Source organism: Phascolarctos cinereus, unplaced genomic scaffold, assembly GCF_003287225.1.
Source record: "Phascolarctos cinereus isolate Bilbo 61053 unplaced genomic scaffold, phaCin_HiC Scaffold_726;HRSCAF=1367, whole genome shotgun sequence".
Lineage (NCBI taxonomy): Eukaryota > Metazoa > Chordata > Mammalia > Diprotodontia > Phascolarctidae > Phascolarctos > Phascolarctos cinereus.
This window is the reverse complement of record NW_027556098.1, coordinates 121865555-121937643: the sequence shown is the minus strand read 5'-3', so window position 1 is coordinate 121937643 and position 72089 is coordinate 121865555. Positions and strand designations below refer to the sequence as shown.

The following is a 72089-nucleotide window of genomic DNA, read 5'->3' as shown; positions in this document are numbered from 1 at the left end:
GTGATTTCTCCCTTTTCTGTTCTGGATTCTTATAGCTTCTGTCATGCACTTACCAATCTCTGTAGTATACTTATTTGAGTATATTCTATCTCTACAAAATTCTCATCTCCTTCTCAGTGCCTTTCTTTCATTTAGTGTTGTTGCTGTTCAGTCATTTTCAATCATGTCAGACTCTTCGTGAGTCCATTTGGAGTTTTTTTGGCAAAGATGCAGAGTGGTTTGTCATTTCCTTTTCCAGCTCATTTTACAGATGAGGAAACTGAGGCAAACAGGGTCAAGTGACTTGCCCAGAGTCACAGAGCTAGCAAGTATCTGAGGCTAGATTTGAACTCAGGAAGATAAGTATTCCTGACTCTAGGCCTAGCATTCTATACACCTCCTACCTGCCTTTTTTATTTCGTAGATGATCAATAAATATTTGTTGATGAAGAAATGAATGAATGAATGAATGAATGAATGAAAGTATATGATTGTATGTGGTATGTTTAAAAGTAGTCTTATACAGTGGTTAATATCTTGGGCTTAAAGTCAGGAGAATCTGGGTTCAAAGGCTGGTCTGATACCCGCTACACTGTGGGTTGAACTTCCCTGTACCTCTGCTTGGTAAATGTTTAACAACGAGCTCTCTGAGGCTGGGAGGGGGAATGTACCCAAAATATGCTTTTAAGTTTAATCTGCATTGTTAACATTTTCTATCACTTTCTTAAGTCTAGAAAATTAACAAAACAATAAATGAAGTCCTGATTTGTAGCATTTGCCTACTTTTGAGCTGTAAATGCTCACACTGAAAATTTAAAACCAGCCAGTCAGAGCTGGCTCCAGTGCATTTTTGCCTATAGAACTTCCTTGCAAGGCTCAGATAAGATCATATCTGTAAAGTGTGTTACAAACATACAAGGACCATTGAAATGTCAGTTATCATTATTTAGAATATCAAATTTTTATCTGATTGTGTCTGGTATGAATTTGTGAGAGGCAGCATGGTCTAGTGAATAGAGATCTGCACTAGGAATCAGGGCAGAAAGTCACAGATTCAAGTCCATCTCTGCCAAATACTGGCTGTGTGGCCCTGGGTGGCCTTAATTTCTTTAGGCCTCAGTTTCCTCATCTGAAAAATTAGGGGTTTGGACCTGATGGCCTCTAAGTTCTCTTCTCTCTCTAAATCTATGCTATAGGAGAGGCTACATGCTACAGTAGCAAATAGGCTGATCCTGGATTCAGAGGATCTGGGTTCAAATCCCAGCTCTGCCTCAATTATGTGACCTTGGGTTTAACTTCTTAACTGCTTGACTTCTCCGTTTCCTTATCTGTAAACTGAGAGGGGTTGGGTTCCATAGCCTCCAAAATTCCTGCCCTCTCTAAATCTATGAACCTATATAGATCAGGAGGTAGTATGACCTATCTAAGGTCTCAAAGCCAGGCTGCCAAGGAGCTTGGATTTGGGGAATACATGTCCTTTTTTTTTCCCCTGGTAAATAGTATTCTGTTTTTTTCCAATTACATATAAAGATAGTTTTCAACATTAATTTTTATAAGATATTGAGTTTCAAACTTTTTCTCCATCTATCTCCTCTCCCAAAGATGGCAAGCAATATGATATAGGTTATACATGTGCAATCATGTAAACATATTTCCACACTACTCATGTTGTAAAAGAAGAAACAGAGCAAAAAGGAAAAACCACGAAAAGCAAAAAACAGAAAAAGTGAAAATAGTATGCTTCTATCTGCATTCAGATTCCATAGTTCTTTCTCTGGATATGGATAGCATTTTCCATCATGAGTCTTTTGCAATTGTCTTGGATCATTGCATTGCTGAGAAGAGTCAAGTCTATCATAGTCGATCATTGTACAATGTTACTGTTACTGTGTACAATGGGGAACACATATCTTTAACCCAGCTGCCTCTCTGTAAGTAAATGATGATATTTTAAAGGTATCAAAGTTGAAAGAGGGGAAGGAGAGAACTCTACCCTGAAAGGGAAAAGGGGATGGGATGAGAACTAAGATTTGATCATCTGGTGAACCACATAGAAAGAATGTTCTTTCTTCTCTGACTATTTGGCCTCAGGGATTGGGGCTTTGTGCCATCAAAGAGTGCCTTGCAGCAGGTGCTCCAGGAACAACGGCCCTGCTACCAGTACTGAGGGCTTTTCGGCCTCCCAGAGTTCCCCCAGCCTCCCTCTTCCTGAGACTGGTAATTGGACCTTTTCCCTCTTTAGAATGCTTCATTGTTCCTTATGGAAATGAGACAGCTAAACAGATGTAATCTTGTCAGTCTCTAAGCCACCAGGCCAGAATGGAAGGTGTCTGGAATGGGCTGATGCCATTATCTATCCACTGTGCTCTGACCAGCTAGGATTTTATCAGCAGTGTCTCCTTTCCTTTACCGAGAAATCTCAACCACCCCCATACCTCCCTACCTTCCATTCCCCAGCCAGGGCAAGAATGAAAACATAAATCCTTAGGATACTCGGTGACCCAAAAAACTCCCTAGCACCATTCTCGGGTTTTAGACATTATCTCAGGACCCCTCACTATTCTTCTAAGAGAGAAGAGACTGTCAAGTTTTACCATTCCAGTTTTAAAGCCACTGAAATTGAGACCCAAGGAACATTGCCAGAAAGGTCATGAAAGAATCTGTTTGGGGGTTTGTAAGAAAACATTTTGGGAAAGAATTTGATAGAGAGCCAGCCTCAGAGTCAAAAAGATCTAGGTTAAAGTCTTGCCCCTAATAGTCATAGGCTGTTTGACCCTGGGCAAGTCACTTACCCCAGGAAGCATTTTGAAACCATAAATTTCAGAGCAATTGCCCATTTGTGTTGTTGAAAGGCATTTCCTTACCAAGAGTTCCCTACACTAATGAAATCATATGACCTCCTCCAAAAAAGAAAGAACACAAGCAAGCCTCCTTTCCATTGATGTCATTCAACTGACATTACCATGGACTCTTTACTCTCTGCCTATTTGACATTTCAACCTTTACAATATCCCTTAGTTCCCACTCCTTTTCTCCATTCATATGCAGAAGCAACTGCCTTAGTTCAGGCCCTCATCACCTCTTACTTAGATTATTGCAATTGCCTCCTAATTGGACTCCCTCCCTCAAGTATCTCCTCACTCCAGTCCATCCTACACATTGTAGCCAGGCGCAGATCTGACCACATGACTCCTCTTCTCAATCAACTCCAGTGGCCTCCTATTGCTCATAGAATAACATATAAACTTCTCTGTTTAGCTTTTAAAGCCCTGCACAACCTGGCCCCACTTAATCATTCTTACCTTATTGGACATTACTCCCTCCTCCACTCCCCAAAATTGACCTTTTCTCTATTGTTTACCCATGACCCTCTATCTCCTGCCTCTCACTGCCCTTGTGCTGGACATCCTACATGCCTAGGATGCTCTCCTCCTTACATCAGCTTCACAATGTCTCTCTCTTCCTTTAATACATAGCTCAAGCACTGTCTTGTGTATGAACCCTTTCCTAATCCCCTCAACTGCTGATGCAAACTATTACATTATTGCCAAACTATTACATATATACATATATATGTATATATATATATTTCTACTTGTATATATAGTACAAGTATTTATTTATTTATATAAATATAAATAGATAGATATATATCTATTTATATAAATATAAATAGATATATATATATATATGTATATATATTTAAGTACTTCTTGTATCTGGCTTTAGAATGTAAGCTCTTTGGTGGTTGGGATCATTATGTTCTTTTTACTTGAATTTCCAGAACTTAGTGTACAGGGCTTGGCACCAAGTAGGTATTTTATAGATATCCCTTTGTGTCTAATGGTAGCCATCTGGGAGGGAGGGGCAGGGAAGGAAAAAAAAAAAGAAATTTACCTGACAACCTTATTATATATTTGAAAGGAATAGCAAGTTGTATATAATAGATTTGAAGTTTTGTGTGCAATCATCTATTTTTATTATATTATATTATGGAAATGCTTGTTTTATTCCATAAATTTAAAAAGATAAAAAAGTATTTAAAAAAAAAAGAAAGACAAAAGAACCCCCAAAAAACAAAGTAGGTGCTTGATAATACTTGAAGATTGAAAAAAAAATACTACATTGGATGTAGAATTGTGGGGCTTTGGAGATAACTTCATTCAATCACCTTATTTTACACAGGATAAAAATGAGGTCCACAGAGATTAAGGGAGTTTTCCCAGACCTCACAGATAGCCAATGAACATAGCCTGTATTCAAGTCCTAGGCATGTGGCTCCAAACCCAGTGCCCTTTCCACCATTTGTTGTTAAAATGAAAAGTCCAAGTCCTAAGGATGGAAGGGGGTGGTATATTCGAGAATGAATATTTATAGAAGGAATATTAATATAATTTATTAAACTATTACATAAGTAAACAGAAAAAGCCAATATCATTTAAGCCATTTGATAAGCCAATTGTAAATTAAAGACTTTCACTCACACTACACCTTCTTGTAGATTGCTAGCATGACCACTCCCAAGAGTACCTGAGGATCTATATTGAGTAGGAAGGCTATTCTTGTCTGCGAAGTCCTTTATTTTCCCTTTGTCTATATTCTGTTTTCTCCAAATAACCTTGAACTTTATTTTGTTTTTCTTTATGTCTGATGCCCTACTAAGTTCCCATGGAAGCAACAAAAGTGATAGCTAAACTTCCTTTTTTCTCTTTCACCTTTGTCACACCCTCCTTCCTATACTGCATTTCAATCTGTTTCTTCCCCTACAACCTTAGTGGGGATGTTATAAACCCATCTCAGCTCTGCCAGCATGACTTGTGTGACCTTGGGTAAGTCATGTAATCTATGTGGACCTCGGTTTTCTCATCTGTAAGATGAGGGAATGGAACTATTTGGCCAATAAGGTCTCTGCTCTAAATCTATGTATGACACTATTACATCACAAGTGCTTCCCATTGCTAGCTGTCACTTGCCCTGTATACAAATTCCATCTTTTCACATTATGTTTTTGACTCTTAGGTTTTTGCTGCTTTTCTCCTGTCTTCTAACAGTTTCTACTGTGATCTTGACTTTGTGGTCATTCCCTCCAGTTTTTCACATCTCTGAGCTGGCTAAGCAAACCCAAGTCAACTTTAAACTCTCCTAATGATTTGAACTAATGACTCCTCAACTATACTGGACACTCTCCCCTTTATCCATCTTCTTCCTAAACTGGGGTACCCAAAACTGAGCTTCCTTCCTTTGCAAATGATCTCTTTGCAAGATTTCCTCTTTGTCACTTCTTTTGAGTTCTTCCAAGAAGCAAGCTACTTAACTTAATAAGGAGGGCTTCGCCCTTAGGGGTAAGAGGTTAGAAACTCTGAAAGACTTTACTATGGAAAACAAAACATCCAAGATAATAGCCAGAAGCACTAAGCCTGGTTCTAGGATGCCTAGTGGCAGAGTTTTCTCCTATATCAAGAGGAAAACATAAAATTCCTTGGGTAGGAAGAGCCTTCCAAAAATCTATTCATCATTTTGCTGCCAACCATGACAGAATCTAAACCATCCCAGACAGATAAGTACTGTCTTAATAACTTAAAAGATGCTACTGTTATTATTTCTCATTCTGATTCACCTCTGACCTAGGAAAGAAGATGCTTTATATTTGACAATATACATATGTACTAAATGAAATAATAGTAATAAAAAGAATAAAGAGAGTAATCATTCATCAGTAATCTTGCAATTTCCAGTCAGCAAGCATCACTAATGGGCCCTACTAATAGGAGAATCAGTCAATTAGTCAACAAGTGTTTACAAATCTCTTGCTATATTCCAGGTACTGTGTTAAACATTGAGGATACAAAGAAGGGCAAACACACTGACCCTGACCTCAAGGTGCTCACTTTCTAATGGGGGAGACAACATGGAAATAATTATGTACATATAAAATATATTTAAAAAGTGGACAAAACTCTTCTATTGTCCTCTTTGATCTGGTTAGTTGGTTTTCCCATTGGGTGTTCCTAGATGAGCTGACCTCCCATTTGGTGCAAGCAAGTTGAAAGATCCTGCCTGCTTCCCTCTCTTTGAAGAGGACCTGTGTGGCCTGGCCTGGAAAGGGCCTCGGGTTAAATACTATTGTGACAACAGCATCTGCTCTGCAAAACCTAAATTCAAAGTTATTAGCTTCAAGACACCTGCTGAACTTCATGAGGTCAAGGAGAAATTTAGCAGAATCAGAGACTATAAAGGAACTTTCAGTATTTTGTTCAGCATTCAGATTTATTATTTGTAGTACCTTGTCTAGAAATCATCCAAATAGGGGGCAGCTAGGTGGTGCAGTGTATAGAGTGCCGGCCCTGAAGTCAGGAGGGCCTGAGTTCAAATTTGGCCTCAGACCAAATACTTGACACTTACTAGTTGTGTGACCCTGGGCAAGTCACTTAACCCCAATTGCCTAAAACCTAAATAAATAGAAATCATCCAAATAGATTTTTATTCACTGATATTTGTGTGTATATAAATAATGCTACATACATGCAACCCACAATTCTCTTGTTCAATGTATAACATTCCTAATATCTTCACGGGACTAATCTGGGGAATAATGAAAAGGGTGTTGAAGTCACCAGACTGCTAAGGTGTAGGCACTTCTGGAAGTATATCCAGCTCTGTTCTGAGGAGAATTGGAAGAATTCAAGGTCTGGGTTGAAGCACAGGATCAATTTATTGATGAACATTTATTAAGTGACTATTATGTGCCAGGTACCATGCTAAGTATTGGGAATAAAAAGGAAAAGTGGAAACAATCTCTACTTTAAAGGAGATTATGTTTTCTCTTTTAAAAAAACCAATAAATTTTGTTTCATTAAATATTTCCCAATTATATTTTTTAAATTAACATTCTTTTTTTTTAAATTTGAATTCCAAATTCTCTCCCTTCCTCCTGCCCCTCTCCCAACCCTTGAAAAGGCAAGGCATAAGATATCAATTATATATGTGAAGTCAGGCAAAATACATTTCTGTACTAGCCATGTTTCAAAAGAAAACACATACACACATACAAGAAGAACAAAAATTAAGCAAGTAGGAAAGCTACAATTCAATTTACACTCAGAATCTATCACTTCTCTCTCTGGAGGTAGAGAATAGTTTTCATCAGTGGTCCTTTGGAATTATCCTGGATCATTGCCTTGAGCAGAGAAGCTAAGTCTTTCACAGTTGATCATTGTTACAATATTGCTGCTACTTTGTACAATGTAGGAGATTACATTCTAATCAGAGAGACAGCATATATAAAAATAGGTACATATTAAATAAATACAAAGTAGATGCAAAGTAGTCATACAATAATTGTTGGAGTGGGGCAGAGGAAGAGACTAGGAAATGGTGTTTGACTGGTATTCAGCACATGATGGAAGCTTCATTCAATTGAATCAACTTGAGGTGTCCTCAATGCCTATCCTTATTGGATATCTTTTTTTTTTTTGCAGGGGGGCTATGCACTGGGGTTTAGTGACTTGCCCAGGGTCCCACAGCTAGGCAGTGTCAAGTGTCTGAGGCTGAATTTAAATTCAGGTCCTCCTGACTCCAGCGCTCTATCCACTGCACCACCTAGCTGCCCCATTGAATACCTTTTTTTTTTCCTGCTATGGCCAAGTAAATTCCCTTTTGCTATTCTTGAATGATCTACGAGTCTTCCATTTAGTTCTAATATCAAACCTAAATTACCGGGGATCTGGCCTATGTCAGGCCCAGCCCAGAACAATTGGCATAGTCTTGCAGGTTGGAATATAATCAGATTGTCCAATTGAGAGATGGGCAGGGCAAAGGGAGGTGAGCCAGGGAACACACACACACACATACACACACACACACACACACACACACACACACACACACACATCAGCTCCTGAGAAATTAAAAAACAAATTGCCTGTGGCCATTCAGTAAGGAGAGAACAACGTGACTCAGGCCAGACTTCTGTATATTTAAGAACTGTATCTTGAAGATAAGTATGCTCAAACGTATTTTATTCCTTCCAGCTTGTTGGGCCTTCCAGACTAGTGCTTTAAGTCCTCTCCAACTTCTACAAGGAGATTCCTTCAGAATTCAGTTTACTGTCAAAGAAACCTAGAGGGACTGAATTTTGGTGAATGGAAAAATAAACATTCCCCTTATTAAAAAAAAAAAAGGTCAAATTCAGAGGAACTAATTTCACTCAGTCCTTTCTGGGAATGGATGCCTTTTTATTGCTAATGATCATCATTACCCAGTTGCCTCAGGGGAGGCCAACTGAAAAAAAGGCACATCCCATCTTTAAGGGAATCATATCTGTGTAAGCTGTTTGGTTTTTTTGAATGGCTCTTTTGGAAATGACAAGTGGAGATAAGCCAGAAGTTTTCAGCCCTATAATTATATATGGACATAGCTAACCATTGATGAGTGGTGTGAAGGATCACTAAAGCAAGAGAATATGAACCAAAGCATTTCCCTGGAATTGTATGATGGTCTAAGAACACTTCTGAAGAAACTTTTTGAGTTTTCTTTGTATATTTGTTTTTTAATTTGGAATTTGAGAGAACAACCACAATTCTGCCACATGGATTTCATAGGGATTCTTTGGCACAAACCAGAGACATTTCTAGAATTAGGGACATGGACAATGTTTCATTTGTACCCCATCTAAATATTGGAGGACAGGCAACTGTGCTATATCACTTTTAAAAGTTTCCACTGTCACCTGTGAACTATGAACTCTAATTCTCTGTCTCTGTCTCCCTGTCTCTGTCTCTATCTCTCCCTGTCTCTCTCTTTGTGTCTGTCTGTCTGTCTGTCTGTCTCTCTCTCTCTCTCTCTCTCTCTTTCTGTCTCTCTCTGTCTCTCTATTTCTGTCTCTGTCTCTTTCTCTGTCTCTGTCTCTGTCTCTGTCTCTCTCTAGCTTCCAAGGAGGGGTCCTTGAAGACTGCAGAACTCAGACCCCAGGAGCATTTCCTCAACCCCAAAAGAAATGTTCCTGCTTGTACAAGAGAATGAGAGCTCACTTAGCAGCCTAGAAGAATGACTAGCTTTGTGGCTTTTTGTGGCTTTTGTTCAGCATAAGAAGGCAAAGTCAGGTTCCAGCAATATCAGTACTCTTGGAATGTTTGTGGAACACAGGAAGGCAGTGGCAGCACTGACCCTCACCACCTTGAGGCACAAGCAGTGGCAACACAATACTACTCGGACTTTACCCTAGCAAAGGGGATAGCAACCAACTGTGGCAGAGTGACCAGTGGGCAGAAGAAAGAGACCTAGTGACAGCACGAAGCAGACAATAAGAGGGCAGAGATGTGGGCTCCAGCAACTGCAGACAGTGGATCAGTTCCCAGCAGCATTAACAGCACAGTCACAAAAGAGTAGGCATTGGCTTTGGCAGCAGCAAAAGCCCACTTGTAGCCCACTGCTGCCAGCATAATACCCAGTGATCATCATATAACTCCTCCCTAGAGAGGGCTTGGGACACCAAGGGGTGGCATCATTGGGAGGGAGCTTTATAGCAACAAAGGGAAAGGAAAGCTGTCTAATCAGCCCCTACAGAAAGAGAGACATTCTTCAGAGGCCTCTTATGAGGTAAAGATTTTTGTATTCTACGTTCTCTCAAGGGGGGAATACTGGCTGGCAAGCCAAGGAACACTAAATAGGTGACAGTACAGGGCAACTCTCTCTGACTATAGCCGGGGGTATATGTGTAGTGATGATGACTATATAGAAAGTGACATCATCTTTGCTACAGTCCTGATTTTCCTGGTTCTGCTCCTGCTTATGGTCACCTTTTTACACTGGGGGGAACCACTATGAACTGCAAAGATTTGGCATCCCTTGAAAAATTAAATGAGTTATAAGAGGAAATAGACAGTAAAACTATGCTAGTGGGAGACTTCAGCTTTCCCCTCTCAGAACAAGATAAATCCAACCAAAAATAAATAAGAAAGAATTTAAGGAGATGAATAGAATTTTATAAAAGTTAAATATGATAGGTCACTGGAGAAAGTTAAGTGGGAATAGAAAGGAATATATCTTTTCCTCAATGGTACATGACACTTACACAAAAATTAATCATCTATTGGGGCATAAAAACCTCAAAACCAAATGTAGAAAAGGAGAAATATTATATGCATCCTTTTCAATTCTAATGCAATATGCACAATGCAGGTCTTGATGGCTAAGAAATAGAGTAGTAGATCAGTGAAATAGATTAGGTAAACAACAAACAGTAATTAATGACCACAGTAATCTAGTGTTTGATAAACCCAAAGATCTAAGCTTTTGGGACAAGAACTCACTGATTAATAAAAACTGCTGGGAAAACTGGTAAGGACTTTAACAGAAACTAAGTAAGGACCAACATCTCACACAATATACCAAGATAAGGTCAAAATGACTACATAATTTAGATGTAAAGCGGGATACCATCAGCAAATTAGGCAGTTTACCTGTCAGATTTATGGAAAAGGGAAGAATTTATGACCAAACAAGAGACAGAGAGCATTACAAAATATAAAGTGGATAGTTTTGATTAGATTAAATTAAATTTTTAAAAATTGCAACCAAGATTAGAAGGAAAGCAGAAAACTGGGGAGAAGGGAGGAATTTTTACGGCAAATTTCTCTGATAATGTCCTCATTTCTCAAATATATAAAGAACTGAATCAAATTTATTAGAATACAAGTCATTCCACAACTGATAAATGAACAAAGGATATGAACAGGCAGTTTTCAGAAGAAGAAATTAAAGCTATCTATAATCACATGAAAAAATGCTCTAAATCATTACTGATTAGATAAATGCAAATTAAAACAACTCTGAGCATCACCTCATACCTAGCAGATTGGCTAATATGACAAAAGGAAAATGACCAATGTTGGAAGAAATGTAGGAAGGCATTGTTGGTGGAATTGTGAACTGATCTAACCATTCTGGAGAATAATTTGGAACTAAACTCAAAGTATCAATAAAACTGTGCATACTGTTTGACCCAGCAATAATACTACTGGGTCTATAACTCAAAGAGATAGAAAGAAAGGGGAGGGGAGGGCAGGGGGAGGGGAGGAGGAGGGGAGGGGAGGGGAGGGCAGGGGAGGGAGGGGAGGGAGGGGAGGGAGGGGGAGGGGGGGGAGGGAGGGGGAGGGGAGGGGGAGGGGAGGGAGGGGAGGGGAGGGAAGGGAGGGAGGGAGGGGAGGGGGGGAGGGGAGGGGAGGGGAAGGGGAGGGAAGGGAAGGGAAGGGAAGGGAAGGGGGGAAGGGAAGGGGAGGGAGGGAGGAGGAGGGAAGGAAGGAAGGGAAGGAAGGGAAGGGAAGGGAAGGAAAGGGAAGGAAGGGAAGGGAAGGGAAGGGAAGGGAAGGGAAGGAAGGGAAGGGAAGGGAAGGGAAGGGAAGGGAAGGGAAGGGAAGGGAAGGGAAGGGAAGGGAAGGGATTTATATGCACAAAAACATCTCTAGCAGCTCTTTTTGTGGGGAATTTCAATCCTATTTCAGTGGACAATTAGAGTACAGAGGTTGAGGGCTATGACACTGTCACAAAAACATCCTGGATTTGGGGGGGCCTAGCTTTTCTTTTGGAAGGCTGCCTTTACTATAGACATGCCTTTTCTTCCTGTCTGGCATCTCTACCCTAGTGTTTTCTGAAATTGTCTCCACACTTAGAATTTTCCATGTTGGAAATATATCTATAATAAAGGCCTCTGGCTTTTAGCAACACAGGAGAGCTTGCCTCTTCTAGAAAACTCTGTGTGTCCCAATATAGCTACAAGAGACTGTGATAGATCCCAAAGAAGATAAGCCACCTGTGAGGAATGAGGTTGAATGCCATTACTCATTCATTTATTAAACATTTATTTCCTGGGGGACTACTATGAATCAGCCTAAGTGGTCTCTTGTCTTCCCTCTAACAAGATACTCCATCTCCAGATGCCAGACATTTTCACTAACTTTCTTCCATGCCTGGAATTCTCTCTCTCCTTATCTCTGTTTCCTGCCTTCCTTGGTTTCCTTCAACTCCAGCTAAAATCCCAACTTTTACAAGAGGCCTTTCCCAACCCCCTTTAATGCTGGTGTTTTCCCTTCTATTGATTATCTCCAATTTCTCCTGTTTAGATCTCATTTCTACATAGTCATTTGCATATTGTCTCCTCCATTAGACTGTGAACTCCTTGACAATAGGGACTGTTGTTTGCTTTTCATTGTATCCCCAACTCTTGGAACACAGCCTGGAACATAGTAGGTATTTAATAAATGTTTATTATGTGATTGACGCTCCAGTAAAGACCCTAATCCAGCTGGAGGTCCTGGTTCACCCTTTAAATCCCCAAACTGAAAGGTTCCAGTTGGGTAAAAGATAGTATTTCCCCTCAGGGAAGCCCAAGCTACTCTACCTGACCCAAGCCAGAACATTTCACACACGACCAGGGCCAACTGAATTGCACAAGATAAAAGTTTGCAATCTACAGATCTTCTTCAGTTGAAGCATTTATTTCCTTGATCCTGCCTGGGTTACTGTGAACTATTGCTCTGACCTCTCCCTCACCTCCATAGCAGTCAATTGCCAAGATTCTACCTCTGCAATATCTGATTGACTCAGGACATTAGACCTGCAAATGATTATCTAAGAGATTACCTAGCCCAATCACCTTATTTCACAAATGAGGAAACTGGTCTTTTGGTTCTGGACTCTCCTTCTTCTAGTCTTCTCACCTGAATTAGTGCCCTAATACCTTAATGGGTCTCATTGTTTCCAGTCTCTGCCCTTCCAACCTATTTCCACTACAACCAGATTAATCTGCCTAATGCCATAGAAGCCTGGACTGACACACACCTGATGGTGCCCCACCGACACGCAAAACATCTAATTAATTCCTATTTCCTACTGAAAAAAATCCAATTACCTTCATGGAGTAGTAGTTGTAGAGAACTCCCTAGCCTCTGACACATACTGGTTATGAGACCCAAGGCAAAATCATCACTTTACTTCTCCTTGCTCTAAGGCAAGGGTGTCAAACTTGAATAGAAATGGGGCCACTAATCTATACATGAGGATCCCTGTGCCTGCATGTTGACCTGGTTTGTATTATATTATCTGTTATTATATTATGTTATATTATCTATGTTTTGTTGTATTTTTATTTATTTTTGTTAAATATTTCCCAATTACATCCTTCTGGTTCAGGCAGCATTCAGTATTGTGGGCTGTATAGGACTCAGAGGCCTTGTGTCTGACGCCTCTGCTTTCGTCTGTAAATTGCACAGAAACAACATTGATAAAGGATAGTTTCCTCATCTGAGAGTTTTCTATAGCAATAAAACCCCGGATCCAGTCTCTATCACAATCCCCTCCTTAATGTAAAATTCAAGACCTTTTGTAATCTGCTTCCAACCTATCTTGGCAGCCTTATCTTCTACTACTTCCCTTCCTGTTCGGTCACAGAAGGCTCATTTAAACTAATCCCTCTGTTTGTTCCCTTGATCCCATCCCTTCCTACTCCCTCCAGTAATCATCTTGCTCTAGCAGTCACTCCCTCTCCCATTTATCTTCAATCTCTGCCTCCAAGGGTATGTTTTTGGCTCCCATGTCCTTTCTCCACACGCTTTGTGAAATCTCTTATGTTCAAAATGAGGGAATTCTTTTCTATTTCCATTCCTTATTACCTTCCCTACTATACTTCACTTTCTTTACCACACTGCTAATGCTACTTCCTACATTTGGAATGGCCTCCTTAATTCCATGACTCCAACTCTTATTGAAATGCTACGGATTGGGGGGCCAATCCTAGCAAGAGGGTTGCCAAAAAAAAAAGGAAGAAAAGAAAAGAGAATCATTGAAGTGTTTTTAAATGAAGTAAAGAGAAAACAGAAGGAAAAACAGATAAGCAAGACAGCTTTGAAAGTTTTGTGTTTATTATGTACTTAAAAGGAAAAGCAAGCTGTATATAATAAGGATTCACAGTTTCATGTAAAGTCTTTTTCTATTCTACTTGGTAAATAGAATGCTCATTTTATTTGGCATCTGTTAAGAATTTTGAAAAATTTGGGGGCAGCTAGGTGGTACAGCAGATAGAGCACTGGCCCTGGATTCAGGAGGACCTGAGTTCAAATCCAGCCTCAGATACACAACACTTACTAGCTGTGTGACTGTGGGCAAGTCACTTAACTCTATTGCCTAACCAAAAAAAAAAAGTAGAATTTAAAAAAATTTTAAAATAAAGAAACCCTATTCATTATGCTTGGGGGCAATTAAGGTTAAATGACTTGCTCAGGGTCACATAGCAAGTAGGTATCAAATGTCAGATTTTAATTGAGGTCCTCCTGACTCCAGCGCTCTATCCACTGTGCCACTAGCTTCCCCTAACTTTATTCACTTCTTTTTTTTTTTTTTGCTTTTAGGCAATTGGGGTTAAGTGACTTGCCCAAGGTCACACAGCTAGTAAGTGTCAAGGGTTGGGTCTAAGGCTGGATTTGAACTCAGGTCCTCCTGACTTCAGGGGCCAGTGCTCTATCCACTGCACTACCTAGCTGCCCCTATTCACTTCTAAAGAGCTAGATTGAATGCCACCTCTTCCTTGAAGACTTCCACAGCTGATCTCTCTCTTTTCTGAATCCTCGGAGCCTTTTATTCCTACCTCTTTTGTGAACTTATGTTCTGCTTTATATTCTAGTTGTTTGTATACCTGTTTTGTATTCCTTAGAATACGGTGATCTCCTTGAGGGGAGGAACTGTACTATAGCCATTTTTTAATTCCCTCGCCCAGCATAACTAGGGGAAGAGTATAGTGCTATGACATCATGATTGTCAATACACATTTCATTGTGCTAAGCACTGGGGCTACAAAAATGTCAAAAAGCCAGTTCCTTCCCTCAAAGGAGCTCACAATCTAATAGAGGAGAGAACATATAAAGCTGTATATGGTTAAATTTGAAGTAATCAATAGAGAGAAGCCACTAGAATTAAAGGGAATTGGGAAAGGCATGAGGTGTTTATGGCCTTCACCAAGATGGTGGCAGTGTCAACAGAAATAAGAGGGAATATTTGAGAGATCTTAGGAAGGCAAAATTAATAGACCTCTGTAATAAATTGGGTATGGGGGAGGGGGAGGAGGGAGAAGAGGGAGTTCAAAGTGATACCTATGTTGCCAGCCTGCGTGACTAGGAAGATGATGGTGTTCTCTAGAGTAATAGGGAAATTTGGAAGAGGGGAGCATTGGGATGGATGGGGGAAACATAATGAATTATATTTTGAACATGTTGAGTTTATGATGTCTATAGGACATCTAATCTGAGAAGTCCAATAAGCCTTTGGAGATGAGAGAATGGAGGTAAGCAGAGAAGTCAGGGATGTATAAATAGAAACGAGAATCTTCAGATAGTAATGATCATTGAATTCATGGGAGCTAATGAGATCACTAAGTGAAATAGCATAGAGGGAGAAGAGAAGAGGGTTCAGGACAGAGCCCTTGGGAACACCTACAGTTAATGGGCTTGACTTGGATGAAGCTCTAGCAAAGAAGACGAGGAAGTGCAGTCAGATAGGTAAGAGAAGAATCAGGAAAGAGTAATGTCATGAAAACCTAGAGAGAAAATAATATCAAGGAAAAGAGAATAATTGACGGTGTCAAAGGTTACACAGAGGTAAAGAAAGATGAGGATTAAGAAAAAGCGTTTAGATTTGTCAATTAAGAGATTACTGGAAACTTTGAAGAGAGTAATTTTGGTTGGATGAGGTCAGAAGCCACACTATAGAGAATAAGAGGAAAGGAAGCAGTACTATTGTAGACAGCTTTCGCAAAGAGTTTGGCCACAAAAGGGAGGAGAGATATGGGATGATAGCTAATAGGGATGGCTGGATCAAGTGAGGAATTTTGGAAGATGGGAGACATGGGCATGTTTGTGGGCAGTAGGGAAGTAGACAGGGAGAGATTAAAGATGTGTGAGAGAGTGAGGATGATAAAAGGGGCGATCTGCTGGAGAAGATAGTGTAGAAGGGGATCACTTGTACACGTAAAGGGTTTTGCATTGGCAAGGAGAAAGAACATCTCATTATGTGAGATGGGTGGAGGAGACAATAGCAGAAAGTATCTGGTTGATATGAGATGAGGAGAAGGGGAGAAGAGAGAGCTCTCAGCAAATGGCAATTTTTTTCAGTAAAACATGAGGAAGGTTTGAGGATGAATGAAAAGATTTGAAAGATCTGCTGTGGTGGATTAGAGAGGTGTAAAAGGATTGCCTTGTAGCAATGAGGGCCCAGATGAGGTTATGGGACATAAATTTGTAGTGGACTCACTCAGCGTAGTTCAATGATTTTTCTCCACCTTCATAAAGCAGCACATGTGTAGGAATGAAGGCAATGGATGGTGGGATTGATCCAAGGCTGAGGCTTTGCAGAGCAGGTTGGTCAATAAGAGAGCAAGGGACTCAAGAGAAAAGACAACATTGTAAAGTTGAACTGGTTCACCAAATAGTAAAAATGGTAAAGGGAGAAGAGTGTAGCTAGTCCAAGGATGATGGCCTGGTAAAGAACCAAGAGGTTGAGGGATTAGAGGTCATGGTGGGCAAAGAACAGGGTTTAAGGTTTCAAGGCAGAAGAGGAGTAATGACAATAAATGGTGATCAGAAAAAGAAATTTCAGAGCTCATTAACATGGAAGTGATACTTTTATGGGTGATAGAAAGATCGAGGGTATGCCCATTTTTGTGTGTGGCTGCAGTGGGGCAGAGGAGTAGGTCATGGGAAATGAGTAAGTTGAGGAACTATAACATTAGGATGTATGTGTATGTTAAAGTCTCCTATTATGAGGGTAGAAGTTGAGGAGAAGAGAAAAATTGTGAGCCAGGTACTGAACCCATTGAGGCAAGAGGATAATTATCCTGGAGGCTGGTAGATAACAGCTACAGTATTTTGATTACATGGTATGATATGGATTGTGTGAATCTCAAAGGAGATATTACTGAGTGATGGTGGTCGAGGAAGAAGCTGGAAATAGCAGTGGGGAAGAAGGAGTATTCAAATTCCTCTACTTCAACCAGTGAGTCAGGGTGCTAGAAAGGGAGGCCAGAGAGGCTGTATCAACAGGATGGTGCCAAGTCTCAGCAAGAGCCAGAAGGTGGAAGGAGCAGGAAAAGAAAAGATCTAAGATGAAAGCAAGTTTATTATCACATTGTTGGTGGAAAATTGGTACAACCATTTTAGAAAGCAATTTGGACTTTTGCAAAAAACGTGATTAAAATGTTAATACCTTTTCACCCAAAGATTCCACTGTCAGACATTTCCCACCAAAGAGTTCACTGACAAAAAGAAGCATCCCTTATACACTAAAATATTTCTAGCAGCACTTTTTGTGATAGCAAAGAGCTATAAGCAACTTAACTCTGATTGCCTCCAACAAAGGGGAGAGGGGCAGCTAGGTGGCGCAGTGGATAGGGCACAGGCCCTGTAGTCAGGAGGACCTGAGTTCAAAGCCAGAATCAGACACTAGCTGTGTGATCCTGGGCAAGTCACTTAACCTCAATTGCCTCCAAAAGGGGGGGAAAAAGATGCCTCCTGATTATGTAATAGCTAAAAAAAAAGTTGTGGTACATGAATGTAATGAAATATTGCTGGCTGTAAGAAACAACAAGTATGATAACTACAGAAGAACATGGAAAGATTTCTAGAAGCTGATACAAAGTGAAGTAGGCAAGTCCACAGGTAATTTATTCCTATGAACAAAAGAAATGTGTAACATAAAAGACTCATAGTATATACATTAACAGAACAATGTAAAACCAGATTTAGTAACAACTTATAATAACTGTTACAATTTGCTGGGAAAATCTCATCAGAACATCAAGTAGTTTGCTGCCTTAGGAAATAGAAATGGATACAAGAATCATTGACTAGCTCAGATTTTTTTTTTAAAAAAGATCTACACAGAAGATGGAAGGGCAGGTAATAGAAGATGGAATACAAAAGTTGTGGTCCTATAAGAACAGCCTTAGGAACCATAAAGCCTGGGAAAACATAAGGCTAATAAGAAAAGCAAAGGACAGCAAAAAGGGCTTTTAAAGCTATAATGGGGAAAGATCAAAGCAGGAATAGGACTGCTTCTCAGTGCAAATGGGCTGATGACAACAAATGACTGAGACAAAGCAGAGGATGCACAACTCTTCTCTGGCTTCTATTTTTTATGCTGAAAAGATGATCTTTGAAACAGAAAGAACAGAACAAAATGGGTGAATGTGGAGTTAAAACCTACCCTAATAGGGGGTAGTAGGGGAGCATCTTGTGTCCCTTAATTAGTCCAAGTCATCAGGCCCAGAAAAAGTACATCCCAAGTCAGGATTAAACATAGATAGATTTCCAGACTTTTAAGGGGGAAAGTGTGTGTGTGTGGCAGGGGGGGAACAACTAGGTGACACAGAAGATAGAAGACCAGCTCTGGAATCAGAAGGACCTGAATTCAAATCCAGCCTCAGACACATGATACTCACTAGCTGTGTGACCCTGGGCAAGTCACTTAACTCCATTGCCCCACCAAAAAAAAAAGGGGGGGAGGGAGGGTGAAGAATTGAGTGTATAATGTCTATAGGCTGGTGATTTTGATTTTTGTTGCTGACAAAATTTGAGAATATATTAAAGAGATGATAACTAAACATTTAGAAAGACTGAGCATGGATTCAATAAAGACTGAAGGTGCCGAACCTCATTTCTTTTTTGTACAAGATTACTAGACTGGTAGGTCAGGAAAATGCTGTGGATAAGATGATAACTAACAATAATAATACTTGAGATTTATGTAATATTTGAATATTTGTAAAGTGTTTTGCCAACATTATCTCAGCTGATCCTCACAATTCTTTGAGGTAAAATCTAAGATAAATAAAACAAATAAGATAACATCTTTAATGTATTATTATTATCTCTGTTTTACTCTGACACCACATTTTAGCAAAGCATCTGACAAGCTTTCTCATGCTTCTCTTGTGGACAAGATAAATGGAGGCAGATTAAACATAGAATTGGATGGATTCAGAAATGTAGGAGGTATAGCAGAGATGGTTTTAACCTAATGAAAAGCAGATTTTTTTTCAATGTTCTCAATGTAAACATTTACACCTCAGAAATCTCCTTGATCAACTGTCTAGACTTAAGAAAGTGATAGAGAAAATGTTAATAGTGCTGATTAAAATTATATGTGTCTTGCTTACACTTCCGCCCTGCCCTCCATCCTTGCCCAAGTTAATTGTTAAACATTTACCAGCACACCTAAATGATTGAATGGCTAGGTCCAAAGAGTAGTTTTTAATGATTTTATACCAACTTGGAAAGGTGTCTGTAGTGAAGTGCCCCTGGGATCAGTACTTCACCTTGTGTTATTTAATAATTTTATTGACAACTTAGGTAAAGTTAAATACAACACACTTGTCAATTTTTTGGATAATGCAAAGCCAGAATCAGGATTCAAAGAGACCCTAACAGGCTATAATATTGAGCCAAATCTAATAAGGTAAAATCGAACAGAGGTAAATGTAAAACTTTATTTTTGAGGGTTTTTTTTTAATCTTTACAAGTATGAGATGAGGAAGCCAAAGCTAGAAATTAGTTGACAAAAAAAATAGATTTGGGGATATTAGCGGAGAGCAAGCTCAATATGAGTGAGCAGTGTGATATGGTGGCCAAAGCAAATATGACCTTAGGTAGCACTTAGAGGTATAATATCTAGGTCTTTTTGTTCAGTTGCTTCTGACTCTTTGTGACCCCATTTGGGGTTTTCTTGGCAAAGATACTGGAACGGTTTACCATTCCTTCTCCAGCTCATTTTACAGATATGGAAACTGAGGCAAACAGGGTTGAGTGACTTGCCCAGGGTCACACAGCTAGTGAGTATCTGAGGCCAGATTCAAACTCCTGAAGATGAGTCTTCCCAACTCCAGGCCCTATCCACAGTGCCACCTAGCTGCCCAGTATCTAGGACTAGAAACATGATATTGTGCTCTGTGCTCTGACAGGGCCCAACCACCTCTAAAGTATTGTCTTCACTTCTGGATGCCACGTTTTAGAAAGGATATTGATAAGCTGTTGAATGACCAGAGCAGGCAAGGCAAGCAGAATGGACAATAGCCTGGAGATCATCCCTGTACAGTAGGTGCCTGAAAAAGAAAAGGCTAAAATTGGGGGCGTGGTCACTGTGTCCACTTTTCTGGAGGCCACACACCATATAAAAGGAGTTTGGACATATTCTGCTGTGCCCTTGAGGGCAGAATTAGGAGGAGTGGGTGGGTGTTGCAAAAAGACATATTTAAGCTCGATTTAAGGGAAAACTTTTCAACAACTAGAGCCACCCTAAAATGGTATGGGATGCTTCCTGAGGTAGTGGGCTCCCTCTCAAAGAAGGTCCTCAGCTGAATTACCATTGGACAGGTGGGTAGTAGAGAGGATTCTTGGTTAAGCAGGGGAAGGAGAGGGTAATAATTGGGAAAGAACAAGATGTAAAAACAAAGGAATCAATAAAATGCGGCCCTTATCCCAAAGTCCATTCATATGGAACTCTCCTTATTAGTGGAGATGAATGCCCTGCCCTGCATGAAGGACAGGACAGAGTTGGCAAGAGGCAAGAGAGATCCAGACTTTGCCAGCCCTTTTCAGGATTCTTCAGGGCCAATACCCTTTGGGACTCTTGGAGCTCCAGAATTTTTCAAGACTTTTCAAATTTCAAGTCACTTCAGGCTTTGACAAGGAAGCAGCCCCACTTTAGGTTCCACAAGGAAAAGATTCTGGGAAGACATGAGAGAAACAGCAGCCTCCAATATGTCCTTCTTCCCATCTCTCTACTCTAGAAACTTTGGGGAGTTTTCCTTAGGGTATGATTCAGAAATCTCTCTCTTGGTTGAGCTGTTAACTTCACTCCCAAGGGGAAAACTCCTTCACTCTGAATTACCTGGTATACATTCTCCTAGGCATACCTCCTCTTGTTTCTGTTTTGTTAGTGATTTGGATAAATTTATTTCTTTACTATTATCTATGTGTGTTCATTGTGGAACTGGTATTAGGTAGGGAAGGGGCTAAGCCTTGGATATAGATAGAGCTTGGGGTCCTCCTTCCCTCCCCTAAGGACAAAGCAATCAGAAGTTAGGTGGAATGTGATCATATCCCCTAGATTAGCAATATTTAAGGGAGAAGATAGTCACACTTCTAGCCTGATACTCCCTCCAGCTTGTACCACCACCCTCTGAGGAGAGTTCAACGACCTCTGCCCCAACATCCTGCTTCCTCTCCTGGCAGGAATGAAAGCCTCTTTTAGAGAAGACTAGAGATGTCTAATCCACTTCCCACAAGGGCAAGCCCTCACCATATGTGGGTCACCCACTATACTTGGGCCTTTCTATACATGTAGGGCCCACTCGATTTCCCTACCAAGATAACGTAAAGTCTTTTAAAACATTTAAACACGAACCAAAAAAAACCAAACATCTGAAATAAGGAGCTCCTTTGCACTTTTTACACCAAAACCTCATTTAACAGATAGAGAAACTAATCAAAGAAGTTGACCATATTCAGACAGCTAGGGACATAGCCAGGATTTGAAGCCACTTGTCAAATCTGAATCCAATGTTCTTTCATTCTCCTGTTTTCCCCCTCCGTTGTCTCTGCTTCTGCCCAGTGGCTGTACTTGAAGTCAATGAGTACCTCCTCTGGCTTATAAAAGGCCAACTGCTGAGTCTGGTGCTGAAGAATCAACCAAAAGAAGTCTAAGATTCAACTGGGCTGCCTGTCCTTAGAGGACTTAGAGCACTCTCGTGATTTGTCCCAGTTCAGGCTGGGATGAAGCACGTTAAAATTCATCACCAAGTCTTAGAACTGGCACAGGTTCTCTCCCCCTGCCTCCAATTCTTAAATCTGTCCATGCAAAGAGCTAGCTGTCCTTTATATAGATACAGTCATGGGAGTGTGCTGGAGCCAGCTCAGATTCAAGAAGCACCAAGACGTGTAAAATCCAAGACCATGACTAGACACTAGACCAACACAACCCTCATGGAAGGCTACTGTCAAGTATGTTCTAGAGACAAAACAGTTGTGGGATTGACTATGTTGTTGTTGTTCAGTCATGTCTGACTCTTCTTGACTGCATCTGAGGTTTTCTTGTCAAAGATATTGGAGTGGTTTGCCATTTCCTTCTCAAACTCATTTTACAGAAGAGGAAACTGAGGGAAACAGGGTAAAGTGACTTGCCCAGGGTCATGCAGCTAGTAAGTGTCTGAGGCCAGGTTTGAGTCAGAGAGAGGAGTCTTCCTGACTCTAAGCCTGATTGGGATTGATTATATAGCACGTAGAAAAGCTCTAGATTTAAAGTAAGAAGATCTAGGTTCAAATCATGACATTGCTACTTGCTGTCTGTTTACTCTCAATCAAGTCACTACTATTTGGTTCTCATTTGAATTCAATTGAAGTCAAGAAGTCTCATCCTTGTAAGTTTAAATCCAACCTCAGGTACTTCCTAACTGTGTGACCCTGGGCAAGTCACTTTTCTTCATCTGTAGAAGGAGCTGGAGAAGGAAATGGCTAACCACTCTAATATCTTTGTCAAGAAAACCCCAACTGGAGTCACAAAGACTGAAATGACTGAACAACAACAATAACAACAGAGGAAACTGAACTGGTTTACTGGGTGGTCTCTAATAGCCCTGAGCCTAATTTGTGGGTGAGTCTCTGTTTAGCCCCTTGTTGCATACAGATGAGGATCCACTAGAGGGCGCTCTTCCATCATTTTATCATTGCCCCTACCAGGCAGTAGCAGGGTTGGACTACTAGAACTGAAAGTTAGAGCCAGATCAAAGTGAATTTAGCAAAATATGCCCTGATCTAATCCCTTTATTTTTCAAAGAAAGATAGCTGTAACATAGAAAGGAAGTGATTTTTGCTGGGCTCCTTTTTTGAAAGGATAAAATTGATGTCTTAAGAGCCAGAGAAGGACTTTTATTCAGCAACCTGCCCATTTTTTACAGGCTATATACGAAGGGATTTCACATAATTTTATCCTGACAAAAGCCCTGTGAAGTAAGCATTAATGTCCCTATTTTAGAGATGAGCAGAACTGAGGCTCAGAGATGTTCATTGACATTCAAATTCGCCCAGCTAAGAAGCAACTAGAGCTGGGACTAGAAATGTCACATCTCTGGATTCTGTTTGGCACAGCGGTGAGGGCAATAGTCTGGAATAAGAAGAACTAGATTGAAATCCTACCTCTGACCCTTACCTTCTATGTGACCCAGGCCAAATCGCTTAACCTCCTTGGGTCCCAAGCTCCTTTCCTGTAAAAATAAGGGGGTTGGACAAGATGGCTGCTGAGTTTTCCATCTTTTCCTGGCAATTCAATTTGATATTTATTGCAGACCTACTAGGTGCTAGGCACTTTTGGAGAAGCAAAAATAAAACAAGATCCCTGCCCTTTAGGAGTTCATAGTCTGGCAGGGAAAGTAAGATTTGCGTACAAATAATTATGATACAAAGTAGAATGTGAAAGTATGGGAACTGCTACAATGCCACTGGGAAACCTTACTGGAAAGAGGGATCAATCTTAGCTACAGGCTTTCTAATGTACACTTTCTAAAGGACTTATGGAAGAATACAGACGAACCACCGAAGATGAGAAAGTATGAACAGGTTATAAACCATCCTATTAGTTTGGTGCCACGGGAGAAGTAATGGATTTGTAATCAGAGGACCTAATTTCAAATGTGGGTTCTTCCATTCATTACTTATATGATCTTAGGCAAGTTAGTTAACCTTTTTGAGCTTCAGTTTCCTCATCTGAAAAAGGAGGGGATTAGCTTCAATGATTACATTTTTTTTAGTCACTTTTTTTTAAACATGTCAGCTTTGCAGAACTTTTTTTTTCTTTCTTCCTTAAAAAAAGCCCTTGGGGGGGAAGGGGGAAAAAGGGGGAAGGAAAAAATAAATGTACATGATAATTTTATTACATATTTTAAAAGAATAACAAGTTGTACATAATAGAGTTGTAGTTTCACGTGCAATTGTCTTTTTTATTATAGGGTGTTATGGAAATGCTTGTTTTATTCCATAAATTAAAAACAAAATTATTAATAGTTTTAAAATATATTTTAGAAGAACCTTTCATTATAATGAATGCACTTCTGGGAAAGGGAGGAGGAGAGACAATGGGAAATGTAGGTAACATAAAAGCAAAGAAGTTGATAAAATTTTTATTTAAAAATTAATGCTATGCTTTGGAGTCTCCAAAATTTTTTAAGTTGACTAGCCCAATATTGGTTCTTAGCCTGAGGTGGGTGAGTATATTTTCCAGGCAGATACAGTTCAGAGCTTTGAAATAGATGGGGATTTCCCCTAAGAGGAAAGATGTAAACTCCAAGGTGATATTTGTATTAACCAATGAAGTCTTGAAGAGAGATACAAACCATGGTAACCAGGAAGTCTTGACAGCCAGAACAATCTGCATTAAGAAACATTATTTCCTACTTACCAACCAAAACATTTACAAACATCATCCCACATTTCCAATAAGAGACATTTAGTCTGGGGAGGGCATAGAATAAATGTGTGCTCTTTTTGAACCACAAATGCTAGAATATCATTTTAGCATGGCAGAGCTCTCCTTGAGTTCTAGAATGCTATTGGAGAGCAATAGCTTGGCAGATTAGACCAAGTTGGAAAGATTGTCAAGGAGGGGATGGCCTTCTACAAGTACAGCATGTTTGTTGTTCCAGAAGAAACCTAGACAAGAATGGAAGGACTCATCACCAGAAGGTTGGCAGTTAGACTGTAGTTTTATAGTCACAGTGACCAAGAAAGTGAACAAGAATATCAAATGGCCGTAAGCCGGGGAAACATCCCGATCTTGCATCTTCCAAAGACAATCAATCAGCATGCACTCATTAAACATCTATGTACAGGTACAGTTTTAGGTTCTGATAACATAAAGACCTAAATTAGCGTTCTTCTCCTCAAAGCAGTCTATATTCTACTGAGGAAGCAATATGTATGTAAACTTTACATAGAATCTATGCAGAATAAACACAAGGTCATCTTAGAAAAGGTGAGGACAGGGGCAGCTAGGTGGCACAGTGGATAGAGCTCTGGCCTTGAAGTCAGGAGGACATGAGTTCAAATTCAGTCTCAGACACATGACACTTACTAGATGTGTGACCCTGGGCAAGTCACTTAACCCTGATTGCCTCACCAAAAAGAAAAAAAAAAGGTGAAGACACTCAGAGCTGTGGAGATCAGGAAAGGCTTCATGTAGAAAGTGGAGTATGAACTTTGTCTTCAAAAGCAATGGCTTCTAAGAGGCCAAGGTAAGGAGGAAAACATTACAGGGAAAGGGGGACAGCCAGGAAGAGAGAGTTAGAAAGGCTGTTCTGGGGAAGGGACAGCAAAAAGGTTGGTATGGCTCAATCCTACTGAGCAGGAAGGGGGAGCAATATGCAATATGTAATGTATAATTGATCAATTCAACATGAACATGGGGGCTTTTAGCCAGTATGTCAGTAAACATTTACTAGTACCTATTATGTGCCAGGCACTGTGCTAATCTCTGGGTATACAAAGAAAGATAAAAGATAGTCCCTGCTCTCAAGGAGCTCATAGTCTAACAAGGGAAACAACATGCAAACAACTATAAATATACAAACCAACTACATACAGGACAAATTGGGAATAATCAACAGCGGGAAGGCACTAGAACTAAGTAAGATCAGGAAAGGCTTTCTATGGTAGGTAGGATTTTTAGCTGCAACTTGAAAGATTCTAGGAGGCAGAGATGAGGAGAGAGACAATTCCAGGCATGAGGGACAGCCAGTGAAGATGCCCAGAGTCAGGAGATGGAGTGTCTTGTTCCAGAAACAGCAAGACCAGGATCACTGGAGCATAGAATACATGGTGGGGTGCCAATGTAAGAAAACTGGAAGGGTTGGAGTGGGGGGAGGGGAGCAGCAAGTATGTGATCTTTGCCAATTGACCCAAACCACTAATACGTTGCCCAAAGAAATGAACTTCATCTCTATTGTCACATTCATTATATAAACGAAGACAGAAATAAAAGTCATTCATCAAGGATGTGGTATGGGAAAAAGAAGTAGGTTGACATTGGATTGAGAATGGGAAAGAGCAGGTAGATAGTCCAAGTGATGTACTGGTACCTTTGTGATAGGAAAAGAACCATGAGAATGCCTATAGTAGAAAGCCTTCTTAACCTGTTTTGTGTGATAGACCCTTTAGGCATTCTGGTGAAGCCTATGGATTCCTTCTCAGGACATAGGATTAGAAAGGAAAATAATTATGCTTAGTTATTAAAATACCCCCCCCCAAGAAAAGGCTCATGCACACCAGGTTAAGAACTTCTGATCTAAGTAAAGAGGAATAGGATAAGTAAGAGAAGGGAGCTTTAGAGTATAGCAATTTGAAGGCCTTTTAACTAGGAATTTTTAGCTAGTCCCTATATGGTGGGGATCAGGGAGCCTCACTGATGAGAGACTTTTATTATGAGCTGAGAACCTACCATGCTTGGCTGAAACACAACTAACGGCTCTGCCTATGCAAGCTACTGAGGCAGAAGGTTGCATAGGAAATATAAATATGCTTCATAAAATCTGGGGGCAGGGGAAGGTCTTCACTTCATTTGAGTGGGGCTGTTTATCATCTTCAACCACCCTCTCTCCTTTTCAAAAAGCAGGTGGAATTAAGTTTTCTAATGTCCAGTGTCCTGGGGTCTAGCTCTTCAGGAGCCTGGAGTGGGGTGGAGAGATAGCCTTTAACTCAGGGAAAATCTCACAAAGAGATAAGCAGCACATTGGGAACCTGTTAATCAACGAGACTCCATGCTGGGGTAGGATGACGAGTTATCACTGAAAAAGACCACCTGGTCCAAACCCCTTATTTTACTGTGGCATAAACTGAGAAGCAGAAAGGGGGAAATGACTTCATCAACGTCAGACAGGATCTGAGCCCAGGCATAGGAAAGTGACCCCTTTGGGACCTCTACACTCTCTCCAAAGTGGGACCCAGTTTTCATTCTTATCCTCTCATTTGTTTACACAGTTCTACTTTATTTTCTTGGGCTGGAGAACCCACTAGATGGAATTTTTCCCCAGCCTTTTGATCAGATTCCTAGCCTTTGAATGCTAATTTGTGACCCTCAGGTTCCGGTGTACTAATTGCTAATGAGATGCTAACCTGCAAACAGGAAGTTGTGGGGGAGGGGGAGGAGGAGGAGGTTGGAAATGGGAATTTCACAAGTGTAGGAGGCTTCTTTGATGTAGCCACCTAGCCCTTTGAAGTCTCCTCCTCCACAAAGAAGCACATTCCTGTCTTGATGTTGTTCAAGGAATCAAGCTGGGATTGTAGCTGCTGGGGGTGCTTTCACCAGTTGACTGAAGGGGGTGGCCAGCAGAAAGTAGGAGATGGGACCCAAGTGTCAAAAATATTGCTATTTTCCCCCTCCTCCTCTCCCTTCTCATTTTGCTGGTCCAAGGAAAGGAGAGAGGGAAATTGCTGTGGGTAGGTCTAGTAGTAGGGGCAGCTAAGTGGTGCAGTGGGTAGAGAACACTGGGACTTGAAATCTGGAACATTCACATTCAAGAGTTCAAATACAGCCTTACACACTTACTAGACCCTGTGTTTGCCTCAGTTTCCTCATTTGTGAAATGGGTTAGAGAAAGAAATGGCAAACCACTCCAGTATCTTTGCCGAGAAAACCCCAAATGGGGTCATGAAGAGTCAGACATGACTGAACAACAACAGATCTAGTGTGTCAACTTAATCTCGCAGTTTCTCAATTTCTTCATCTATGACATCAGGCTAATAATACCCATTTTCTCCCAGGAGGAAATTTAGAGATCATCCACCAACCTCATTTTACTGATGAGGAAATGGGTCACACAAGTAGGTATTTCTATATTTTATTCCCCTCCAGTAGAACAGAAGCCCCTTGAGGGCAGGAACTGTTTAATATTTGTTTGTTTTTAATATCTTCACCACCAGAACAGCAAGTACCTGGCAGTCGGTCAACCATTAAGCAGTTATTAAATGTGCAAAAAGTACTATACTGGGTATAAAAAATTAAAATTAAAAATTAAAAAAAGTAAAAACAAGGGTCCCTGCTCTATTGAGGAGACAACATTCAGATCACTGATTATCTACAAGATTTATATGGTGTAAATGATAGATAATCTCAGAGGGTTACTGCACTTGCAGTTATTGAAAGGGGAGGTACTTCCCAGCAGGAAGGGAAAAAGGAGGTGCCCCCTGGATGACAGTAGAGCTGTGTCTTGAAGAAAGCCTGAAAGGTCACGAGGTAGAGATAAGGAGGGAGGGCACATAGTGGGTACTTAACAAAAGTTGGGTAAAATTAAGATGGAACTCAAACCCATATCTTCTGACTCTACCCTTAGTACTCTTTCGGTTACCCGGGGCATCTTCCTCACCTGATAGTAATGGAAAAGGTGTTTCTTAATTTTATGACAATATAAGACACACCACAGTTGTTATTATTATTTCTACTCGTTTATATTCACATCCCATTAGCTAGGTAGGGCTTCTCTTTCTCTTCCCCCCAAGTAGATAAACAGAGACCCAGGGGAAATGTTAGCTATAAAATGGCAAAACTGAGCAGCTGCTAAGCCAGGTCTAGAACCCACAGTTCTTGACCCCCACTTGTTAACGGGAGGCAAAAGGAGTCAGACTTAAAAGTGAGTGGTTTGGAGAATAGCTCATTCTATGAAGTGGATCAGTTAATAAATACATCTTTCCAGGCAGGTGGCCCATAAGGGCCAAGCCATTTTGCTGTTTCTTAATAATCATTACCTGCAAGGAAGAGAAGCTTCACAGAAGGAGGGGCAGGAGCAGGGGCGGGATAGGGAAGAGCAGCAGATGGTCAACGTGGGATGGAACAGACTGGCTTATTTGGTATTAAAAACAGTCCAGAGTCTTTTCCAGCTTTGATTAAAAAAGATTTATATCCTGGACAGCTGGCTAGCACAATCTTCTCAATTCCTCACCCCCTGCTCTTCCTCTCTTTACCCCCAGGGCCTTGGGGCCAAAATTCTGTAGGTTTGCACATATGGAGAGACCAGTGTGGTGTCATCAAAACATTTCTGTCTTCTTGGAGTCAAAATGTTGAGTACAGACACTGGCCCTTACTGTCTGATCCTGGATACCTCATGTGATGTCTCTGCACCTTGGTTTCCCGATTTATAAAAGAAGGATAAGAATACTTGCCTGGGTTGTGATGGAGAAAATATTTTGCAAATCTTAGAATGCTCTTACGTATTAAATCAGTCTAATTTATTTGTTAATTTCACACTGACAATCACATTTATTAGTTGCATACTAATTTACAATTTGGAGTCATCTCCTGAAGGGTCAGCTAGGTGGTGCAATGGATAGATCGCCAGGCCTGGAGTGAGGAAGACTTGAGTTCAAATACTGCCTTAGACACTTACTAGCTGTGTGGCCTTGGGCCAAGCATTTCTCCTCTGTTAGCCTCAGCTTCCTCATCTGTAAAATGGGGGTAATAATAGATTTCCCTTCCCAAGGTTGTTGTAAGGATCATTTTAGGTAATAATTGTAAATCATTTAGTACAGTGCCTGGCATATGGTAAGTACTATATAAATGTTAGCTGTTACTATTATTATAAAAATGAGTTAGATCCAAATATGCTATCTCCTTTAAAATTTCCCAACCCAGATAAAAAAAGGTCCAAGTAATTTATCATCCTTTCTTAAATAGAGAGATTGAACAGTAAAAAGTGAAATAGTAGAAAAACATTGGACTTGGAGGCAAAAGACTTGGGTTTGAATCACAGCTCTGCCACTTAACTGACTGTGTGACCTCAAATAAGTTACTTCACCCCCTCTGGGCCTCAGTTTCCACATCTGTAAAATGAGGAAGTTGTACTAGATGACCCCCTGAGATCCTTCTCTACCTTAAAATTCTGTGTAATACCAGACTATCTTGTGACTGGCAGCATGGGACGTCTGGGCGATATTTCTCTGGAATTTATTCAAAGTTGGAAATATAGAACCTTTATTGGGTTTTGCTGGATCATGGAATTTAGAGATGGAAAGGATCTTTAATGTAATCCCCTTCTTTTATAGATGAGGATACAGAGTTAAGTGACTTTTCCAAGATCACATGAGTTCAATCACCAGGGACTGAACCCAGGTCTTCTGACTCTAAAACAGTACTAATTCCACTAGTTTATCCCTTTAGAAACTAAAAAAAAAAAAGGCTTTGCAGTTTTTCCAATGCCTGTTCTAGTTCAAACCTCCCTGATAAAGTATCTGCTTAACTTTAGTCTAAATGGATACTTTGGACAACAGTCTCATATCTTAAGGACTTTTTGGGGGTATCTTCCCAAACACTTTTGAATGACAAGCATATATGCCATGTCTTCTTTTTCCTCAAAAAAATGAATCACTCTAGCTCATACAGATGTACGGGCTACAACTCACCATTTCCAAGTAAAGCTAGTGTCTAGACAGTTGCCAAAAAAATACACATAGATAACTTGCCTTGCAGCACATGGGCACAGGGCAGACCACATAATCAGCTATAAACCAAACACAGTATCACCTATCTGTCTATCTAGATCTTTATCATCTCTATATCTCTAGTTAATGTTAACTGTGAATCAATAACCAGTTGACTTTAGCGTAATCTCCTTTTGCTGATCAATCATTCAATCTATTGAAGTATTTTATCACTATGTCTCTCCAAGGATTACTACTCTGGTACCTCCCAGTCTTTGGTTTTATTTTAGGATACCACCAAGCTAGGAGAGTAGAGTCTGCACTGTGAATCCCTCCTTTGTGTTTCTTATGCTAGAATGTGGCTTTTCAGCTTGGGAGCTGTGGAAGACCAGCACGAAGACCACCTGAGCTTTGTTTCTCCTATAACCTAGACTCATAGAGACCTTGAAAAAGAGAGCTAAAGATCCCCAAATGGTGGCCTTTGCCCGGCCCACGAATCCTACCCAAGTTAGAAGATGAACTCATTTTGCTGCCATCAGACTGGGATTTAATTATTTATTTTTGCTTGCTAGGTTCATATGCTTTGCATATGAACCTACAGCACGATAGAGAAGAGAAATGCTGAACATGCACGTGTGTACACAGGCACAGATGCAAACAGCAGTATGTTACTGTGGGACAGACTCAATGCCTGGTTTAGCTGGGGAGGATGAGCTGAGAAAACACACCTCCACTCAGGGATTGGTGACAAGGAATCCCAGGACCCTTTTCTCTGGAGTCTGTTGATTTTTAAATTTTGGGGGTCATTAACATTTTTTTAATCCATTAAGAATAATTCAGGAAGCCATAGTGTTCAATATGTTCAAGTGGTAAGCTCTTATACAAGAGAGGAAGAACATTTCTGCCAGGTCTGCCAGGTCCTCTCCAGTCTTAAGTTTCATTCCTCCCTTCCCCTAAAGCTGGGCTGACTAGGTGTTTGTATGCCCTAGGGCAAGGTTGGGAAATTGGGGGCTTCTTTCTGTGTCACCCTCCATCGAGGGCTTTCCTATGAATATCACATTTGACTTTTCACAAATTAAAGGCCTACAGAGGATGGAAATGAGTTTTTTACCATTATAAATAGGTACATCAATGACTGGGGTGGGGAACCTGTGGACTTGAGGCCGCACATGGCCTTCTAGATCCTTGGGTTCAACTTTTTGACCAAGTCCAAGTTTTACAGAACAAATACTTTTATTAAGGGGATTTGTTCTGTGAAGTTTGGATTCAGTCAAAGGGCCACACTTGAGGACCTAGAGGGCCACAGATTCCTCACCCTTGAGATAAGTAATACAAAATAGCAAAAAAAATTTTTTTTAAGTGTCTTAATCTTGTGTGTCCTGCTCCCCTTGTTAAGACCTTGGGGCCTTGGCTAACTTGCCTTCTTCTAGATAAGCTTATGAGTCCTTCCTTCATTTTGAACAAAATTCAGTTTTCTGTAGAATGAGAGATCTGGAGCTGGAAGGGACCTTGACCTCAAGCCTCCTCTTCCCCCCCATTATATAAATGAGGAAACTGAGGCCCAGGGATATAAAGGGCCTTACTCATGGACACACAGGCAGTAACTACCTGTATGTAGGCCTGCATCAAAGGCAGGAAATAAACTTGGGGGCTCTAAATTCAAAGATCATTCTTTCCTTTTCTAAAAAATTAACCTTATTCTGTTTACTTTTCACAGAATATGAGAGATAAAATGATCTTAGGGATTAACTGATTCTTCCCCCTCAATTTTTTTCAAGGCTCACAGAACCAGGGACTCATCCTGCATGAGCCTCACTGCTCTTAAGTGTCAGACCCTGGACTCATCTCCATGTGTCCAGCTTCCAATTCCACCAGGCCGTACTCCCTCCTGGAATCTTAGCATTCACTTTCTTTTTTTCCCTTTTTAAATAGTATTTTATCTTTTCCAATTATATGTAAAGATGATTTTTAACAAAATTTTGAGTTCCAAATTTTCTCCCTCCCCTCCTCCCTCCTTAAGACAGTAAGCAATTTGATATAGGTTATATATGTGCAATCATGTAAAACATATTTCCTTATTAGTCACATTGTATAAGAAGAAACAGAACAGAAGGAAAAATTACCCAAAAAATGAAAATAGAATATTTCTATCTACATTCAGACTCCACCAGTTCTTTCTCTGATGTGGATAGCATTTTCTATCATGAGTCTTTTGGAATTGTCTCAGATCATTGCATCGCTGAGAAGAACTAAGTCCATCAAAGTTGGCCCTCAAAGTGTTGCTCTTACTGTGTACAATGTTCTCTTGGTTCTGCTCGCTTCACTAAGCATCACTTCACGTAAGTCTTTTCAGGTTTTTCTGAATTCTGCCTGTTCATTTTTTATAGCACAATAGCATTCCATCACAGCAATATACAACAACTTATTCAGCCATTCCTTAATTGTTGGGCATCCCTTCCATTTCTAATTCTTTGCCACCACAAAAAAAGTCTGCTAGAAATATTTTTGTACATCTGGGTCCTTTTCCCTTTTTTATGATTTCTTTGGAATACAGACATGGTAGTGGGATTATAGCATTCACTTTCCAAGAAACACACACACACACACACACACACACACACACACACACACACACACACCAGTGGCCCTTGTTAATGGCTTCTTGGCCACTAAATATCCCTTGGGAAGCCTTGTATTGATAATTCTATTATTGCGCTCTGAGAATTGCAGGCAGGGAAATACAGCAATTAGCTGACAAATGGGCATTGTTGGTCTGTTTGATAGAAAAGTGTTTAGATTTGTGTTTGTTTTGCTTTCTCAGTTTAAGATTAAAAAAAAACAACACCTAAATGAAATTATCCAAATAACTGACTGCCCAGTTTTCTATTTGTACCTGCCTCTGTAGCTATCTATACCCAAAACATGGTTGGGTCAAACTCAAATAGAAACTGGGGCCACTAAACTGTACATAAGAAACCATATGTTAACATTTACTATGTTCAATTATATTTTTATTCATTTTATTGAGTATTTCCCAATTGCATTTTAATCTGTGAGAATTTGGAAATGGACTGAATTCTTTTGCTGGGGTCTAACAGATAGAATCATGGATTTGGAATCGCCATGACCTAAGTTTAATTTCTGCCTTAGTCAATTTGTTAATAGCTGTGTATCCCTGGGCAAGTCACTTAAACTCTCTTTGCCTCAGTTAATTTATCTGTAAAGTGAGGATAATAATAGCATCTATTTCAAAGGGTTGTTGTGAGGATCAAACAACATGTGTAAAGAGTTTTAGCAAACTTTACGAGTACATAAGATCTATAGCTTGAACCCAAACTTTCAAAAAAAAAAGTAGACAACTTTCTTTAAAGCTGGAGTTCTTAACTTTTTTTTTTTTGGTCACGGACCCCTATGGCAGTTCTAGTGAAGTCCTATTTACCCTTTGTCAGAATAATGTTTTAAATGCATAAAATACATAGGATTGTATAGGACACAAAAGAAACCGATTATGTTGAAAAATAGCTATCAAATTTAAAAAAAAAGTCCACGGACCCAAGTTAAGAATCCCTTATTTAGAGGGGCTGCACTAATTAGAAATTAAAATTTTAAATACTGTTAGGGTCCAACAAAAAATATCCATTGGAGACTCCTCAAGCACAAATATTCATTTGGGAGTGAATGAGTTAATGGCAGCTAGAAGCCTGAGCCAAGTGGAAAGCAGAAATCAGAAGAAAAGTAGAAAAATTGGAAGAAGAAGCTCTCCTTGGGCTATGGAACCATGTGATGAAGGGGGCGGGGGAGCCCAGTTAGTAGCCCCGGCAGTGCGCAGCCTCTCACGGCTGCCGCTGGATGGGCCGAGCGCAAAGAGGTTATTTGTGGTTAGCTTTGATCCCAAGGGGGAACCTGAAACTCTCACATTCCTGGCATAGCTGCCGCCTCTTGCACAGTCCAACCTCTGTGGCTCGCGGTACAGCTGGAGGAGCGCAGTCTCGCTTCCAGCAGTCACAGAGGCAGGATCTCAGTGCACGGGAGCTCAGAGCTGCGTGCGATCTTTTCCTTGCGCTCCTCTGATTTTTCCAGTTCCTTTTTTTTTAAATTATTATTAAAGTTTTGTTTTGGCACTTCGGCAGTGGGGGTAGGAAGGGGCAGCAGATAAGCCAAGGCACGCACGCATTCTGCATTTTCTCCCTCCAAAAGAACTCTGTACAGCTAGCTCCCCGGCGACTTCTGTGTGACTGGGTCTGAAGTTCTAGGACTGAGGCTCTCAGGCTATGGGTTGGTAAGTTTCACAAGGGAAATTAACGCGTTCTATTTGGAAGCTCGTAGCTCCTAGCGCACAGCCTGGAGAGAAGAAGCGAGCACCCCGGCCAATGCAGAAAGAACCTAGGGGAGGCTAGAGCGGATGACTGGGAGCTGAGAAAGGTCCCCCCATTCGTCTGTTCTCCTAGCGATCCCAGTGCTTTGACTAAACTGGGTTTCCCAGTTGCGCGACTCTTGGAGGCTTTTCTACGGTTTAGATTGGCGAAATCTTCCCGCAGGCTGGGTCATTGCAGCCTGAGGATACTTGGGGGACAGAGGGGGAATAATTTAGCTCTTGACCCTGGGTTTTCCTGTGCCCTTGAAGCCTGTAGATTTCTAAGTCTTCTGGTATTTGGAAACGGGAGGAGCAGGGAGGGCAGAGAGAGGGACGGAATTGATTAAAGAAAAGGGGGGCAATCCAAGAATTATTTGTTTAGTTTTGAATTACAGGTGCTTTTGCCCCCCAACTAGTTAAAGAAATCCTCTTTGTCTTGTTTGGAAAAATGCTTTCCGGAGCCATAAGCCTGGCTCTCACTTAGAAAGAATGTTAATTGCAGTCCAAACCCTGATGATGTCAGGGCAGAAATATTTGGAAAACAAAGAGGGACCAGAGCAGCAAAGGAAATATAAATACTTTTCAGATGGCAATCGGTCGAACACTTTGGAGGCGAATTAATGTTCAAATTGGTTCTAAAACTAAGGAGTTCGGAGGATGTTGACTCAGAAGTTATTTGGCGGGGGGGGGGGGGGTCCAGTTACAATTTTGGAACTCTGTTGCAGAAGTTGTTAGAAAGCCTGGTTTAATTTAGGCACCTAGGAATATCAGTATTTTGGAGAGAATTTTCAGGCAGTTTCTTCTCCCACCCCCACTCCACCTTGTTTAGTGAAACATTAAGTGTTAACAAAAAGCCAGAAAATAAATACTTTAGGGGGAGAGGATTATTTTTATAATAATTTATAGCTCCAGTTCCCTCCTTAACCTACAAAAAAAGGACTTGTAGTTTACGATGGTCTTGTGGTTTAGTTATTTGATATTTGAGATTAATGTTTTTTCATCAGGTCCAACATTACAAATAAATTATTAGCTTGCCTCCAAGACGGGACAATTTGCATAGTACACCTTGAAGAGCTCAAGTGATGATGTGTCTGAAGTAGATGCTGGATTGTCTTGATATTTAATCTTTCCTGACAGTCTTCGTTAGTGAGCCCACCATTTATTAGACTGTGATTACTGTAGGAAATGCCGTGGTAATTATGAAATATAAGGTTGGTTTGACTCCTAAGGATTCTTGTTGGTTCTGGTAAATTGTGAATTCAGAATCTCTCCACTCCTGGCCTAGGAGTGGTAGGCTGGTATGATGAAAAGACTGGGTGGAAAGTTATGCTACTTATGCAATTTCTAACTTAGCCAAAGATCCTTCCAGTGTCATAGTTGGGTTGTGGAGTTTGGTGTAGAATGAGGGGAAAGGGAAGGAGGATGGTAGTCTTCACTCATGAGCAGCTAGGTGATATAGTGGATAGAGCCTGGAGTCAGGAAAACCTGAATTCAAATCCTGCCTCATGCACTTACTAACTTACTATCAGTGTGACCCTGAGCAAGTCACTCAACCTCAGTCTGCCTCAATATCCTTATCTGTAAATGGGGATAATAATAGCACCTACCTCCCAGGATTTCTGTGAAGATAAGAAAATATTTGTCAAGTGCTTTGCAAGCCTTAAGGCTCTATATAAATGCTAGCTACTCTTTATTATTATTATTATTATTATTATTATTATTATTATTATTATTATTATTATTATTATTATACCAAACTAAACTGGTGATTTCTAGATATCACATTGGCCTTAGAGATTCAGGAATACCCACAAATTCACTCAGCTCTCTGACATGGTCACTTCAGTATGGCTTGGGAAATATGGCCCCTATTCAGATTCACTATCATAGACTTCTCTTTTAAAAATGAGTTTAATGTACAAATTGATTTGAGTTTTGATAGCTAAAGAGTTGGGGAATGTTGGGGTGATGGTGCTGCCTTAGGAGTCAGTAGCTTCCTAGCTTCCAGATATGCTAACTTGGAAAGCTTTTCCCTAGAACACCTTAACTGTAACAAGACAGTTGAGCCCCTACCAGACTCAGTTCTGTGCCCTATTGAAATCATGGCATGGGTGAGGACCCATAGTACTGCCGTTGTAGGGAATGTGCTATTACTGTTAATTATGACTACAGCTATTATGAATTACTATCAGCACACTGAGGAGGAGAGCCAGTTAGACTCTGTCCAAATAGTGGGGAAAAAATGTCTAGGGAAATTACCTCTTTGTCATCTTGGACTTGTCTGATGCATTAAGACACTGTAAGTTGGACCAGGTAAAAGAGTGTATGCTTTTCAGCTTACAGGGACCATGTGATCTGACTAGTGCTTGTTGGCAGGACATTCTTGCTCCAGTGGCTTGTTAAATAAAGCCTCTGTTCACAATACCGTAATTCATATCCGATCCTTTCCTTCTTCATTATCTGGCACTGCATGTTCATTTCCTCCTTCCCTGTTTCTAATATTCACTGTCTCAGAATGATCTCCAAGGTCATCCCATGACATTGGTTCAAACATGTCAGCTTAGTTCGTGCCAGTTCTGTTTTGGGGGAAGTAGCACCTGGTCAGACCTCCCCAAGTCACATAGATGTGAGTTATGGCCTTTTCATTATTAGAATTGGTTCATCTTCACCAGGGAGAGGTAATGGGGCATTTTCTCTAGTAGTCACTGAACTTTTGAACTACAGAGATGGTAGAACTTACAGTGGAGTTATTGACTATTATTTGGAATTTAGGGCTAAATGATACCATTTTCAGGACAGAACAGAATATTGGGGTTCTGTGAAAATGAAATCCCACTAAATAGTGTTTTATGGAAAGTCTTTGTCCCCATTCTTCTGGGCCAGTCGAAGGAGCTCCACCCTTGATGACGCTGTCCTTCCCTTTGCAGGTATTTACCCCTGGCCAATTGCTGTTAGAGCTTCAGGTGATTGTAAGACCTCCAGTTGTTTACAGAAGAGCAAAGAATGAGAACTGTGGAAGATTCTTCAGGGACTGTCTTGCACAGGCTCATCCAGGAGCAGCTGCGCTATGGTAACCTTACAGAGAACCGAACTCTGCTGGCCATCCAACAGCAGGCTCTTCGAGGAGGAGGTGGGGGGAACGGGGGCAGCCCCCGCTCTTCCCTAGAGAGCCTGACTCAAGAAGAGAGTCAGATGGTACAGCAGTCCACCAGGCAGGAGCCCCAGGGCCAGGAGCACCATGGCGACCATGCCTATTTGGAGAATGCCCTCTACCGATTCTACCAGCCCCTGAGCAAAGGCGAGGAGCTGCCCACTTATGAAGAAGCAAAAGTCCACTCTCAGTATTACGCCTCACAGAGAGGACAGCAGGCAGGCTTGCCTTGTCCAGGGGCCCCTGTGGACAAGGAACCCCGCAGGGGCAATGTAGCAAGCAGCAAGAGGCAGGATGATTCTCTGAAGGAGCTGAAACATGGGCATGTAAGGTCGCTGAGCGAGCGCCTCCTCCAGCTCTCCTTAGAAAGGAATGGTGCCAAAACATACAACCACATGAGCTCCTCCCACAGCTTTCCTCAGCTTTCTCGTCACTACCAGCTGTCCACCCCCAGGGGGCATCACACTGAGGGCCTGGAGCCCCGGGGTCCCCCACCAGAGTACCCCTACATCATTCCACCACAGGAGCCCTTTTCAGGCAGTGACACCAGGCACTATTCCAGGGGCAGCCCTGATTTCCAGCATCCTGAAGTCAGGTAACTCACCAGCAGGTCTCTTATCTTGATTCTGAGGCCTTGGGGGGGGGGGTTTGTTTCTCTACTCCCATACCCATATTTAAGTTTTCTAAGCTTTCCTTAGAGTCACAGATCTAGAGCTGGAAGGGACCTTAGAGTCCGTCTACTCCAACTCTATTGACTTTACTGATGAGATTGAGTCCAGGGTTAAGTGACTTGCTCAAGGTCGTATAGGTAATGTGTATCAGAAGAAGGATTTGGACACAAGTTCTCTGACTCCAGAGCCCTTTAACTTGTAATCAGAAAACCATCTGTTCTCCTGTTAGCCTGGTATGTGTAGCATTCCAGTCTGTCTGAACAAGCCAAAGGCAATAGTAATAGTGACCGATATTTATATGTGTCCTACATACATACACATTTTTCATAACAGTCTGTGACAGTAATAGAAGTAGTAAGCTTTATCATCATCATTATTAATACTATTTTGTATTGACTTGTTAAAGATCACACAGGTAGGAGATAACCAAGCCAAATCTCAAATCTAGGGCCCTCTGCCTCCAAATTTAAAGCTTCAAAAAAATCAAACTAGAGGCAAAAAGGGTAGTTTGAACTTAGATATTAGGGAAAGCATCTAGCAACCAGGGACCATTGCATGTTGAGGGTGGGTTTAATATTTCTAGGACTGATGCCTTTGGTTTTTAGATCACATTTATTTCTGAATATCACTCCCTAACCTCCACCGATAAATTAAAAGGGTGCAGCAAGACCAACTACTCCTCAGCCACCTCCTTGAGATGCCTGTAGTTCCCCCATTGAGCCCTAATACTAAGCAAAGATAACAATAACAGCATTTGTATGGTACCTGCCGTGTGCAAAAAACTGTGCTAACAAATATTATTCCATTTGATCCTCACAACCACTTTGGGAGGTGGGTGCTATTATTATCCTCATTTTACTGTTGAAGACACTGAGGTTAAGGGACTTACCCAAAGTCACACAGCTAGTAAGTGTCTTGATTGATTCCCGGCCTAGCACTTTATCCACTGACCCAGCTGCCTGTCTTTAGATGAGTCCGTGCAGAGTCATCTCGAGTTAGGAATGCTCCTGTCTGGAGCCACAGTTTCTGCTTTAGAAATGGTGCCTTTCCCTTTCTGCTCTGGTTGCTTCCTTCCATATTAAGGAAGCTGTGAGAGCACTGGGGGGGTGGGACTAGTGTGTATTATTTCCATTTCATATATTTCTTCTTTGCAGTTGCATTTCTTTTTCATATTTGAATCTTGTGATTTTGTCTGTGACCTTGCAAACCCTTTCTATCTGTTTGTCCAGGGGAGGAGATCCCTTATTTTAATGAACTAAAGATAATGATTAGAAGCTAGGCTTAGAGAATGTACATATCGAGTAGAGAAGGAGCCCAGCCCCCGTAAGAACAGGACTGACGTGTCTGGCTTATAGCTTATAGTTAGGGATTTGAAATGTTATGTACCTACTTTTATCTTTTCAATCTGTGTATCATCTTTTTAAGTTCAGAAAAAGGAACTATTGTCTGTAGTTAAGCACTCTTTGCACCTTATCCCAACCAGCCCTCTAAACTAAAGAGTCTATGGACTCTTAATTCAAAATCATTGATATATTTTTCCAGAGGGCTGTTTATCAACTCCCACAATATAGCCATTGGATCTGAGTAAAACCTTAGAGATTACCCAACCCAGGGATTCTTAACCTTTTTGGGATCTTGAACCCCTTTGGCAGTTTGGTAAAGCCTATAGACACCTTAGCATAATACAGTTTTTAAATGTATAAAATAAAATATACAGAATTCCAGAAAGGAAACCAATTATTTTGAAATATAATTATTAAAAAAAACCCCTACAGTTCATTGACCTCAGGTTAAGAACCTGTGATCTATAGTCTCATCTCATTTAACAAATAAGGAAACCTGGGAGTGACTTAACCAGGGTCACAAAGCTAGTAAGCATCAGAGCTAGGACTAAATCCCAAATCTCCTGATTCCTAGACTGCTCAGTTAATTGGCACATTTTTCTTTCTATAAATTATACTATTCTTAACTCCTTATTGCTATTCATGGCATTAGGGGTTCAGGTGTAACAGTGGTAAGGCTGTCTGTTTTTAATTTGGAGAAATAGGACAAAGTCTAAATAAGTCAAGGAGGAGTTATTTGATAAGAAAAGTCTTTGACAATGTCTGCTTGGATTTAAACACAGGCGCCTTATGTCAGAACAAAGTAGACTATGGAACAAGGCACTGATAAAATGGACCAGTCTCATGTGTGTACATAGGATTGTCTCCTATTTACAGGGCATTTGGCAACCTTAAGAAACAGATATTTCCAGATGGGTCCCAAAGCCAAAGTCATCCTCTTGCAAGTTAGCCATTGCAGATTGAAGGAAAAGAGAGGGGGTGTTAGGGGTGGGGGAGTGAAGGGGTTAGGGCATAAAACAAAAGGGGGACTAAGGGGAAGACAATAGAGCAAAGGAGGGAAGAAAGATGCCTCCTCACACACACATATACCTACCTTATTTCCAAGACCTCCGGTCTTGTCCTGGTGGTCCCTAATCTTCTCAGTCCCTGAGGTGTCCCTGCTTGGCAGGCTTCAATCCCCAGACCTCTAACACTGACTGGTTAAGTCTTCACTCAGAACCCACCTGGAATCCCTGTACTGGGTGACTAGCGCCTGCCTTAGCCAGCTATACTAGACTTTTTTTTCAATTTGCTTAATTCCATAAGCTTCTAGTCTCCTCTTTTCTTTTTCTGCATCTAGAAGGAGATAAAACTTCTGACTGTACTTGGCACCCCAGAAGCTCTCTGAGAGCAGCCAAGTGTTTATTTTGTGTCCCTTCAGTACTCAGTACTGTGTTCAGCATAGTGGCCTCAGTGAATATTTCTTGTGTCCAAAGTGGAGTGTGGTAGTAGCCTGGAACACATAGAGTATTTGATCATTTGACTTAAACACCCCTTTTAATTTGGTTCCTTCCTCCCAACCTTTTTACTAAAATTATGGAGAGTAATGACAGTTAACATTTATATGTTAGCCAAGCCCTTTTTGTATATTATCTCATTTGATTCTCACAACAACTCCGTGAGGTTAGTGCTGTTATTATCCCATTTCACAGATGTGGAAATTGAGGCTAAGAGAAAGGTTAAGTGCTTTGCCCAAGGTTACACAGTATCTTGAGACAGGATTCAAACTCAGGTCTTCCCCATTCTAGGTCCAGCCCTCTATTGTCTCTACCACCTAAGGCAAAACAGAGAGGTTTGGGTTTCTTCTTCATTTACTTTGTCCAGTAGATAATACTCTTTGCAAGTAGATAATTGGCCAGAACAAAGTTGGAGGAGAGTAAAGCAGGTCATGCTGGCTTAGAAAGTCCCCTTGAACACTGTATGCAGAAGGGGGATTAAAAATCCCAAGGTAACAGCTTTTGAACTGCAAGTGACCTTAGAGATAACTTGATCCAGATCTTTTATTTGAAAGAAGAGGAAACAGACCCTGAAAGTTCAGAGTGGATTTGTCCAGGCCCACTCTGACCTGGAGATTGTTACTTTTCTAAACGCTGGAGGGCAGGGACTGTCTTTTGTCCGTGTTTGTATCCCCAGTGTTTAGCACAATGCCTGGAATACAGTAGGTGCTTAATAGATGTTTATTGACTGATTGAAGAAGCATTAAGTTATGATCGCCTCAACCGGACTCAGTAGAGAATGCTTTGCTTTGGAGTTAGAGAGCACCTGGGTTCACCTGGCACCTGTGACACTACTTGAGTGACCTTGGCAACCCATTTAAAACCTGTCTCACTTCAGTTTTCCCATCTGTAAAATGAGGGGGCCTCTCAGATTTCATTTTAGTGTCAGATTTGTGACTCTAGGAATCTGCTTTCCAGGCTTCATTCCAGGGCCAGCCAGGGCCCAGGGTCAAGAGAAAAGAGGATTGTTTTCTGTCATTTCAGCAGAGACACTTCCTCAGGATAGGAACCCCTTGCTGAGCACAACAGTCCGTGTTACTTATTATAGGACTCTATTGTTCCATCCTGGCAACCTTGGCCTCTGTCTTTCTGGGCCCATAAATTTAGAGTTGGAAAGGCATCTAGTCTAGTTTTCTCATTTTACAGATGAGGAAACTGAGGTTAAGTGACTTGTCCAGGGTCTCACTAGTAGTGGCAGAGAACTAGAATTCAAAGCCAGGTTCCAGTGGCTTTTTAAAATCAAGTGTTGTACCTGCCTCGAAGAGTTTTCAGAAATCGTTTGGCTCCCAGAAATGATCTGACCTCCCGGGAGACATTGACCTTATCTCTGTTTTCTGTCCTTTGCTCTCACTGGGTCCCACCTCCCTTCCACTCCCCTTATCACCAAGGTAAGCAGAACTGAGCAAGTTTCTCAGTTGTAAAATCAAGGGGTTGGACTAGGTGCCCTTCAGAGGTCCTTCCCAGCTCTCACTTTTCTTGTTTCTGTGATGCAAATACACACCAAAGCCTATCATCCTCTTTTCCCCTGGGGAAGAAAAAAAAAAAAGGAGGGAAGCCTGGCTCACTTTTAATTCCCTGCCTGATTTTCATTCTGCTTGCTTATTTCACCTTTAAGTCATATAGTTTCTTGAAATGAATGACTTAACCTAGTTGGATTGGAGGGGGTGAAAAAGCTGAATTATCCTTTTTTTTTTTTTTTGCTGGTCCCTTATCCCTCCCACTCTTACCCACTTCCCCCCCCACCCCCACCCCCAAAAAAGACTACCCACATTATCTTTGGCTTCTCAGTGGACTGTCTGGGAAGGATTTTGGAAACTAAGTAGTGGTTTCTCCTTTTGGACCAGCCTTATTGAACTCTGACAGGAAAAGATAATATCACAGAAAGGAAGTGGACTGTTTTCTGGAGAACAAAAAGTAAGGGAAGGGGGAGGGGAAGAAAAGGAGAAGGGAAGGGAGGTATGGGGCAGAAAGGAGACTTCTTTATTCTTTCTTGGAGCCAAGTCATTATAGAAGAATGCAGGCTATGTTTAACTAATCATCTTAGAGCCAGACCAGGGCCAAATGGAGGTGTGAGTCCCTAAGGAAGTGTCTGGTAGCCAAGTTCCCGGAGAGCAGCCATGTTGAATTCATTGGGGTGTGTCCATTAGTTTAAGAGTAAAGGGAGCATTTTTTGACTGCAAGGAGTTTGATTACCTATTCATCCAACATTACAAGCTTTTATTCACAATCCCAGGCATGAGCATAATGACCATTGGCCCACAGGCTTGTGATGTAAGAGGAACATGCACTGTCTTTCTTTTTTACTGTATTTTCTTCTATTTTAACTGGCATCTGAGAGAGGGGAAAGGGCAGTATAGATTAGAGTGTTCTGCAGGCAGATGTTCTCTTACTTGGAGGATTTAGGGAATAGTAGAGGCAGGCAATGGAATACAATGAAAAAAACTTTGACTCTAGAAAGAGATCTAGTTTTGAATCCTACCCCTGACACTATACCTTGGTGATCCTGGCCCATTCATTCAGCATCCTTGGCCTTAGTTACTTCATCTGTTAAGTGAGAGGTTTGGATTAGTCAGTCCATGAAAGTTTCTTCTCAGTGAGCATTTGGTGTTGTATTAGTAATGTTACCTTATTTGTGAAATGTGTTCTCGGGGGAGAGAGAGAGAGATCCTTGTATCAGGGCAGCCAACACAAATATATGGAACTGGGAGTCAAGTCTTGACATGAGGCCCACACCTGACCAGGAATAAGGATCTCTCCTTCATAGTGTTAACCCATGCATCCTTACAGAGAGCACCTGGGCATATGTGAATGGCCCGTGAGAAGCTAAAATGATTTTGTCATTTAAGAGAGAAATTCTGACAGATCTTATCACCACATCGTGATGTAGAGAAGCAAGTCAGAAGATGGGCTTGAATCTTGACTCTCCCAAGATGCTGGTGTTACTTTAAGGAAATTATTTGTACTTTCTGAGATGAGGGAGTTGGAGCAGGTAATTTCTTTGCTTCCTAAAGCCTAACAATAGGATGCTAATGTAAATTTATGTGTGTGTTGCTCTTTAAAGTTTACAAATAATCCCCACCCCATCAGTTATGGTAGTGCAAATTGCCCCATTTTCCAGACAAGCAAACTGAGGCTCAGAAAAGGGAAGCAACTTTCCTAGGACAACTAGTGAATGTCAGAGGTGGTATTCAGACCCAGGTCTCCTGATTCCAAGTCCTGCATTCTTTCCTTTATGTTGATGATCTCAGAAAAAGTGCTTTATCCTCAACTGAAATTCCCCCAAAATAATGAGAGCAGGTGAAAGTTGAAACCCACACAAGATTTCCCCAGCCCTTCAAAAGAGGCTGCTAATGAGGTAATGACTAATGGCTTCTCCAATTGTTTCTGAATCTCTTGTAGGATCTTGCAGGCTCAGATGCCCCAGCCTTTCCTACAGCAGCAGCAGCAGCAGCAGCTCCCACCGCCACAGCCTGCCCACCCCCACCCTGCTGCCCTGTGCCACAGCCCCGTGGGCTCCCTCACCCCAGCTGGGGTTGATGCACTGATGTCAGCGCAGGCTGCATCCACCAACAGCCACCTGGCCCAGATGGAGGCCATTCTGAGAGACAATGAGAAACTACAGAGAGAAAATGAGAAGTTGCTGAGGGAATTTCAGACTTATAACGAGAAGGCGAGCCGGATTCAGAAGGTATGTTAATAGATGCATGGTACTGGGTAGGGTGCCAAATGTGTGCAAGGTGAATTCGGCATTTTTCCTCAGACTGAGGTCAGGGATGGCCCTTTTTCCAGAGCTACTGGTGCCTATAGCCTCCTTTGGCTGGCTCTAGCTGACCAGTAAGGGCAGGCAGACCTAACACAGTCCAGGGATCCGTGGAGCAATAAAGGATTTCAACGAGATAAAACAAAGAGATTAGTAAGAAGGTTCAAGTGAATGGGATTGGATAGAGTAAGAAAAAGGAACAGAAAATGGTTTCCACTGCCTTTTAATACTTGATGTCAAAGTCCTAGTCCTCAAGCTCCTCACCTTTCCAAATTCACCCAGGGCATTAACACCCCTTAACACACAACACACACACACACACACACACACACACACACACACACACACACACACTCTTCAAGCAGCTGTGAAGCAGCAACATACAATACAAGAAGTCTGGAGCAGACACAGTTGTTGGGCTGATTAGAAAGAGACCATTCACCATCTCCCTTCACATTTGCAACTTTTCTCTGTCCCTCCCTCCGCAGGGCCTCCCACAGAGAGCCCTTTGTGTTAAGGTACACAAGGGGAAGTCTGTTTCAGGCCAGCTTCAGCCAAAGAGAGAGCCCTCCTCTCCCCCCCTCCATACTGGAACAGATGGGTGACTTGTAGGAATTCTGGAGACTCGAGGGAGCACGTGCAGAACCTGTAGTAACCCGAACAGAAATGGAAAATTAAGTGGGATCTCAACAGACCAGGGGTTCTTAACCTCTTTTGTCTCAAAACCCCCTTTGGCAGTCTGGTGAAGCCTGTGGACCTCTGTTTCAGAATGATATTTTTAAATGCATAAGATAAAATAGTATTTCAAAGAAAACCAATTATACTGAAATAGAATCATCAAAAAAAATTTTTTTAAAGTTCCCAGACCCCAAGTTAAGAACCTTTGATCTAGACCCAATTTATAGTTTCCCAATGGTGGATGGATATGACCGAGGAGAAGAGAAGATTGCAGAGAGAGGTGGAAGCTGACTTGGCTGGTTATGTCCTTAAGAAAATCTTATTTGATAGCATTTGCTCTCTCTTTTTTTCCATGACTTAAATTCTGAAATTGGCAACCCTGAAGTTCAAGACTCAGATGGGGAAATCCCAGAGAAGATGACTTCAGAGGGTGTTAAAGGCACAGGAGACTTTTTCCCATGAGGCCTGGTAATAAAGCAAGAGCAAGAGACCAGATCCTTGACAAGATGGGCTGTTAGTGGGAAGGAACCTAACTGTCCACATCCTCTCTTGTGCTTCATGGGATAGGCTGGCCTGAAAATGAATGCTTCTCTCTGGGAAATTTTGCATTATTAAAGGCAGAAGTTCATAGTGATTCATGTCTAAAGGAGCCATGTAGTGGTTAGAAATAAATCACCCCACCACCACATGAGCCTTCAGAGAGTTTTTGGATGGCAATATTTTAGAGAACCATCAGAAAGGGATAGCAAATAGGGGTCTTTCTAGAATGTACTTCATGAAAATCTTGGAGTATCTAATTCATTGAGGTCATGTAGACCAATGATCTCACAATCCTGTAAAGCTGGTTTTTATTCTGAATGTGGGGCTTGATAGGAATTGATGGGGTGGTAAAAACCATTAAAGCCAATTTTTCTTTTGATTCCTCAAGCAAGATATGTCTTTCCTGCTACTGGAAAGGGTTAATTCCATTGATTTACACCTGCAGTTTTTATGCCTGTATCAAACAACCATTCTGTTGCAGGCAGGAATGAGAACGCAACGATTTTATGTAACTTCCTCTGGCTCCTCTCTCTGACTTCCCTCCTTAAGCTTCTCAGGGCAGAACAGTCCCCAAAAGAATTAACTCGTGAATCCAGTTAGACATAGAAGATTTCAATAGTGTTAGAAAAGGAAGAAAAGAAAGACTAAAGCTACTCATGATAACCTTAGTTATTGCTCTTCTCTGCTTTCCTGAGAAAAGACTCTGATCCCTTGTGTCCCTTTTTGCTACTCCTCTCCCCCAGCTGGAAACAGAAATCCAGTGCATCTCTGAGGCCTATGAAAACCTGATGAAAGCATCTACTAAGAGAGAGACCTTGGAGAAGACCATGAGGAACAAGATGAGTGGGGAGATGAGGCGGCTGCAAGATTTTAACCGAGATCTAAGAGGTGAGAAAAAATCAAAGTGGTAGAAGGAAAGCAGTGCGGAGACAATAGCTGCCCATGACCCCATATACTCAGAGGGGTAGAAAAGGTTCTATTTTCCCAAGATGTCTTCGTTTGCCTTCTCTGCCTTGGGAAAAGTCTCAGAATCTCCACATGAAGTCAAGTCAGCAAGCATTTATTAAACATCTGCCGTGTCCCAGGCACTATACTAAGTGCTGGGTATACAAAGAAAGAAAAACAGTTTCTGCTTTCAAAGAGCTCACAGTCTAATGGGGGGGAGACAGCATAAAAATGTCTCTTCACTCTAAACTCATAAATTGTATTGAGGACCTTTTCCTGGCATCTCAGGCTGTGGGACTTCCTACTACTCCTCTATCTTAGATACCAGCCACACTGTACATCCTAGGCAGGCTCCTCCTGGAGGTGGAACTCATCCAGGCCAATGCCTCAGATGTGTTCTTAAAGCCTTAAAGCATTTTCCTTGAAGTCACTACTAGTCGCTGCCATTGGAAAAAATATTGATCGGCTGTCTGGTCTCTAGACAGACACAAGGCACTTGGCCCTTTGATGCTTTGTGGGTGAGCTTTTCTCTTGATTTGAATCAAAAACCTGTGGCTTTAACTTGTGTGACCTTGGGGAAGTCATTTCCTCTATCTGGACTTCATTTCCTCATCTGTAAAATGAGAGGATTAAATTAGGTTATCTATGAGGGACAATCCAGCTTTAACTTTAAGTGTTACTTAATTCCCATTTCAGCCAGGCTCAGTTCAAGTGAATTTTTTTTTTCCTAATCTATTACTTGGGAAAAAATTTGGGTTACAGCTTAATGAAACTCTGAAGAAAAAACTTTTTTTTTCTTCCTTCTCTTAACATTTCAAACAGAGAGGTTAGAAACTGCAAACAGACAACTAGCCAGCAAGACGCAGGAGGCCCAGGAGGGCAACCAGGGCATGGTGGCCAAGCTTCTGGCACAGAGTAAGTACCAAATGCCCTTTTCTGGCCTTCTGGATGTCTTGGTGGGGCTTGGCTGGCTGAGGTGACACTTTTTGGCTAAGTATACAGCTGTTGTGCTAGGTAGTGTGAGAGATACAAAAATAAACAAACAAACAAAAACCCCAAAGCATGCCCACAGAGGGGAGAGGGGTATTGTAGTAATCCAGGCATGAATGAGATCATCAGGATAATGACGTGGTGGTTGGGTTGGAAAGTAAAGTATGCAACTGAGAAGGACTTTGGAGGAAGAAACCATGGACTTAATAGCAGATTAGCCCTAGGTGGAGAAGGAAAGGAAAAAGACAACTAACATTTTCAACCTAGCTGACTGGAATAATCATTTTACCACTTATAGAAATGGTAAAGTTGGGAGGGGGTTTCTGAAATTGAGGGTTAGTTTAGGCTGCTTGGAAAAGTAAAAAGTGTTGATTTTGAAGATAGGGGGTAAAGAAGAACCAGCAAAGGAGATATCAGAGGACCTGGGTTCAAACCCACCTGTGATGTTTAGCATCGATGTGATCTTGGGCTAGGTGGCCCCTGAAGGTCCTTCCAGCTCTGGATCTGAGACAGTAAAAACTGTGTCAAAAAAGAGATGTGAGGGAGAAAGACCAGCAAAATGCTGTATTAAAGAAACCAAGTCAGGAAAGAGTTTTAAGAAATTGTCAGTGAGGGACATCAAATATTGAAGACAAGTCAGTAAGGATAAATACAAAGAATAGGCCATTGGTATCATTGATCTATTAGTTTCAGGAGAAGGGTGGGGATATATAAAGTATCTAAATGAAAAGTGGAGGCAGGAGCTATAACCCTCACATTCAAAAAGTTTGGAAATAGCAGGAAACATGTTTGACTGTGAAAGGAAGGAGAAAAGTTAGTCATTAGCTAGAATAGGTAGAGTCAAGTAAAGTGTTTGGGTTTTTGTTTTTAAAGAGATGACAGCAAATATTTATTAAATACCTAGCGTGTTACCTGAGCATGTCTGAAGGTGGAAGGAAAGAAGGTCAGAGGACTCAAGTGGAGGAGTTATTAGCTTAATAGAACTGGAGAAAAAGCACCTTCTGAAATGGAACAGAAGAAAGATTTAGAGGAGAGATTTAGGAACAGATATGTTGAGGTGAAGGCTGGAGGACACAAGGGAGTACCCTTTTTGTCAAGTAAGATGTGAAGTTACTGTGTGGGGAGGTTTTGGTGTTACAGAATTAGGGTTTTAAGGAAAAGAAAGGTTCTGGGACAAATCCTTCTGAGGGTGTGTGAGTCTCCAATGGGCCATGGTTCTTCCTTCCCAACATTACCTGTGACCTGAAAAAAAAGTAACGGGGGGTGGGGGGAGGTCCGGAATTGGGCACTGGTGACCCACAGAGACTTAGAGGAAAGCCGAGGTGTTCCAGAGGGCACAATTCAAATAGCTCAGGGTAGAATCTTGAGCAGAGAAGAGGGAGTGGGTGCCTGAAGTGACCTCATAGACCAGGCATAGTGGGAGGGGTTGAGTCATTTAAAGGTCCTAGGAAGAGAGAGGAACATAGGTATGGGAAGTGATAGGTAAAAGAAGGCAGGTAAAAAAGGCCTTCAAGGACTTAGCTGTGGAAAGGGTGTAGTCTTACTGGGGATTGGGGTTAAGGATTGAGTGTGGCCATGAATTCGGGTGAATACTGCATGGAGGCACGGGATGGCAGATGGGGGATATAGGCTTCTGGGAATTTTGCTAGAAAGAAAGGAAAATGGTAAGGAGGGAGGCAGAGTAAGATTTCTTTAAGGCAGCAGAAGAGGCCAATCTGCTTTTGGAAGTTTTTTGAGTTCCTCAGGGAGAACTAAGCTGTTCTTGGCACTTCAGACAGAGTTATTAATCACCACAGCCATCAGTGTGACCTGGATTCTTCACATTCCAGAGGCTGTTCCTGCTCTTCCATTCTGTGCTCTCTCCTCCCCTCAGCTCAGTCCCAAGTCTGTTAGCTTCCTTCCCTTATTCTGTGATCTTTAATGTGTGTGCATGTGTGTTATCTATATATATGTGTGTGTGTATGTACACATATACACACATACACATCTCTTTCTGTGTGTACCTATATTTTACCCAAGGGGCTTCAGTTTAGGGCAGGTTCCCCACCCCTGGATTAGGCTTTAGGCTGTTTCATTCATGGTCTTAAAGTAAAATCATTTAAAAGTATTTTCTTTAATTTTCTCTAAAAGTCACCCTATCTGATCACCTTTCCCATTCATTAACTCACTCATTACAATTGTGCTCCTTCCTCCCCCTCCCCCTCTGTTTCACAAACTTAATCACAGACACAGAAATTACTTTGATGAGCTTTCCCTCCTTGAAATGAAACTTGCCTTACATTCTTCCATCAGAGTCCTGTTTGGGCCAGCTGAGAGGAGACAAGACATGACTTATGGATTTTGCCCTCCCACTCAGGTGCACAAGGATGGAGGACACATCCTGAAAGAAAGCTTATTCTAAGAAAGGCTCTTTAGAACCTAGAATTGGGAGATTTGGGAAGGGGACATGCTGACAAAATTCCTTCTGCAAAATTTTAGCATCCTGCAAACAAGTCTGTGTTTCTTTGCCTAGTTTTCTAGCCCCGACAGCCCACAGGGTGGAAACGTTTATTTTCACATCAAAGGTCTCCAGTGTTTGCCATGCTATTTTTTTTTTATCAAAGAGGCAGTAAGCTACCTTTTAAAAGGCAAAATTGTGCCAGTCTTTTCTTATAAAATTTAGATTTGACACATGTGTACATACGCACACAAACACATGGCACTGATAATCCTGACTGAGAGCTGTGAACTTGAGATTATTTAATCATCTGGACACTCCATGTGGCTACTGTTCTCCTAACATGAATTGAATGGACCTGGACCAGGTCAGCAACACCCATACATAGTGCAGATGGGATAAGGTGTAGAGCAGGGTAGAAGAAGAATCTCATTGGGCCCTGAAGTGTTTCCATCCAGAAACTCTCTTGTCTACTTCCCCATGTCCCCACAAAGATCAAACTTTCAGAGGACAGGGGTAGGTGTGAGGAACAAGACATAAAAGGGAAATTCAGACAACACAAAAACAAAGATCAAAATATTTTTAAACTTTTTTTAAAATCAAGCTCATTTTTCTTCCTCTGCTGATCTCTCCTCCCCAAGCCTATTATTCAGACCTTTCATGCTGTAACAGTTAGAATGAACAAAAATTAAAACCTATTTGGGCATTTCCCCCTACAAAAAACCCCAAACTTTCTCCCAAAGAGCACCCTTTGCCCCAGAATGGCTTTTTATGCCTGTATATACATCTGATGATTTCATAACAGAAGGAAACAAAGGGCTGGTCTGGGATAGGCCTGCATTCTGCTTTCCGGCCCTCCCAACCTTAAGTAAACTAATCACTTAGGGCATTAGAGTATTATTGTATTTCCCAAGGCTCTCTTCTTTCCTAAAACTCTTTTGACATCAGACTGTTTCAGCAGCCCCTGTTGCAATTGGACTTCTCTTTTAGTGAAAAATCTGTTTTCTAAGCAGTCTTACAAGGCCAGCATTTCTACCTCGCCTATACTGCATGTTTGTTCCTTGCTCCCCTGCAGTTTCATATATTTGACAGATTCTTGGCAAATAGGAATGACAGGCAGTAGTGGAAATAGTCCTGGACTGGAGAGTCAAGAGACCGAGGTTCTAGTTATGACTGTCCCTAGTTAAGCTCTACAACTTTGACCAAGTTATTGCCTCCTTGAAGAGACTTCGAGTGAAGAGATTGGACTGAATGAACTCTTAAAGTTGTCTTATGGAAAACTAAGACTGACTTGAGGGTTTGAGAGCTTGTTTGTTTGTTTATTTATTTATGGTGCCTTGGGATGACAATCCCTGCCTTTTCCTTATTCTCCAGCTCTAGAGTTTTAGGGAAAATTCCACGTGCAGTTAAAGCCTTCTCTCCCTCCATCATGATCTAGACCTCAGGGTATTTATTCTAGCTGACAGCCTGATCTTGGCATCTTGACATATCTGCGAATTGACCTTAGAAACTTAATCGAATCCTTTTTTAAAAGCAAACAAAAAACCAGAACTTCTCACTTGTCCAAATACCTTTTTTTGAGTTTTGATATTTTCACTAAAAATGAACCACCCTATACTAAACATAGGCTTTCTCTTCTACAATTTTCCAAATCCATACTTTGTAAGGAAACACACATGGCTTGCAAAGTCTCCCTTTTTACCTTCCCCACTATTAAAATCCAATTCCAAGAGGGAATGGAAAAGAGCAGTTTCACGTTTTTTATCACACTGCTGATGTAGCATAAAGCACTGGCTTTGGAGGTGGAAGAGTCAGCTTTGATATTTACTAGCTGAGTAACTTTGGACAAGTCACTTGACCACTCTGGATCTAATTTTTCCCATCTATAAAATAAAGGATTGGTCTAGACCGGTAGTGTCAAAACCCAAATAGAAATGGGGGCCACTATACGAAAGGATCCCTTACAGGCCACAGGTTGACTTAATTTTAAAATGTAATAATATTACATAGATTTTATTGCATTTTATTGATTTATTTTGTTAACTATTTCCCAATTATATTGTAATCTGGTTTGATCTGCTCTCGGGAATGTTGTGGGCCATGTGTTTGACGCTTCTGGTCCAGAACATCTTCCAAGGTCATTTCCAGCTCTAAATCTTACTCTTTTGGAAGGAGCTGACCAATTAGAATAAGTCTTACTGCACATAACAGGTCAGCTGAATGGAATGTGTCTGGGTGAAACAACCCTCTAATAGTTATGTCCCAGGAATCCTCCTGTAAGAAATGGTCTTCCATCATTGTGTCTCCCATTGTGCCTTGTACGTATTAGATTCTCATCAAATCTTTGAGCAAGGGAATGAACAGACCTTTTCTCCTTCTCTTCCCTCCCAGACTATGAGTCTCAGCAAGAACAAGAAAAGATGGAACGGGAGATCTCATTGCTCCGGAGCTCCAATGAGGACCAGCGCCGACGGGCAGAGCTTCTGGAACAGGCCCTGGGTAACGCCCAGGCCCGGGCCGCAAAGGCAGAAGATGAGCTTCGGAAGAAGAAGGCATACGTGGAGAAGGTCGAGAGGCTTCAACAGGCCCTGGGGCAGCTCCAGGCAGCCTGCGAAAAGAGGGAACAGCTGGAGCTACGTCTTCGAACCCGCCTGGAGCAGGAGCTGAAGACTCTTAGGACGCAGCAGGTGAGTGAGTGACCTATGCCTGGCCTATACTTAAAAGTCAAGAAGACCTGCCGCAGGCACTTAGCAGCCATGAGACCCTGGACAAGTCACCTGATTTCTCCCTGCCTTTAAGGTCCCTTCTAGCTCTAAATCTGTGACTAACCCTCTTCTTCGATCCCAACCCTCTCCCTACCCCCAAGGTCCGTGTACCAACCAAAAGTTCCTCTGCTCGTTTGCTGGATGCATGGCCCCTCTGACAAACTGATGTTGACATGAACTCTGCCAGCTGTTATTTGGTTAACTATGAGGAAATTGTGACCTTGACATCTGTTTTCCTCTAAGCAGACTTCTCCGTGTCCCAATCCACTTTGGGGACAGAATTGCTTCCCAGACTAAATCAACAGGGATTTGGGTTCTTCTTCAGACTCTGTTGTAAAAGGAGTGGGGAGGGGAGGGGTGGGGACAATCAATTATCGTGCTAGGTGGGAATATCTACAATTAGAGGAAAGGTTTCTAGGCCAGAGAATTTTAAAATATGACAACCAAGGGGAAGGTTCATAGAAGAGTAGCCTGCTGGAAAGGAGTGCTGGACCTAGTGTCAAGAAGGCCTGCATTTGAGTCCAGCCTTAGTCCAGCTGTGTGACCCTGAGCAAGTCACTTAACCTCTGTTGGCTTCAGTTTCTTCATCTGTGAAATTCAGATAATAATAGCACCTCTACCTCCTAAGGTTATCGTGGGATAAAATGAGCTAATATTTTATGGAGTGGTTTGCAAACCTTAATGTGCTATATAAATGTTAGCTCTTGTTATTAACAGTAATGATAATTGTACATATGCATAGCATTTTATAGCCATGGGCCTTACCACCTTCCGTTCATCTTAGCGAATTCCCTTGTTCTAGATGTATTATTTCATTTGATCTCAACAACTCTATGAGGTAGGTAGTAGCACAGTTATCATTATCTTCATCTTCCAGATGAGAAAACTGAGCTTTGGAGAAGTCAGAAGACTTACTTAGGGCCAGTCAGCCACTTGATGTGACTCATTTGATCCTTCCAACAACCCTGCTGCAAGGTCGATAGCCTATGTACTAAATTCATTCTCCGTACTTGTGACCATTGACTTTAGGATTTATTAAACATCCTTGTGGAAGTCACTCTGCCAGGGGCTGGGGAGATACAAAGACAGAATGAAAAACAACCCCTGCCTTCAGGATCTTGCCTTCTACCCTCTGTAATAAGTATCTTTCTTTCCTAATGTGCCCTTAGCAGAATTTTGGCAGTTAGCTGAAAGCTAGGAGTCATGGTATAAAGAGTGCCAGATCTGGTGAATTCGAATCTTCACTCAGACACTACCTGTGTGACTGGCCAAGTCACTTAATCTCACTCAGCCTCAGTTTCCTTATCTGTGAAATGGGGATAATCATAGCCCCTACCTTCTAGGATTGTTGTAAGGTTCAATGGGATAACCTTTATAAAGCGCTTTGCACGCCTTAAGGTGCTATATAAATTCGAAGTATTATTGTAACCGTCACTCACAGAAGCACTCCTGACCTTACCTATACTCTGTCCTGAGCTCATTTATGGGTTTGTAGGCAATAAAACTTGCAAAAGGATCTAGACCTAATTTGTTATTCTAAGACCTATCTGAAGGTCCCACCCTCAAACATGAACTTGTTTGTCAGAGAAGGGGGAGGGATGAAGCAAGCTCAAGTGTGGGTCTAAGTTCACCAGCCTCCTTTGAGATGGGTCAGCCACCAGTAGGTGACCTTAGCCTCATTTTGTGCCAATGCAGAGACAGATGGCAGCGCCCAACAGCGGATCGCCCGAGCTCAGTGTGCCTAGGCTGTCGGAGCAGCTGAGGGAGAAGGAGGAGAGGATCTTAGCCCTCGAGGCAGACATGACCAAATGGGAGCAGAAGTACCTAGAAGAATGTACCATGAAGCAGTTTGCCATGGATGCCGCTGCGACAGCCGCCGCTCAGCGAGATACTACCATCATCAACCACTCCCCTCAGCACTCCCCCAATAGCAGCTTCAATGAAGATCTCCTCCTCACCAACCACAAACACCAGGAGATGGAGAACAGGTAAGAACTTGTGGAGGCACCTGGTCCTATTCTTCTTCCTGTACCTCCCCTAGGGAAGCTAATTCGGTGAAGTGCTGAGCAAGCCCTGCAGTGCCAGACAGAATCTCTGTGTAGCTTTCACTGAAACACAAGTTTGGGGCAGTTGTCCTGATCACGCAAACCCTAGGGAGGCTTCTTTGATTGTGATGAATAACTGAAATGTGGCATGATGGAAAGAACAGTGGACTGGCAGGTGGGGCACCTAGCTTCTTGCTGTGCTCTGCCACTAAGACCTTAGGCAAACCACTGGACTTCAGGTTTCTCGCTGAGTATAAATAATGATAACAATGATTAATAATAGCTAGATTTATATAACGCTTTAATGTTTTCAAAATGCTTTACAAAATCTCTTTTGTTCATCACAATAACCCTAGGAGGCAGGTGTTATCATTATCTGATGGGGAAACTGAGGCAGACAGCTTAAGTGACTTGACAAGGGTGACACAGCTATTCAGTGTCTGAGGTAGGATTTGAATAGGTAAACAGAATGATAATAGCAGTTTTCATTTATGTAGTATTTTAAGACTTATAAAATCAATTATAGACATTCCCTTCTGTAAAATGGAGATAATCACATACTTATATTACCAACCTCATAGGGTAATGAGGTAAATGCTTTGTAATCCATCAAGTGCTCTAGAAATATGAGCTATTATATAGTATTTTTATAGTATACTATGCTATTATACTTTAAAACCTATTCTCAGGCACAAGTAAAAACCCTAAAGGTAATCAGCAAACATTGTTTGTCAGTGAAGATGATGATAATGATAGGTTTCTAACGATTCACGTTCCCAGGATTATTCACTATTTGACTCTACAAAATTTATAGCACACTTGGACAGGTTAGTTTTGCCACCAGGTAAAATAGATATGCATAATAATAACAGTAGCAGTGCTTTAAAATTCTCCAAATGATTTACATTAGTTTTCTCATTTGATCCTAACAGTGACCCAGTAAAGTAGGGAGCTAAATCCTCCCTTTTATATATGAGGAAACTGAGGCAGACTTGCCCTAAGCTTGCAGAGCGTATGAGTGGCATGAGCCCCCACTGTCTTCGAACATTTTAGGCAAGAATCTGACTGGTCCTGAAGATAACTGACTGTTTATTTCTGAGCAGATGTCAAATGATTTGATGTTTCCTGCTGATTGACATTTGATCCTAACTCTTTGGTCAATGTGGGCAGATATAGGGCTTGGTTTTTGTATACATAGCTTCACTTCATCTTTGTACAGCATGCCTAATTGGTGCCTCTGAAGGAAGGGCTGTGTAGGTGCCATCATTGAAGTAGACTTACATCTATCAATAAGCATTTATTGTGTACATATTATGAGCCAGCCAGTACTAGACACTAAATCTTCTGCCTTTCCCACCATTACAAGTGATGAAGAAATGCTCTAACAGCTTACACAGGTCCTATTTTCAGAATGTGGATTTTAAGCTGTAATTAGAAGTCAGAATGTGATCATATATCCAGAGGACCTATAGTGAGCCTCTGGTCATGAGAAAGCAACTGTTTTCAGTCCAATCCAGCATTCACCTATTCATTGCCTGTTAGGTGCTAAGCTCTGTGCTAGGCACTGGTAAAAATAAAGATGGAAGAAACAAATGCCTCTTGCCCTCAAGCTGCATGCATTCTTTTGACTTTTCAGTGGTACCACAAGACACAAGGCTAGGCTGAGATGGGAACATCTTCAAAAAATGTTGCTGTTGCTACTGTTTTTTTGACTTAGCATTAAATAGATGCTTTCTTTGCTCCCCTGCACTCCAGGTTAAAAGTGCTCCATGCCCAGATCCTGGAGAAGGATGCTGTGATTAAAGTACTTCAGCAGCGTTCTAGGAAGGACCCGGGCAAGGCCTTGCAGTGCTCTCTGCGACCCGCTAAGTCTGTGCCATCCATCTTTGCAGCTTCAGGGACCCAAGGCTGGCAGGTGGTCTCAGCCATCAGTGAAGGACAGTCTGATGGCCTCTCCTGGGGAGCAGCAGGTAAGAGGACCCTGGGAGAACGAAGGAATGTGGAGAGGATTTTGCCTTGAGGTCTTAGACTAGTTTTTTCAAGGTTCCTATTTGATTTGATTCATCTCATCGAAAAATCTAGGGACCTTGAAAGCAAGCGATTGAGGTCTTGTGAGCTTCCAAAGAAGATACAGCTGCCCTACTAGATTAAGTGTGGTGTAGTAGAAACACACTAGATTTGGAGTGTCAGGAACTGGGTTCAAATCCCAAATGAAAAAAGCTTTGCAAATATTATTTGTAAAGTACTTAACTTAGCAATGCCTGACTTGTACCTGGCATATAATATAGCTGTTATATAATTGCTTATTCCCTTCTCTTTCCCTAATGTTCCCCGATAAGTACCATTTTGTCAGGGTGCTGATGACAACCTAGAAATATCCTATGTTCTTCTAGCAGGTCGGGTCCCAGCAGAGGAGATGCCCACCAGCCCCCATCCCTCCCATGCCAAACATGTAAGCAAGGATGGAAGTACTCAGACTGATGGCCTTCCTGACAGTGTTATCACCTCCCAGGGGCCTGGGCCTGAGGGCCTCTTGAGCGGCAGCAGCAACCATGGTGGAGCTCTAGCTGGTAAGTACTCCACCCTGTTGGGCTGCCCTGGTCACTTGTCCCTAGCTCCAGAGAGAGAGAGAAAGAAAGGAGGGGTGGGTGGGTAGGTAGGAATGGAAGGAGGAAGGAAAAGGAAATGAAATGAAACAAAAGTTGTCTCCCCATTGCCTTCTAACAACTGTCTTAATCCATTGGCACTTGATTGAGGCTAATACACATGATGTGAGCTGGCTTTGACTACCATAAAGAGTTCATAAAGTGCTTGTATGCTGCTTTAGCTGAGATCATAGAAGCAAATTGTGGGGGTGAGGTGGAGGGGAGGGTGTAGAGAACAGAGAATGATGAAAGTCAAGAAGGAAAGGGATATGAATCTGTCTGATGTTTCTTGCACACTGCATTGTAGAGATGAAATTCATTAGTTCATTCATTCAGCAAACATTTATTAAGTGCCTACTTTATGCCAACTATAAACCTACCATGCTAGATGCTGGAGATACAGAGACAACAGGACAGTTCTCATCCTCAAGGAGCTTACGTTCTCCTAAGGGTCGTAGAAAACATGTCAGACGTGTCACATAGAAGTAAATGTAAAATTATATTCCAAGGTAATAGAGTGGCAGCTGGGATCCAGAAAGACTTTATAGGCTTTAAAACTTGAGCTTAGCCTTGAAGGAAGAAAGAGGTGGAGGTGAGAAGGGAATGTATTCCAGGCCTGGAAAACTACACTGACCAGTTAGGCTAATGGCCCTGTCTAATGAGAGGAATTTGTTTTACAAAGGAACTGGGAGGGAGGAGCATGGAGGAGATTCCTTTTGTCCTCTCCTCTCCCGCCCTTCTGTAGTAGAATCTACATAGTTCTGTCTGTGCCTCATGGAGTAGAGAACCACAAATATGTGAAGAATTTCCAGCCTCCCCTCCCTCACATACTGCTTACACCCTCCCCCCAAAGCCTCTAGCCAAAGGAAAGGAGATAAACTTATCTGAGTGTTGGAGGCAGCTAATATACCCAGGGAAGGAACAGGGAGAACAGGCCCAAATCTAGGAGGGAGTAGGGAATGAATTCTTACATGTTCTTTGAATGAACATTTATGTCACCAAAAATGTCAGGGCAGGCTACTGTGTGGAAAAGAGAGGGCAGGTCTTAAAATGATGTTTCTGTATTAGAAGAGGGAGCAATAAAGGCCTTGGGATATTCATTCATGTGTATGTTTCTCTTCCTCAGAATCTCCAGCTACATCGAAGACTCAGGACATATCTGAGATGGTGGAGATCCTGATTTAAAGAAGCAGCTGGCTCTGTGGCCCTCAAAATAGCTTTATGTCCACCTCTGCAGATCCCATCAGATCCTTCTCAAACTACTAGCTCCCATCCTTCCTCTGACATAGACCTGGGGAATCCTTCCTACCCTGTGACCTGGCTGGGGACATGCTCACTCTGTTTGGCCTCGGAGTTTGGAAGGAAACTGATTGGGTGGGAGCAGAGCTGTTGTGTGATCTGCCTCCTGTGTGACCCATTGACCACAGTTCTCCCTGAACAAGTTGTTGGAAGCCAGGGTTTGCTGGAGCTATCCACAAATCCCACAGGCAGATAAAGAGATGCAAAGAGTTCAGAGAGGGGCTGAGCCCCCCTCTTGATCCTAACTTGCCTTGAACAATGAGAGGGAGGCAGTTAAGACTGGTAAGGTATGTGCGGAGGGCCGTGTGTGGAGAAGACACCCACATATGGGTCCTGGAAGAACTGGTTGCTCAGTTTCCATGGAGAGCCATCTTGTTGGTACCAAAACCTCAAATACAAGTTGCCAGAAGTCAGCCTGTGTTTGTGTTTTGCTGGCTCTGCAAGATTCTTACTCCTCCTCTGTTCTCCAGCCCTGGCTTCTTCCCCTTTCATCTTACAAGGACTGGAATCTGGTAGGGTGGATATGATTTTTATTGGTTTTATCAGCTGCTCCAGCCAGCTTGCTGAGAGGAAAAGTCCCTTAACACTCTTAAATTGGACTGTGTACCCTTAGGCAGCTGCACTAGGAGACATTGTCCTATTATTTGTATATAATTCCTTCTTGTAGGGAACAGAATGGATATTTTTCATTTCAGGTTCTTTCCCACATGCTTTGTTTTCCCTCTCCCTGTCAGCTGCTCTCTTTGTCCTTTCCCTGTCCTGTTCCTTTATAATATTTGATTTCTTAAATTTTTTTTAAAAATCCTTTTGATTGCGAACACTCTGATCTTTTGAATGTTTGCCATCTTATCCTTTTCCTCCATTTTGCATCCTGTTTCTTTCGAACATTAAATATCCATCTGGAGAGCCCTTCAGATGCCATTGCCTGCCTTTTGGACAGTCTCCATAATTCCTGTCAGTGGAATTTCCCTTCTGTTTGTTTGGTTATAAACCATGAGCCAAATGGAATGTATCAGTGTGTGTATCCGAGTGTGGTGGGTGTATCCCAGCGTTCTCTTCTCTCTGTTTCCATTCAGGGGACAAATGGCAGCAACCATCTTAAGTTCAGCTGACTTTTTTCTGAGGTCACAGAACTCTGAGCTGGAGATGGGATTATGCTTAGGGGAAAGAAAGGAAAAAAAAAACAGCCACAGCAGAATTAGAAGAAGAAAAAAGGACTTCTGAGATAAAAACCATTTTAAACAGGCAGAGGATTAATTGGATTTTTAGCTGCACATTTTGACCCCCCACACTCTGGAATAATACCAGATACACTGATATTGTATAAGTGAAAATTTTCTTACATGCCCTTGGCTACTGACAGCTGGCTTCTGACAGTAGTGGATTTTGACTTGTATATAAGTCATACAGTTCAGACACCAGGAAAAATAATGTTTCCCTGGTTTGTCCTTCCAGTTTTCAGCTCAATCTGTATATCTATCCCCTCTCTTTGTTTTTAGATTTTATATATATGTATATTTTTTCCTGGTTCCTTAAGTTTCCTTTTAAACCATCTGTGCATTTGCTGGACAACTGCATTTTTTATTGTCTACCCTTCCCCCACACGCTTTAAAATGGATTTGGTTCCTGTGCATTGTTTACAAAGCAAAAACAAAAAGCAAAACAAAGCGGAAAAATATTGTGAAAGAGGAAGACAACTTAATATATTTTGGATTAATATTGGTATTTCTTTTAAAAGTATTTTTTCGTGCTGTGAACTTTTTCTGCCAAAGACAATGATGTTTGTTTGTATGTTTTAAGTTATCTTAAGTATTTAAAAATGTAAACTTGGCTGTGTTGCTGTGCCACCCTGTACCAGGACTGCTGTAGCATTCCACTTGGTATAACAGTATTTTAATTAAAAAAAAAAGTAAAAATGTTGAAACAAGCTGTTCTCTTTGTTTTTATCCCTGCATAGAGAGAGACCCTGGGGCAAAGAGATCTGAACTCCAACTCCTAACCTTAATGAGATTCATTCTGGTCATGTTTTAAACAACGACCAGGATATTTTCATGAACAATCAATACTAAATAATTGCTGTTTTCTGAAAGTGAGGTGGGCTACCTTGGGAGGCTTTGGAGGGGCAGGTGCAGGCTAAGGTAGCCCCTGAGATCCTTTCCAACTAGGAGAATCTAGTTTATGTTGAATAAATGAGGGGCAGCTAAGTGAACAGTGCATTGGGCCTGAAGTCAGGAAGAATCATCTTCCTGAGTTCAAATCTGGCCTCAGAACACTTTTTAACTATGTGACCCTGGGCAAGTCACTTAACCCTGTTTGCCTCAGTTTCCTACTCAAAAATAATCCAGAGAAAGAAATAGCAAACTAGTCTAGTATCTTTGCCAAGAAAATCTCAAATGGGATCATGAAGAGTTAGAGGACTGAAATGACTGAACAAGCAATAATACTGTACTGGGAAGGGACCCATCAGATTCCCTAAATATTCTCCATTCATCGAGTTGATTGAGGAGTTAATCAAATTGATCAGGGATCTCCTTTGGCTAACTTCTTATTTATTTGTATGTCTAGGATGTCTGCAGGGGAAATGGGCTGGCACATTTGGTGATAGGCATCTATTTGTAGTGCACAGATAAAATAGGGCACAATCACCTGGGAAACCGGAGGCAGAACTTAAATGTTTGGTGATGTCACTTAAAGGAAAGGTGTAAAATCATATTGTTCCCATTGAATTTTAGCCCAAGGAGGAGTGAGAATGCATAGGAATGTGTGTTTATATGCTATATTGCTCCCTCTTGCTCTCCCCTCCCTGCCCCACCCTTTCAAAGGTAGCTCTAAAGCCACCTCCTAAAGGAGGCCCTTCCCAATTCCCACAGCTGCTTCTGCCTCCTCTCCCTCAAATTAAAAAAAGCCTTTGCCCTCAAAGAGCTTACATTTTACTGAGGGAGAAATAAGTACCCAAGTCAATATAAAATATTTGCAAATAAATATGAAATGGAGGTTGGGGGACAGTCAGAGGGAAATATGGGCTGGTGAGGGAACAGGAAAGTCTTGTAGGAGGTAACACTTAGGCTGAGCCTTAAATAAATTCAAGTCAACTAGCATTTACTAAACACTTATATTCCAGTCGCTGAGTGCTGAGGGGTAAAAAGAGGCCAACAGTCCAGGCTCTTGGGGAGCTCACAGTCTAAGGGGGAAACAGCATGGAAACAACCTTGTGCAGAGAGACAGAGAAAGATTGGATGGATGGATGGATGGATGGATGGATGGATGGATGGATGGATGGATGGATGGAAAGAATCAAGGGTAGCCTCAGAGGGAAGACACTAAGATTAAGGAAGATTTGGAAAGGCTTCTTACAGAAGGTAGAACTTTAGCTGAGATTTGAAGGAAACTAGGTAAGCTAGAAGGGTGAAATGAGGAGGGAGAGAGTTCCAGGCATGGGGACCAGCCAGTGAAAACATTGGGAGTTAGGAGATGGGGTCCAGTTTGAGGAAAAGCAGTGACACTGGATTGTAGAATATATTGAGAGGTATATAGAAGACTGAAGAAGTAGGAGGGGACCCAGCTATGGAGAGCTTTAAAAGACAAATAGAGGATTTTGTATTTTATCCTAGAGGAAACAGGGAACAACTGGAGTTGATTGAATGGGAAGAGGGGGGACATGATTAGACCCATGCTTTAGGAAGATTACTTTGACAACTGAATGGAAGATATACCGGAGAAGGGAGAGACTTGAGGCTGGGACACCAACCATCTAGCTATTGCTGTAGTTCAGATATGAGGTGATAAGGACCTGTTCCAAAATAATGACAGTGTCAGAGGAGAGAAGGGGGCATGTATTTAAGATGTTACAAAACTTGGAAACTGATTGGATAGGAAGATTGAGAGTGGGGAGTTAAGAATGAAACCCAGGTTTCTAGCCTGCGTGACTGAGAGGATGGTAGTACCCTCAACAGCAATATGGAAGTTAGGAGCAGAGGAAGGTCTGGGTCAAAAATAAGAGTTCATTTTTGGACATACTGAGTTTAAGATATCTATGGGACATCCAGTTCAAGATGCATTCTAAACCTTTGGAGAAGCAAGACTGCAGATTGGGAGAAACATTAGATCTGTCTCTAGTAGACAATAGACAAGTAGATCTGAAAGTCATATGTGTGGAGATGATAATTGAAACCATGGTAGCTGATGAGATCACCAAGTGAATTTGTATAAAGAAAGAAGAAAAGAGGGTCTAGGACAGAGTTTTGAGGGACCCAATGGTTAGCAAATGTAAACTTGATGAAGATCCAGGAATAGAGACATAGAAAGGCCTGTGGTCAAATAGTTAGGAGGAAAGCCAGGAGAGAATAGTGTCAGGGAAATCTAGAAAGAAGAAAGTATCAAGGAAAAAGGGGTTGTCCACAGTATCAAAGGCTGTAGATAAGTCAGTAAGGGCAGAGACTGAGAAAAGGTCATTAGATTTGCCCAGAGATCATTGGTAACTTTGAAGAGAGCACATTCAGTTGATTGATGATATTAGAAGCCAGATAAAAAAGAGGTAAGAAGAAAGTGAAAATATCTATTGTAGATGGCTTTCTCAAGGAGTTTAGCCACAAAATGGAAGAGAGATGTGGAACAAGAGCAAAGATGACAGATGGATCAAGTGAGGGTTTTTTTGAGGGTGGGGGAATTATGGGTATATTTGGAGGCAGTAGAGAAGCAACCAGTAGAGACACAGAATGATTGAAATTAGTGAAAAAGTAGGAAAATAAGGAGTTAGACTAGTTGAAGCACTTAATACAAGCTTCTTGAATTGTCTGGAACTAAGACCCATTCTGGCTCTAAATGCTATGATCATCTCACTCATTACCTACCATTGCCCAAACTCAGCATAGATTGTTAGGGAGAGGGGGAAGGGATATGTGGGTTCATAGCTAGTTGGTAGGTTTCGTTTCTGTCTGTAATTTAGTCCTAATATACTGTGGATGAGGTGGAGTTTTCCCTTGATTTTGCTAGGTGGGCACCCAGAAGCTTTTACACAAACAGGGCTAGATTATTTTTGACAATGTTTGAATAGGACCCAGAAGCTTCCTATCATTTCTTCTTTCTTGTACTGTCTGCCAAGGCTAGATCTACAGGAATCTTTCTCAGTCAAAATATTGGTATCAAATAGTGTGAGTTTAAGTGATTATGTCCCCAAGGTTAAAAAAAAAAGGATAGATAAACCACCTTCACCTCCATCATATCCAGAAACCTCACATGTTCACAGTTCTTTCAAGAACCTCTGATCCTTACAGAGACTACATAGACAGTTGGAACTCTCTGTGGTCAATAAAGAAACAATGAAACACCCAACTTCTCCACTTGCCAATGCTAGCCTCAAAGCTAATAGTAGTTTCCATGTATATTCGTTGGGAGTGTTGGTGGTATTTTTCTTTTTATCAAGCATCATTTGAGTTTTTCTTTAGGGCAGATAGGGAGAATTGAGTACATTCCAAATGGCCAAAGCATGTAAGTCTTCAAGGTGCAATGTGAAAGCTTATTTACATGTTTCTCTCACTCTAATAACCCTTTCTTGGCAGGAATTGCACAATAAAGTTTCATGGGAATAATAACAATCATAATAACTGACATTTTTGTGGCATTGTAAAAATCTACAAAGTCCTTTTCTCACAAGTTACAGGGAAGCCTATTTTGGCTCAGGAAAAGGACATGTTGATAGAGCTATGGATGTAGGAGCTGGAAGGGGTGTTAGAGATTATCTAGTCCAACTCCCTCATTTTACAGAGAAACTGAGCCTCTGAGAGGCACAGAGTCACACAAGTTTGTCAGCTCACAGGAATAATTAAGTAGTAGATTGGAGATTTGAGCCCAAGTCCGCTAATGTCAAATTTAGTGCTCTTTGCACAACATGCTACCTCCCTAAATGCTCTTCAATGAAGAGATAAGCAGCTTTTTGAGGTAGTGAGGCCTCAATCACTGAAAGGAAATAATGCAGTGGTACTGGAGACCTCTTCCTCATCCTCCACCGTTTTTTTTAACAATAAAAATTTTTTTTACTGTAAGTTGATGAAAATATTTGTATATAATTGAAATTACACAATATCATCATTGCTTAAAATAAAAGGGTAGCTATTCCTCAAAAGTTAAATAAAATGAAAGAAAAGTAAACTAATAAGTACATGTTGTTCAGTAATACTCATGATCATCTCCTCAAATTATTTAAAACATCCTGAGTGGAACTTCATTCTCCACCATTTAAGAAGGGCACTCAGGGAATTCTCCTCATCATTTCCCACCTGGCTACTTTCCTGGACTTTATGATCTCCAGAAACTCATCATTCTGCAAGATGAAATCAACTCTGAAACTCTCATCTCCTCAGATTATTTCCCTCTGTTGCTGCAGGCCATCATCCTTTCCCTCCCCACTTTTCAGCTTTTTTTTTTTTAGGTGTTGCCTTCTATTAGATTGGGAGGTCCTTGAGGGCAGGGACTTTCTTTTGTTTTTCTTTGCATCATCATGCTTCACCTAAGGCCTGACACATAGTAGGTGCTTATTAAATGTTTATTCCTTTGACTTCATGCTATTCATATCTGCCCAAAGAGTTATTAAACTGCCTATGCCCTTCAACGCAGCAATACCACTACTAGGTCAATTTCCAAAGATGATTAGGAGAAAAGGAAAAGAACCTATGTGTTCTTAAATATTTATAGCGGTTCTCTTTGTGGTGGCAAAGAACTGGAAATTGCGGGGATGCCCAATAATTGAGGAATGGCTGAACAAGGTGTAATATATGATTGCGATTTAATACTACTGTGCTATAAGAAATGATGACCTCAATGATCTTAGAAAAACATGGGAAGACTTGGACAAAATAACGAAGGGTGAGATGAGAAGCACAAAAAGAACACCGTATATAATAACAGCAGTAGGATTTTAATAACAACTTTGAGCTAATCCATCATTTTGACTGTTACAAATGCCCAAATTAACAATAAAGCACATATGAAGAAAGATGCTGTCTGCATCCAAAGAAAGAACTAATAAGTATGTATAGAATTTACATATATACATATATATATATACATATGTGTGTGTGTGTCTGTCTAATGGTAGCCATTGGGTGGAGGAGGGAAGAAAAAAAGAAAAAAAAAGAAATTTATATAACTTTATATATATTTAAAAAGAATAGCAAATTGTACATAATAGATTTGTAGTTTCATGCACAATCTATTTTTTATTATACTGTGTTATATAAATATTTATTCCATAAATTAAAAATAAAATAAATTTAAAAAAAAATTCTGGTGGCTGTTGCCTATAGAACTCCATGTCACTCCATTTCCTTCCTCAGTAAATTGGATTCCTGGCTTACAATTTTTCTCTCCTCCCCAACTCCTGCCCTCCTACTAAGGGATTTCAATATACATATTGATTCTCTCAAATACCCTAACCACTCAGTTCCTCAGCCTACTCTCCTCCCACAAGCTACTCCTCCACCCTATTTTCAGCCACATGCAAAGATGATCACGTCTTTGCTCTTGCCATGACCCACAAATGTAGCACCATTACGTTCAAGAATTCCAAAATTCCCTTATCTGGTCATTGGATGTCCAGGAGATATTTCACTATGTCCAAAACAGAACTCATTATTTTTCCCCCTACTTCTACCTTCCCTCTTACTTCAGAGGGCAACATCTTCATCCTCGTCCCTCAGGTTCTCAGTAAAACCTTAACTGCTCACTATCTCTCACTCCCCCATATCCATATAGATAGATATAGATTTTTTTTTAAGGCAGAATGATGCAGTAAAGAGGGTATAGAAGCAGGAATGTGGAAGATGTGGTTTAAAGTCCCTACTTAAACAATTACTGCCTGTATAACCCTGGGAAAATTTAACTTTGGGGCCTCAGCTTCCTCATCTATGAAATCAGGGGGTTGGATTTGGTGGCCTCCAAGATCCTTCCATCTATAAGTCTATGATCCTATGAAATTTTATTATTATTATTATTAATAATAATAAAAATATTTATTCTTCTGAGAGGGTTACAAATCCATATGTCCCTTGGGGAGCTTAACAATTTCTCCTGTGGGATAGTTTGGATGTAACCCTTTCAAGAAGTGTGTTGAATTTTGAAGTGGACAGGACACTGTTTGGAGTCAAGAAGACTTATAGGAGAACGTGGAAAAGAATTGACAGGATGAGCAATTATGGATGGGTTGCAATCTGCATTAGTGAGATTGCAGATTCATTGTAGTGTTCGAGAACTGCAAAAATCTAAACATGTCTTCCAAGTTCTGTTTATCAGGAACACGAACCAAATCATTGTCCACTTACTCTCTCGGACACTGTTTAAGTGTCCAGGATTCAGATGTGGTAATTCTGCCCTGATTCAAATGTAGAAATAAAGGGTAGCTAGTAATGTATATGTTGCTGCTTACGAAAAAAAATGAAAATTCACTTTCATTCTTCCAATCAGCAATATATATATTTAGGATCTAATAAGGGCCAATGTGCAGCACTTAGCACTGTGTGACAGCAATATCACTGCAGCTCACATTTATCCATCACTTTAGTAATTCCTACCCCAGTCCAACTCTATCTGCTGCATCTTCATCTGTTGAAATCCTCCCCTTCTTTCAAGGCTTTGCTTAGATGCTGTCTCTTCCATGCAGCCTTCCCACCTACCAGTGATCCATACCTTCTTCCTTGAATCCATTGTATGTCTCTGTTTGACCACTCCTTTGAATTTATCATATTCTAGGTATTTGTATACATCTCTTCTCCCCACCTTCCCTGTACCCTTCCATCTTCCTACCAAACTCACCTAACTCTAGATAGAGGGAATAGTCACTTATAAATATTTGTTTAAGGAAAAACAAGGAATGAACAATTACATATTTGGAAGTAAGACTATTATTATGTGGACAAAAGGCCACTGGTAAAAATAAAAAATTCTAGTCTCCTTAGATTTGCTAAGGGCAGGAGGAAGAAAGTGGGAGTAATACAATGAATAACTTAGATTTGAATCAGTTTTCTATTTTCAAGGTGATTACACCTATACTTTTGTAATTAACTACATGCAATCTACACTCCCCTATTTGCTCCCTTAAAAAAATCCCACACAAAGACCATAAGTGACAGTCTCCTGTTTCTGCCCTTCCTGCTTCCTTAATCTGTTGGTTGGAAGACCTTTGCAGTTTTCTTACACCTTACTCCCCTCTAATCATTCTACAATCCAGTGACACTTGCTAGTCCTTGCTTTTTCTTGAACAAGGCTCTCCATCTCCTGACTCCAGGCATTTTCCCTAACTGTCCTCTGTGCCTTGACTGCTCTCCCTCCTTATCTCCATCTACTGCCTTCCCTGGCTACCTTCAAGTCCCATTGCATCTTGTCTATATCTTATTTGTGCATTAGCTGTTTACATGTTGTAAACTATTGTATACTATGAGCTCCTTGAGAGCAGAGACTGTCTTTTGCCTTTTTTTGTCTCCCTACTGCTTAGCACAGGGCTTGATATGGAGTAGATGCTTAATAAATACTTGTTGACTTGATTCCTCAGGGGTAGAAGGCACAGTATTTTTTTTTAGGTTCTTTTCTGGTGCACAGCACAACAGCTATTTAAAACATAGAAATGAATGACGGGAGGTGCCTCAAGAGAACCTCTGAAGTCCATCCTCTTTACTGATTCAAGAAAGATTGCAATTAATGAAAAACAAAAGGGTATCTTATCCTACTTTTAAAGGTCTCTAGGAAAAGAGATTCTACCACAGCCACTTTCATTGGCCCAGCCCATGGTCTCTGTAGTCTGGGCCAAATTCTTTCAATATTCATCATTAAAAATTTCCACCTGAAGTCTTACTTCAGTCTTACTTCAATATAGGGTCATTTCTCCTACTCAGTCTTTGAGGGATATGAGAGATTAGGGATCAATTCTCACGGGAGCTCCTTCCAGGGCGGTGGAAAGTATGCTGTATTTGAGTCCCAGAGGCCCTAAGTTCAAATCTCGGCATCTCTACTTAGTATTGGGGTGTCCTTTGGTATGTCATTAAACCTCTCTGGGCTTCTGTTTCTTCATCTATAAAATGACAAGTCAGGGAAGATGACCTCAAAGATCCATTTTAGCACTGACTGCATTATCCAATGATCTTTACCACAAAAATGAAGAGACTAGGAGGGTTTGGGGTAAAGATCTTTGGATTGGCACCAGTCTTCCCAGCCATCTGGGCTCCTAATCTCAGGTCATCCTTGACTTTTCCCTTTCCTTTAATTGCCTCTCCCTCACTCAAGCCACCTCCCTCCCAATTTAATCAATTGCCAAATCCTCTCGGTTCTGCCTTGCTAACATTTTTTCTACCTATCCTTTCCTCCCCACTCCTGCATGGATAATAAGTGGCAGCAATGGGATCTAAAACCACATCATTTGGGGCAGCGTGGATAGAGCACTGGCCCTGGAGTCACAAGGACCTGAGTTCAAATCCGGCCTCAGATACTTGACACCTCCTAGCTGTGTGACCCTGGGCAAGTCACTTAACCCTGATGGCCTCTCCAAATAACAACCACATCATTTGACCCCAGATCTAGGGCTTTCCTGCTATCCTTTCAGGTCTTGTTCTCGGTCCTGCCCTTTGGGATTAAGCAGAATAACTCAATCCTTCTCCCCCATGAAGGCCCTTGGCAGCTCTTCTTGTATGTCTCCTCTTGGCTGTAAGGCACCACTTGAGCTCAGACCCTCATCACCTCTCCTAGACTGCTGCAATAATTGTAATAATCTTATAATCAGTTATAATAATTTTACAACAATTACAATAATCTTGTAATTAGTCTTCCCACCTCAATTATCTCCCCAGTCAGCTGTCAAAGTGATTTTCCTTGAGTAGAGACCATGTGTCCTCTCCCTCCAACTCAGTGAATTTCAATGGCTCCCTATTACATATAGGACCAAATGTAAAGCCTTCCGTTTGACATTTAAAGATCTTCACAACCTGGTCCTTTCCTCCCTTTCCAGGTTTCTTACACTTTAGTAGCCTCTAGACACTCTCTGATTTAGCTCCACTGGATTCCTTGACATTCCTCACACAGAAAACTCTTAGCAGCCTTCCCCAGACCTTTGTAGGCATGCCTGCAGTGCCCTTCCTCCTCACCTCCACCTTCTGGCTTCCTTCAGCTTAGCTCAAATTCCACCCTCAGCAGGAGGTCTTTCTGGTTCTCTCCAGCTGTTAGTGCCTTCCCCTCTGGGATTACTCTCAGTTTCCTCTGTATATACAGTCAATCCTCAACTTTTGTGAGGCTAACGATCCCAGAAAATATGAAAGTATGAAATGTGAATGTTGATATTGAATGTATGGGAAATATGGGGTTAGGTTCACAAACCAAGAACTGTAATCTTTCTCTAGAGATGACCAGTACACGTTTCTGCATACCATTCTTTGTAAGATCAACTCTGATAATATGCATTTTTCTTAATACAGTAACCATGAAATAACCCACAAAATAAGTACATAAAATAAAACTGGTGATATGCAAAATATTTTTGCTTGTTAATAATGTCTCAATTAAAAAAACATTGATTTCAGACAATATTCACTTTTCATAATATATGAAATCTACAGTACCATAAACACTGAGGACATGATGAATCGTTGATTCATTAACTCCAAATACACAGGTTGGAGAGGCTGTAGACGTTCTGGCACGGGGCTTATCCAACACCTTTATTTTCTCACAAAGTCCTATCACTGACTTTGCATGCTTGGGCTTAGAGCCCGAAAAACTTGCACTTTGCTTTGGAGGCATAATCGAAACACAGAACTTGAGTTTTCAAGGCAAACAATTAAAATATATAAGGAATACCTGGGGAGCTCTTTACAACAATGGGGTGAGCAAGACCTGTGAAGTGCCTTGTAGGGTATCAGTAGCTCCTCAAATTTTCAGGCATTGTGCCTCTCATTCTTTGTCTCTACTGTGCATAGCCATGAATGTTCACAGTTGCCAACATGAAGGTGGAAAATGAGGTTATTTATAAAATCATGCAAATGTTTGGCAAAGTCTCAAAAGTTAAACGTCAGAAAGTTGAGGATTGATTGTACCTTCTATGTACCTGTTTACCTGTTTTCTCCCCCCATTAGAAGGTAAGCCCCTTAAAGGCAGGGACTACTTTTGCCTTTCTCTATATCTCCACAGCACCTGGCACATTTTAAGTGCTTAATAAATGCTTATTAAAGGGAAAGCTAGGTGGCACAGTGGATAAAATACCAGCCCTGGTGTCAGGGTTCAGATTTGACCTCAGACACTAGCTGGGTGGCCCTGGGAAAGTCACTTAACCCCGATTGCCTCTAATAATAAAAATAAATGTTTGTTGAGTGACTGGTGTCTTTTTTCTCTAATATTTCCTCTAATATTCCCAGCTCTTTTAACCCATGCTTGTCTGATGCGGTTTTGAATTTTTTCACCAGCCAAATTAGATTTCACTAGATGGT

The 72089-nt window shown here is 41.3% G+C and overlaps 1 protein-coding gene across 2 annotated transcripts; it reads left to right on the top strand.

Moving 5' to 3' along the window:
- The first annotated feature begins 34344 nt into the window (after positions 1–34344).
- Positions 34345–61558, top strand: AMOTL2 (angiomotin like 2). 2 transcript variants are annotated; one of them, XM_020986081.2, is made up of 10 exons: positions 34345–34752; positions 37755–38573; positions 44927–45215; positions 47249–47393; positions 48273–48365; positions 53269–53564; positions 55338–55630; positions 57443–57657; positions 58084–58257; positions 59459–61558. In XM_020986081.2, exons 2-10 carry the CDS (start codon positions 37831–37833, stop codon positions 59515–59517), a joined length of 2307 nt encoding a protein of 768 aa, XP_020841740.1. In that variant the 5' UTR covers positions 34345–34752; positions 37755–37830; the 3' UTR covers positions 59518–61558. The 2 variants fall into 2 exon arrangements, with proteins under 2 accessions (XP_020841740.1, XP_020841739.1); XM_020986080.2 differs by having other exon boundaries at positions 34346–34752; positions 58081–58257.
- The last annotated feature ends 10531 nt before the right edge of the window (positions 61559–72089 follow it).

What these genes read in the sequence shown, in the direction of transcription:
- AMOTL2 (XM_020986080.2), top strand. Translation starts at nt 37,831, where the DNA reads ATGAGAACTGTGGAAGATTCTTCAGGGACTGTCTTGCACAGGCTCATC. An exon ending in TTCCAGCATCCTGAAGTCAG is followed by an intron (nt 38,574 to 44,926) that starts GTAACTCACCAG and finishes AATCTCTTGTAG; the next exon opens with GATCTTGCAGGCTCAGATGC. An exon ending in CCTCTCCTGGGGAGCAGCAG is followed by an intron (nt 57,658 to 58,080) that starts GTAAGAGGACCC and finishes ATGTTCTTCTAG; the next exon opens with CAGGTCGGGTCCCAGCAGAG.